The sequence below is a fragment of the Pinus tabuliformis genome, chromosome 6 (assembly GCF_031772625.1).
Source record: "Pinus tabuliformis cultivar Carrire ecotype Pingquan chromosome 6, CPIR1, whole genome shotgun sequence".
NCBI lineage: Eukaryota > Viridiplantae > Streptophyta > Pinopsida > Pinales > Pinaceae > Pinus > Pinus tabuliformis.
In genome coordinates, this window is record NC_142292.1 from 836598239 (window position 1) to 836659186 (window position 60948).

Consider the following 60948-nt stretch of genomic DNA (forward strand, 5'->3'; position numbering starts at 1 on the left):
GCTAGAAAAGTATTACAAAATCACATAAATTGAGGAAACCAACTTCCTTTGGTAAATGAGTTTTTGACCTAAGGAGGTCAAATATGAACTTGACTCATATATGTCCTTGCATCAAATCCTTTGGGTCTACCCACAGTCTGACAATGCATTGCTCCAAATCAGTTTTCGTATGTTTGGTCCTAGTAGCAATATTTTCCTGTTTCAATTGATTTATGACTTTTATCGACATAGTTTCTAATTTTGAGGCATTTATAACTGTATTTGTTAAACTTCTGAAAATCATCTCTCTAGTCTGCCTATGAAAGTCCATCTAATGCACTAAATGTATCTTCTTCAAGCCTAAGGTGAACTTGGCAACCCTATAATCTTTTGTAGTTTTAATTGTCTAAGATTTAAGTTCCAAAGTAGTCATATTCAACTGCCATTTTTCATAATCTAGAGCATACAATAACCTAGTCTGAGATGATTGTGAACCTTGTTTCCACAACTTTGATTAAGCATCCTTCTTCATTTGAAGATTATTATTCTTAATTTCCATGAACTGTGAATATATGGTATCATATTTCCACATTGTTGAAGGTGACATTCTTGGAGATGAAGTCTCTTGAACTACAAAGGTCGTTGGCAAGAGTTCCTAATTGAATGCACACTCGTTTAATGTAGATTCTTTTGTACTATGAGCTAACATTGTGACTTCTTCTTTTTCAATTTTAGGTTTTTTATATAGTTTTTGTTCTTCATCCTCTATCTCTAATATTGAGAATGTCTGTTGCGTCTCTGAAAATCCTCTTTTTAGATATTTCTCTTTTGGCCAAGGAGTATCCAAAACAATAAGTTGTGAAGTCTGGCTAGTTCTTGAATACATTGAGTAATCTGAATTAGATCTTGTTCCAACACATATCTATTTACAAACTTTTCTATGTCTACTTTACGCACATGTTTGTAAGGGGCAAATCCCTCTTTAACTATTCTTTCTGATATAATCTTGTACGGATCATATGGCCGCACTTCTCCTTAATCGAATCTCATTTTTTTAACATTTCTTCAACTTCTTCCAATGCTATTACGATATTAATAAAGAAAGGTCCCACTTCTTTCTTTAGTTTAAACATAGTAGGACATTTATTTGATACAAAATGGATTTGATCATAATTGAGGCTCTATCAAATGAATTCAATGGAAAATATTCTCATTTCTAGTTCAAAATATTGAACCGTGTAAGGAGGCAACACACAACCTTATATCTAGATTTCTGTAAAATATTTAAACATGCACCAATCTCCCACGCTAGTATTTAGGATGAGCTACAAAATCTTCTTAATTTTTGGAAATACTCTAAGAGGAAACTCATTAAAAAATAAATGATATGAAACTAATAAAAAATGATTGCCAGATTAAGAAAAAACAAAATTTTGGGGATGCTTTCTGCAAAATGGAGTCCAGTAGATGATAGAGATGACATTTCCATTTTGATCTTGATTTTACAAATGCAAGTTTCTAAACTTGTTAACTTGAATTTTAATGAAAAAATACATGAGGACAGGACGATACCTAAAAGACTTAATCATACCATAGTCAGGTAACTAGACATTAATGACATATGCTAAATATTGCCTAAATTGAAATCTTAAAAATGAATTCTTGGCGAGTGAAAGGGGAGCTAAAAAATTAATATGGTATCATCGAGTGACTAGTCGTCATCATATCTAAGAATATAATACACCATGTATATGATTTGTCTAGAAATATCAAGGAAGACATTTGAAGGATATGGATGGGTATTTTCTGGTAACTAGGCATTCAAGGGTAAGAAAGACTCAAGAATAATTTCGTTTTCCCTAGAAGTCAACTCATTATAACTTTAGCTCAAGAAATCATGATTTAAGGGTTGTGCTTGGTTAGGCATTATGAACTTCAACATTTCTTTTTGAACGGATGAGGGATGAATAGTGAACAAGGCAACTCCATTATTGGATACAATGGCTTGATTGTTTGGTAGATAATGGTCAACACACTAAGAGACGAATTTAGGGAAAGGATAGGTATGGGGAATAATAAATTGGGCTAAATAGGATTCCCAAACAAAAGAGATGTCTTGCTAGTCTTTGAAATGTTGAAAGGCACATTCCCTAAACTCATATAGGTTGAATTCAAAACATATTTCATGGGTATCTTCTCTTGAGTCTATTAATGGAAGGTATTCAAAATTAATCAGTCAGGAAGAGTTTGAGGATTGACGTTTAGTAACTTTAATCTTCATGTTTGCTCAAAAGAAATGGAGGAAAGAATTCAAATTTACTAGTTGGTCTACTTCTGTTAACCATGTAATTGTCGAATGGCCCTAGAGATAAATCACCTAGTTTGGTCAAACATAATGAGACAAAAGAAGGTTCTTTCTCTCCTTTATGGTTATTCTAACCATTTTTTGACATGCGATGAAAGCTGATTGGACAAACACATTTTATTTTGAAAAATAAAATTTAGTTCCTTCTTATTGGTTTTTGATGTCATTGTCATGTGTATGAAATGTGGGCCAACGGTCTCATGCCAAATGGATTCCAAATAGCCCACTTTCTACTTCACCTATTTTCCACTTCATCTATATAATTATTCGATGTGGTGCTCCGTTGTTTGGTGGTGGTCCCACCGCTTACATCACCAAATGGTATCAAGGGGTGGGAGTGACATAAGAGAAAGGGAGCCGACAAGATTCTTTGTGTAACAAGTGTCCTGGTGGTTTAGCACCCGGGCACATTTTTGGACCACCACCCCTTTAACCTTTGAATGCTCTAAGGCCCATATTATAACTTTTCATCCATTGATCTATAATGACCTTATGATGCACTCATGAACTTGTATGATGGTTAACAACAAATGGAAAGGGTGGAAAGAACTCATTTTTAATGAAATTTTGCTTTTGCAACTACAAAAAAATATTGTAAGGCTTTGTCTATTGCACTCCAAAATTTTAAAGTTACAATAATTGCTACTATCCACTTAGATACTTATAGTTGAAAATGACTCATACTTAGCCTAAGCAAGGGACTATTTATTTTAATAAGAAATCCTGAAGCTATTACATCAAAGCTCATCATGTCACTTGCGAGAATTGAACCTGGATGGTGAATATCCCAATCCACTCGAGATAAGCCCAATGGAAACATTAGCTAAATGAAATTTAAAATGTTATTGAATCATATAACATTTTATTGGAAATCATTAACACAATATAGAACATGTGGAATATAACAATTTATAAAATTAAATATCATGCAGTGTTATTTGGTTTTCCATACATGAATTTGGGCATATAGTTAAGATATTTTTATATAATTAATGTTCTTACTCTAAAATAAATTTCTTCCCACTTCATAATTTTTACTATTACTTTAGATTCATATTTGCTGAAAAATTAAAATAAAAAATAATGATGATGAATTAAAGGACAATCTTATATTTTGTACACTATGAAAGCACTATATGACCTAGGATGGCATTATTACACATGGTTTCAAAGTACAATTTTGAAAACTACATACCTATGGGTAATTATGTTATTCCTATGATTATATCAAATAAAACATAAACTCGAGAGTCACTTTTGTAGTAATGATTACAACACTAATGTTGAAGAAAACCATAATGAATCTAATGAGTGGTCATCAAAATAATGTCTGGGTCTAGTTAATCACGTGAAAGATATCATAAAAACTTTTAAAATTCACCTCCAAATTGGGATGCAATGTTGGGGGTGCTTTCCATCTCTTATTTAAACCATTTAGAATGGTTGAATTTGGTCTCAATATCTCTGTCATACATACTTATGGGTGTGGAATATTCCATCCACATATGGATTCATTAGCAAGTCTTGTTATCCATCAACATCATGAGTTTTATATGTCAACTGTATTCTCTATTATATTTCATTTTTCACTTATGGAAATCCTCACCTTCTTTGAGCTTGGTTCTACGCTTAAATGGGAAAAATCTTATTCCCTTTCTTAGTTATGATATTGAGTGACCTTGAGAATTTGACAATGATGAAAGGAGCTTTTTGTAATACCTTACTTTCAACCATTAGATTATATTAAATCATGTTTGTCTTAATGACATGGTTACATTGGTGGGGATTTAATCAAGAGGATCACAGCGACAAACAACACCCATTGCAGCACGAGCCTAACCTTTCTTTATAGCTTACACCTGCAGCAGGGGACCGCTGCAACATCCCAAGTCATTCCATCTTGGATCGGAGGGCGGCGAATAAGACCTATCCACGTGTCGCCCTCACCCCAACAGCGAGACAACTAACTCTAACTCCAGATAGTCAAGGATCAGGATAAGTAAAAAAAGAGTATTCGGAGACTTTACTAAGGTAAATGTCATTCTCTCGGAGACTATTCGGCAACTTTATATGGGATTAGAAATAATAAGGTTATTATTGGGCTTCTCACTAAATATGTGGAGAGTGAATTACATGTGAATATAATCTTAAAAATTTGTACATGCAAGAGGAAACTCAAACTATCATTGAGTTTGGAAAATTGGGAAGGTCCTCTCTATGAAAACTACAATCAACTTATTATAATCAAACAAAGCTAGGCTACAACCATGAATTATGACTATGTATAAGAGTAATCATTGCTATTGAGAGGAATGAAAAATAACTAAGAATCCCTGAACTCTTAATAGTAGGATTTCCTAGCCAATCCATTTTAGAGCCTTGGAGGGAAGTTGGATATTTTGAGAGAATACCTAGCAAAGAAGGAAATCCTAGTCCTTGGGTTGTGTAAGATAGTGGGGAAAGAGGGTTATGGATTGGGACCATTGTAGATAGGAAGAAAATTGATGATAACCTTGGAAATTTGTCTATGTGAAGGGAGTTAAAGCCATCCATAAATAAATTCAACCTTATAGGCTCATAGCCTTAAATTGAGTGTGACCTCCATTAAAGAGATATTAAGTGCAATAAATAGTTTATGGTTGGGTGCAACATCCTTCTTCTACAACCAACCGATGGATAATTTCTAGAAATTTAAGTGTTCTTGATTTACTTGTGTACTTTCGAATTATTATGGTTTATGTTATGAATTGAATTAATTTCTAGTTGTTTGGTTTTATGTCCACATTAAAGTCCATATCTACAAATTATGGTGTCATTGTCCATTTAATGGTTTCATTGAATTTGCATAATATTTCATTATAGTGCCTACATTTTTTAATTAACAAGTCGAAAGATAGTGAGGAAAGGAATCAAAACATGTAAATAAGAGATATGGTATTAGAGAAACAAATTAGAGTGAAATTCAGTGGTTTCAAGAAGTACCTCATATCCTCAAGAGAGCATAGAGGGTATTAGTATGTTACATGTACCATGCTCCCTAAGAAGGTACACATATATTATGCATTAGGAAATATATATTATGCGATTTTCTTTTCTAGGATTACCCCTACCCCTATCATTACCCCATTATTTGAAGGACTAGAAGGAGTAGCTTGTATATTCTTCCATGGTTGCTATCACTTATATCTAGCATAAGTAACCCATGAGTTTCAAATGACTAGGGAATATGTGGTGTGATAGAGAGGAAGTTGCTGGTAGGAGAAGACAAGAATTGATTTGCAAGGGACTCAATTTGGGAACCCATTACCAACTTGTCTATTATGATTGTTCATTACATGTGTGCTAAGGTATATCGTATAAGCACCTAGAGGAAAATCATTATATTTGATTCTTTCTACCTCAAACACTAAAGGAAAAGAGGGGATCAAAAAGTTGCTAAGGGATTATATATTAAGAAGGTAAATCTAAACTTTACAGTGTGTGTGGACAAGAGTAATAAGATCATGGTTGATTGAAGACTAGGCTAATTAGTAATAAGTGTTCCCCTGAGAGGAATTGTGGTAGATGTTAATTGTTTTGATTGTAGCATGAGGTTGAGTTGAGTTGAGTGAGAAATGATTCTAATAGTCATGATTTACCCTTGAGGTATGTTAATTTAGCTTATTGATGAAATCTATAACAAATTCCTATGATTAGGTGGTGCATTTTCCCTCAACAAGCAGTTTAGGGTACACATTTATAAAAATATAAAGTGTTTATGTTTGCTTTGGTTTCTATCATTTAATATCAATAAAATATGTTTTTTGTGCAATTTTTGTTAAAGGAATTAACTCAAGTGGATGGAAAATTTGTCAATAAGGTAATTCTATAATAAAATTGTCACAAGGTAATGCTACCATATTAAATGGTATCATGCAAAGGTTAATATAAAATATAATATAAATACACTACAGAAGTTGTCAGGGAAAATCAAGAGGCTATGTGTCTATGAGAAGCAAAGTGGAAAGTGGGTTCTTGGGAAGAGTAACCCATTAACCAATGTTTCCTTGTGTTGTTTAGATAAATGCTACCCTTTTTCTATGTTTTATTAAATTCTCCCTTGGTTAATAATGATTTGAGATGTCATTTTTAATTGTACCATAATACCCTATTTTTGATCCCCACACTAGTAACATAATTGTATATAATGAATGGATAAACTATGAACTATTGTCATCTATATCTAGATATTGAATGTTAATGTAAATACATTGCAGGATATAATTTATGAAGGGAAATATTGGGGGGAATTATTCCATTAATGGAGAAAGAAAAAGGGCTTATAAGAGGTTTTAAGGGTTAAGGAGAAAAACCTTGACTAGTGGTATAACCAAAACTTTATACTTTGTGAATATTGATTTTATTATTATTATTATTCCATCCTTTATTTTATCCTAAAATTTTGGATTAATAACCTAAAGTGGATATATGAGATTGAAATGAGATTGAAAAAAAATAAAAATATATATATATATATATATATATATATATATATATATATATATATATATATATATGGCTTCTCACTAAATATGTGGAGAGTGCATGACAATACAAATATTATTTTCAAAATTTGTACATGAAGGGGAAATTCAAAATATCATTTAGTTTGGAATATTTTTTGGAACAATGGTAGTGTCTTTTACCAACTTATCTTCTTGGAGAGACATTCTGGATGGTATTTGATATTGTAATATGCATAAGTGCCAATTTATAATGACATTATTTCTTCTCATGATTTTATAATTTATGAAAGCAATTTTTTTATTAAAATATTTCGATATCGTTAAAGTAATTTTTAAAAATTAAAATAGTGTTAATCTTATGAAAGTATTTTTTTTTTATTAAAACAAGAATTGCAAGCAATGGCAGTCCCTGTCGATTTGACAGGGGATCCAGAAAATTTCACAAAAAATCTGAGTTTTATCGGATTTGTAAAAACTACAATTAATTTATTTTCAAACTAACTACCGACTCAAACTAAACTTATAAAATACTGTGTGATATCCAAAATTCAGCACAACTCCCAACTCATAACATCTGGTGTTGGGTGTCGAAGAGCGAAACATAACAACTGGTGCTGCCTTGAATGCCATGCCATTCATATTTTTATTTCGACAGTTGGAAAGTTGCATGCAACTAATTTTTACCATTTTACTATGTTGCTTGTACAAGCATGGTAGGCGGCAACAGTTAGACACGTCAATCTAAGAGTGTAAGTTCAAGAAGCAACTGGATGTATGTGCTTCAGGAAGCAACTGGAGGAAGACGGTACTACCCATGTGCATCATCTGTATGTGCTTCATACTCAGCGATGGTCCCCTGATGGTGGCGCCAATGCGTATATCGACTTGCAGCTGAAATTGGATCTGTCAGAAGGGCGAGGGAAGGCCGCTAATGAAGAATTAGTGACCCTGTGCTTCGAACTCCTGACCGCCAAAATTGAGACAATAGCTACTACATCGCATTGAAGGACACCCTCTGCTAAAGGACACCCTGCCATGACACCCTCAGGGTCATGTCGTCTTGTTATGCTCAGTCTCAGAGAACTGAAATCTCAAGGGGTATGACATTCTCTTCTTCCTTTGAAAATCTTGCAAAATCACAAATACAGAGGCAGACTAGGTTCACATCTGTGACTCAAAAAATAGCAAAATACATATCCAACCACAAGTTACACTGCAACACTCTTTTCCCGTTCATATTTTCAACATAGGCATCCACCTTTACCTTTGATTCTAATCGTATATGTACTTTGGTTTCTGCAGGTACTGGCGATGAGATTCGAACGCGTGATCGGCGTGGGAACACAGATCCACGGGAACCAACAAACATTACCGCTGTATGACTGTAAAAAGGCAGGAAAATGCCATCATTGCAATATCTTGCAGTTCTTGGACTACTGTGGAGCCCCTGAAGACGCCTCATGATTCCAGCCTGTGGAGATCATGGATATCGTCTTGGAGTTTTGCAGTTCTCATTGACGTTATGTCTCCATTTCTGATGAAGTTTAGGCTCTCTGTTAAGGAACCATATCCTAATCATGTGTAAGAGGCTTCGCGATCGAGTTCCGTTACTGATAAATGGCAAAGGAAACAGTCAAGGTTGGCTTTAGATTGACCGCAGTGGTGTGTATTTGTGTGTGGACGAGCATTTACACAGCATTTTCACAGAATGCAGGTAAGCTCAAAGCCACATGATCTCAGTTAAGTTAAAATTCTAGAATATTTTGAAGGTTTTCAAATTTCAACTTCAGAAGCCGATAGCTTCAAGATTCGACAATTCAAATCATATTTTGATTAAATTCTACTTCTCAAAGTAGTCGAAAGAAGAGTATAACATCATTTTTGGTTTTGCAGAGCCGTTGGCCATCCGGATCAGCTACGGTTCATGGGAGAACACACATACCCCCCAGACGAATATGCTCTGGGTAAAAGACTACGGTTACACAGGCGGCTCGTCCGCAAATGCCACCACCACAAGCTAGATCGCTCCTCAGCTCAAGAAACTCTGTTTCTTTAAGCTCTCGGACGGTCCCGAGAACTGCTACAACGTCACTCGTCTACCGAACGGCCATTATTCCGTTAGAATGTTCTTTGGCCTCAACGAGGACGTTTTGGCCGACCGCGAGCCGCTTTTTGACGTCTCCATTTAAGGAACACAGGTTTATTCTTTAAAGCCAGGCTGGAGCATGAACGACGGCCAGGCATATGTCGAAGCTTCAGTTTTTGTCTTGGACACTACTACCACTGTCTGCTTTCACAGCACCGGCCACGGTGATCCTTCGGTAATGAGCATCGAGATTCTTCAACTTCATACACAAGCTTATGATTTTGGGGCTGAGTGGGGGGATACTGCCATATTCAGGACTGCTAAGCGGGTGGACTGTGGAGCAGACTGGAGCGTGTACAGCGAGTCCTACGACAAACGAACTTGCACGGCATATCAACCGTCCTTTGCATCGAACAACTCGAAGTCGATATTAAGACCCCAATTATTTTCCGCACCAAAACTTTGCATAAACGTAGGTTAAAATGCCAATATACCAAAAATATAACGGTCAAAATACTCGGTCAGCGATCAATCGATCGCTAATAGTCCCAGGCAGGGACTAATAATGATATTTAAGAATATTTGTTTAATAAAATGTATTTAAATTTTAGTTAAATAAAATTGATTATTATGTTTTGTGAAGATATATGATTATTAAATAAATGATTAATGTATTATTTTTTTCCTTTGATTCATATTTAGTTTATATATTGATTTTCTTTTTTTCTTAATTAATATTTAAATGATTTATTTTACATTTTATTTTAATTAATATTTATATGATTTATTTTACAATTTTTTAACTTTAGATGCATTATATGAGTATTGAAATTTGTATCCTTATGGAGCAATGTGCTAACATATCTTTTTGCATCAATTTGAGGTTCTTATGCTAATTGAATTTGATGTGTAGTATATTGTTTTGGGTAAACAAACAAAGCTAGAGTTGGCCATCACATCTTGAGGAAATGGCAGTTTTACCATCGCACACAACCATAGGAGACTTAAAGAAGGAAGAGGATAGAGCCATCATAAGATTCACATTGTAACCACCCCTCCCCACATTTACCTAATTTCACGAACCTACTAGGGTAAACATGAGACAAAGAGTTACTATGACATGACCTGACCTCCAAGCTTCCGTTATGGAAGTGGGTCCAATAACTGACAACTCACAGACATTCCTCAACACTTACAGGACACTTAGGGGCTAAAGAACCACCCTAGGTGACCAAACCCTGAGTTGGGCTGCTTTTCAGTGTCTTGGACTCCCTACCATACCCTTGACACTGTCGGCATGTGGTTGAAGGCCTCCAACCACACCCACAAGCCTGGCACCATGTAGTTATGACCTAAATTTTCCAGTCCAATGCCCACGATCTTGAGATTTAAGCCACAATTCTAGGCCAACCTTCAGACCCCTGCCCAAAACTTCATGAGATTTCTCAGAATGATAAATAACATAAGGACAATGCTAATCATACAAAACTTGAACAAGAACTTGACCTAACCAAGCCTAACCATGATAGTCATTTCATCAAACATATGGTGAACATTCAAGCTATAGGTCATGAACACATATATAATCACTGTGTCTGAAAGTTATTTGAGAATTAAAAAGAAGGTTTAGTGCCCTTCTCACAATAGTTGCAATAAAATTTGTTAGTCCATGCATCCTTCAACCGTTCATCAAAACATGTCAAGATCCATAAGTAATCTACATCACATAACTAGCATGTAACTAATGAATAACCAACATAGAAACCATGGAAACATAGGCATAATATCGCCAACGTAATCACTATAAATATACATGAATCAAAATAGAAGAAAAGTTCTTATTAATAAATGAAAATGCCAACCAAGTCAGGGACTTCCACATAACCACCGACCATAGATTGGGATGAACCAAATTTCTCTTTAATCCAATCACTCCCGAGCCATATTCTAAGCACGAATGTGGGATCTCATGGAATGAACATAAAAAAAAAAACCAAACCAAGGCTTCCCGAGGCCAAACTACCTCAACCCTCAACTACAGTGATTCCACCTCCCCGATCAGACATCACTACCACCAACTAGATTGGTCTCTATGGAAGTTGTCCTAGGCTCCAGGAATTAGTAACTCAACCCACAACCTTCTAGGGCTCCAGAGCATTTGTCCAACCAAATTCCAGGGATCAGTAACTCAACCCACCAAGGGATCTAGAGCAATTGTCCCAACCTAGGCTCCAGGAATAGTAATTCAACCCAAGCTATTCTAGGGATTCTAGAGCGTTTTTTCTAACCCACAACCATAAGTAATTATGAGCACCAATTAGGAAAAAATCAAGTTGAAAAACCCACAAAACCATGGCTACTCAGGAAATCGAAAGATGAGCCTAAAACCACTGTGAATCCAAGCAATCCTCCATGCCAATAAAAACACATAACTATATAAACACATGCATATACCATGCATAAATAAATCAGCAAGGAAATTACACATGCAACCTATTACCTACAAAGTAGTCCAACTGTAGCCTTTGATCCACCTGTTCCCTTGTGCTTTCTTGCTTTCCTTTGCCTTCTTTCTCCAAATCCAAGTGAATGATAAAGTGCTCCAAGCATGCTCCAAGAATGATCTGTGTGTGCAAGAGTATGAGAGAATGAGATAATAGAAGAGAGCTCCAAAAATGAACTGACAAAAGGTTGTGAACTGATCCTTAAAAGTATTTTTATCATTGAGGCCTCTATTTTCTCCATTTTACTTTAATTTCCCTCTTATGCAAATATGTGTCTCTTCACCTTCCTTCTCTCCTATTTTCCTTTATTTCATAAATAAAATGTCAATTATTGCCACTTTTCCTTTTCCAATTTCCATATCCATAAGTTAATCACCAGTGGTACCCATCACGATGTTTTGCCTAACATTCAACTTGGAATATGTGTCCCATGACCTTGGTATTATTTTTATTTACATATGAAATCGACCAGGGGCTATTACAAACCCCTCCCCTTTAGGGGAAGACTGTCCTTGGTGTTCAATGACACTTTAAACCAACAAAATAGTACATGTTTCCGATGGAGCTTTATAACACAACTTGATGCAACATTTACATCATACCATATCGTTGAGACTATGACCACCATACCATGAACACCATACCACTTATTGGAGCTTTATAACACAACTCGATGCGATATTTATGTACATGACCATAACACAACATCAAACACATATATCAAAACAAGTATGCTCAACCAGCAAATAGAGAATTATACATAGCCTACATCTGATCAACCATCTCCCATGTAGCTTCATCAGGCCTAAAGTGTTTCCATTGCACTTTAACTTGCTCGAATGCTTGATTCCAAAGCATGAGTTGTTTTCACTGCAATATGCACTAAGGTTTCAACTAGAATTCTCCTTCTAGTTCCACCTGCAATATGCACTAAGGTTTCAGCTAGAATTCTCCTTCTGGTTCCACCTGCAATATAGACCATTCAATCACATGATCAACATATTTCACGTATCTTTTAAGCATTAAAACATGGAAAACATCAAGGAATTTCACTATCAGGGGAAATGTAAGTTGGTAGGCCACTAGTCCAATCCTTTTAAGGATCTCGAAAGGCCTGCAATACCAAGGTACTAACTTGGCACATGACCCAATCCTCAAGAAGCTCTTCTTGAGCTTGATGCGCAAGTACACATGTTCCCCAACTTGGAACTCCTTAAATACCCTACTCTGATTTTCATAACTCTTATGCCTATCTTGTGTTACCTTTAAATTCCTCTTGATAACATGCATTTCCTTTTCCATCTCTGCCAACATATACAGTCCAATCAATACCTTATTCACTGGATCACTCCAGATGATAGGGGTATTACAACTTTGCCCATAAAGTGCCTCAAACATACTCATCTTCAAGGACTTCTCATACCAATTATTATAAGTAAAATCTACTAGTGGTAGATACTCTTCCCACTTCCATTACTAATGCATGATGTACATCCTCAACATGTCCTCAAGAATCCCGCTAACCCTCTCTGTTTGTCCATTTGTCTGTGGATGATAAGTTGTACTAAAATCTAATTCTTTCCTAAAGCATGCAAACAAATTATTCCAAAACCTGGAAGTGAACTTGACATCTTTGTCAGATACAATCTTCTTGGGAACACCATACAAACTCACTATCTCCCTAATGAAAACCTGCTACCTCACTTGCTGAATTAGTAAACTTCACTCGAATAAAGTGAGCTACCTTAGTCAACCTGTTAACCACAAATAAATGGAATTATGTTGTCTAGATGTCTTCAACAAACCTATAATGAAATCCATGGAAATGACCTCCCATGTCAACTCTGGAATCATAATCGTCTGAACCACCTAGATGCTTACTCTCTGCTTTTACCCGTTGACAATCCAAACACCTTGCGACAAAATCAACTACCACTTTCTTCATATTTTCCCAATCGTAGAACTTCTTCACAAGTGTCAAAGTATTATGATATCCAAAGTGACCTAAATATGAATTAGCATGAAATTCCCTCAAGATAAGATTCTTGAGTTCACTGTTATCTAGCACATAGATCTTGTCCTTAAATTTCACCAAACCAACTGTCATGAGATGATAATCCACATCCTGATCATCTATACTCTATTGTTGTAACCCGTGCTTAAGTTGTTGATACCAATCATCTTATTGCCCTTCCTGCAAGATATGCTCCTGTAAATATGTCCCATATGAACTCATAGCAACAATGTGATTTACTTGTACTCTTATACTAAGAAAATTCACAACCCTGTTCTCCTTTCCCTTAATGTACCTAATCTTGAAAGAAAAATCAGTGAGCATGGTTAACCATCTTGCTTGTTTGTCATTTAGATTAGGATGGGAAAACAAGTACTTTAGCCCACTGTGATCACTCATGAAAATAAACCTCCTTCCAAGAAGATAGTGCCCCCACATATTTAGTGCATGAATGATCATTGCCAACTTAAGATCATGAGTCACATCATTTTGCTCGTGCTCATTTAGCTTCCCTCACTCATAGCATATTGCATGTCCTTCTTGCATTAGAACTCCACCAAGTCCTCTTTTGAAAGCATCTGTATATACTACAAACTCTTTATCTGGATCTGCGATCTTTATAACTGGAGCATTTGTATGCAGATGATTCAAATGCTCAATATTAGCTTCACATTCCTCTGTCCATTCATTTTTTTTTCCTTTCCTCCGCAAAGATGTAATAGGATAGGAAATTCGTGAAAAGTTCCTAATAAACCACCTGTAATAATCTGTTAATCCCATGACTCATCTGACCTCATCCACATTCCTATGAGTTTCCCACTCCATGATAGCTCTGATTTTTTCCGGGTCCACTGTTATACCTTCCTTAGAAACCACATGTCCCAAGTAATGAACTTCTGTCTGAAAGAAACTGAACTTACTAAGTTTAGCATACAATTGATGCTCTCTTAGAAATCTCAATAGTGTTGCTATATGTTTTGCATACTCTTCCTCATTCTTAGAATATATCAATATGTCAACAATGAATACTATCACAAACTTGTCCAAATAAGGACACAACACACTATTCATTAAACACATGAAAGAAGTTGAAGCATGTGTCAAACCCAAAGGAACCACAACAAACTCATAATGTCCATACCTGGTTTGGAAAGTAGTCTTGTAGATGTCGTCTTATTTGATGCATACCCGATGACACCCTTGTTAATTTCTGGTAGCATTGGATGTTCTCTAATTCTCAAAATTTGTAGGGAGACTTAGACACATTCATTCTCCAATACCCAAAAATCGTTTTGGGAAATTCCACCCAGAGATAGTTTTATTAAAATGATTAATTATTTTTAATGGGACCCTAAGTCTAAACTTAGGAAAATAAAATAATTGAAGGGTATTAATATAAACTATGGGTGTAATTTCTAGAAGAAGACGAGGATCAAGTAGAAATGATCTTAGCCATTGATCAGATTCTAATTAGGGCCATTGAATTTCAACGAGGATATTATTTAAGGAGGCTTGAGGGTCACTTGGAGAACGCACTGAGAGAGTTCAAAAGATCAAATTTTTGAAGCAGAGTAGTTGCTGGAGAGAGATTTGAAGTGAACTTTTGCAGTGAGGGGTAGTGAGTATCCAAAAGAAGGAAGTTTTCCTGGGCCGGAGAGTACGAGGAAGAGAGAGGGCATAGCGATGTCCAGAGAGAGGCAGACGTTGGCCCACGCAGAGCTGATGTAATGGGAACGCTGGCCTTAGAGGGAGATTGAATTATTATTGAGGAAATCATGTTTCAGTAGTGAGGAGCCAGGCTGTGAGACCGGAAGGCAGAGATTCGGATTTTCCAGCCAATAGAGAGTCCAGAGAAGGAGAAACGTGATACCCAGTAGGGGTGACAAAAGCACTGCATGGGAGTGACACAATTTTATGCAGAGGCTATGCAGAGGGTGAGCAAAGGCTCCAATTCAACGTGGTCAGACTCAGATTCTCCCAGTGATAGGGTGAGGACACTTCACCATTCATTTTGTCCAGTTTCTCTCTGTATCAAATTGCTAGTTGAGCATCCAAGGATTGTACTCAAATTTACTACTGCATAATAATAAAACCCTTAGATATGCTGCACCGGTTTTCCCACATTGGGTTTTTCTGGGGACATTTTTCCAAAAATAACGGTGTTATTGTGTTGTATTTTCTTTCTTGCTCAGCCTCTTATTTCCACATATAAATTAATTAAGTGAAGGCTGCAGTGTATGTATTTCAATATTTGTCGTAGGACACTGTAAATAACTTGTTCATGTAAATCTAACAAGTTGGGGAAATATCATTAGTTGCTGCAGTAGGGATTCTGGTCAAGGAATTTTCACATGGTATCATAGGTGCAGGTGGAACAAGAAGAGAAGTTCTAGAGAGCCCAATGCTGAGTAGAAGAGGGAGATCGAAAAGCTACAGGAGGCAATAGTTCGAAAACCCAAAGGATTTGCGCAGTTCTTAGCCAGAGGGCTGAAATTTTGAGGCAGTCTCTCTTCGAGTGAGTCGATGGAGAGAATGGATTCCTAATCAAGTTTTTGTCGGGGCAGAGTGAGCAGCACTGAAGCCTCAGTTTGAGGAGAAGCTGGTGGTTTGCAAATTTTTTTGCAGGCAGTTTTTTGGGCAGAAAATTGCTAGAAGAGAGAAGAGAAGCACAACTAAGGGAATTTCTTCCTCATATAATTCATAGCCAAAGAATTTGAATTCTCTAGAGATGAGCAACAACAAGGGGTAGCAATTTTACTAGCTCCAACAGGGAGTGCATAGGCTAGCCCAGTAGCAATGCAGAGGAGAGAGGAGGTCATTCGACTTTCTGTTTGTGGCAGAGATGGCGACCAGTGGCTTGAGGGATCAGGATAGGTTGGACGGAGCATCCAACTATGTCATCTGGAAGGATAGAATTTCATTCATCCTAGATGAGCATGCCATCAAGACAAACGTCAACATTGTGGTGGTTGTCCCTGCAGATGCAGATTTGTTGAAGAAATATAAGGCTGAAATGGCGAAGGGAAAAAGAATGATCCTTAAAGGAGTGAAGGATCATGTGGTTTGTCACATCGCTAGCAGAGGGATTGCTAAGGAGATGTGGGACACTTTGTCTACGTTATATTAGGGATCTTCTGAGAAGCGGAAGATGTACCTTGAATAGAAGTTGAGATCTACTCAAATGCAAAAGGGGTAGCATGTCAATCCATTCCTCACGAGCTTCAGGAGACCCGTGATGAGTTATCTGTTGTGGGGTATACACCTCAAGACTCAGAGTTGGTGAGACTGGCCCTCAATTTTGTCTCAGATGAGTGGAAAGTCTTTGTCTAGAGTATCCTAGGGAGGGCGTCTTTGCTGAATTGGGATGAGATATGGGAAGATCTCAAACAAGAAGAGCTGAGGAGAGACTCGGTTAAGTGTAAGCTTGACAGAAGTAGCAATAGTGGGTCGAAGCCAAAGGAGGAGGAGGATAACGCAACCCTTGCATCGAAGGGATAACAGGAGCAGCAGAGACATAAGAAGGGCGTCTCAAATATCAAGTGTTTCAGGGTTGGTGAGATGGGTCCACGCTACACAGTGTCCTCTCAGAAAGAAGGACAAAGATGAGAAACATGATCTGAAGGTTGTGCCTGCGAAAATCAAACAGGAGGATTTTTCCATGACAGTTGAGATACCTTCAGGAGGGAGATGGGCTGATTTGGAGCTGTAGTTCGAAAGAGCTACATATGGGTAGGATCCTTGCAGAGCCGACCTATAGGATCATTTCCTTGCTACGGGAGCCCAGATCAGAAGTAGTAGGATGGACTAGTGTCAGATGTTGCGGAGGATTTTCGGAGAGACAATTGCAGTAGTTAGGAGAGCAAGAGACTGAACAATGCATAACAGAGTTGGCGGTAGTGCAGATGGCGCATAACAGAAGTCAACAACAATGCAGTAGATTCAGAGAGTCAGCGCAAAGACTAGCAATAGTCATGCTTCAGCATTCACGTGGTATCATACTAAACACAGTTAGTTCAGTAATTTGGAATGTTTTTCCATTGTTGATGGAGTAGCGACAACAATTTGCAATGCAGTGGCAGTTGGCAGTGGTAGTGTTAGCAACAATACAGATGGAGCACTAGATAGGTAGATGTAGTATGGATGTACTGTTGATAGTGGTAGTGTTAGTAGCAGTACAGTTGCAGAAACAATGCAGTAGTTGGTGAATAGCAGGTTAGACATTAGCAGCGCAAAGGACGATGTTATGAAGTCAAGGTGATGCTTTAGTGGGGAGCATTGTTAGAGCACATTCCTCGCTAAGAGGGAGTGTTGATTTCTAGTAGCATCGGATGTGCTCTAAGTCTCAAAAATTTTAGGGAGGCTTAGACACATGCATTCTCCAATACCCAGAAATCATTTTGGGAAATTCCACCTGGAGACAGTTTTATTAAAATAATTAATTATTTTTAATGGGACCCTAAGTCTAAACTTAGGAAAATAAAATAATTAAAGGGTATTAATATAAATTGTGGGTGTAACTTCTAGAAGAAGACGAGGCTCAAGCATAAATGATCTTAGACATTGATTAGATTCTAATCTGGGCCATTGAATGTCAACGAGGAGATTATTTAAGGAGGCTTGAGGGTCACTTGGAGAACACATTGAGAGAGTTCAAAAGATCAAATTTGTGAAACAGAGCAGATGCCAGAGAGAGATTTGAAGTGAAATTTTGTAGTGAGGGGAAATGAGTATCTAGAAAAAGGAAGTTTTTCTGGGCCGAAGAGTACGAGGTAGAGAGAGGGCATAACGATGTCTAGAGAGAGGGAGACGTTGGCCCATGTAGAGCTAACACAATGACAGTGTTGGCCTTAAAGGTAGATCGAATTCTTGCTAAGGAAATCGAGTTTCAGTAGCCAGGAGTCGAGGTGTGAGACTAGCAAGGGGTCTAGAGAAGGAGCAGTGTGATACTGAGTAGGGGTGACACAAGAACTACATTGGAGTGACGTATTTTTGCACAGAGGCTACATAGAGGGTACGCAGAGACTCCAGTTCAGTGTGATCAGACTTAGATTCTCCCAGTGACAGGGTGAGGACACTTCAGCATTCACTTTGTCTAGTTTCTCTTTGTATTATATTGCTAGCTGAGTCCAAGCATTGTACTCAGGTTTACTACTGCATAATAATAAAACCCTCAGATCTGTTGCATCGGTTTTCCCACATTGGGTTTTTCCAAGGACATTTGTCCAAAAATAATGATGTTATTGTGTTTAGTTTATTTATTACTCAGTCTCTTGTTTCCACATATAAATTAATTAAGTGAAGGTTGCAGTGTATGTATTTCAATATTTGCTATAGGAAATTGCAAATAACTTGTTCATGTAAATCTAACAAGAAGGAGAAATATCATTAGCTGCTATAGTAGGGATTCCGACTTAGGAATTTTCACAACCCTAATCTCAAATCAATGTTCGAGAACGCTGCATCTCCCTTCAACTGATTAAACAAGTCATCAATATGCGACAAAGGACACATGTTCTTGATCGTCACCTTGTTCAACTGCCTGTAGGCAATACACAACCTGAGAGTACCATCCTTCTTCTTCAAAAACAATAATGGTGCACCCCAAGGTGACAAACTTAGTCTAATGTATCATTTATCAGGCATTTCCTTAAGTTTCAACTTCAATTCCACTAATTCCAGAGTGCTCATCATGTACAATGCCTTCAATGTTGGTGCTGCTCCCGACATTTACTCAATAGAAAAGTCCACTTCCCTATGAGGCGGTAACTCTGAAATATCTACTGGAAATACTTCCTGAAACTACTGCAAATCCAGATACCTCTTTATAACTTTAACATCCTCAACATCCTTCCCTTTTTTACTAGAAATATGAATTGCAAACAATATACATCCTTTCCTGCTACCGTAACCATTCTCATTGACATAGGCTTCTTCTTACCATGTAAGATTCTCTTATCTCCATCATCGTCCAAGCACTCAATAGCCTTATCATAGTAGTCCATACCTGTGAATTTACAACCAATCCATACCCAACAATATATTGTATGATCCCAACGGAAGTATATTTAGATATGCTGATGTAGACATACCATTAAGTTCAAATGCACAAGATCTCACCCAATGATCAACTCTTTTCTTGGTACCTGTAGCCAACTACACCAACCAAGACTCTGCATGCACTTCTCTATTCAAGCAACACATATCCACCAGGTCAGGAGCGATATAACTATAGTTAGATCTAGGGTCATTCAAAATAGAAACAACTTGATCACAAAGTTTACCTTCAATCTTGATAATATATGCTTGATGATCAACCTTCCTATTATCCAATGATGCATAAATCCAAGGAATACTCTGCCCAACATCCTCAATTGTCTGTGCCTCCTGAGAATTGTAAAGTTGTGGTCTTCTACCCTAATGTTGTGGGAAATCTCTCATGCGATGATCCTTTCCACAAGTCCAATACTACAAAAGCTTCCCACCATCACCCTTGTTCTGCTCCTTAGACTGAAATCCCTGTAGTCTATCGGTTGTATTGAACTTCTTATACGACACTACATTCTCCTTGTCATTTGTATCCTGAGGTTTTACTCTCTTCTTAGCCCACTTTCCTTTATTCTTCTCATTACCTTAACAATCTTGCCTAGACTTAGTCTTGCACTTCGATTTCTCATAACAATGCTTCAAGTTTCTGATGGATTCCTCCAACAATCTAGGCATCATGAAACTTAATTCTATCTTTGAATGATACCGACAACCCACTAATGAATCTCGTAATCTTTTCTTTCTCCTCCTTAAGATAAGGCACATATATCAATCTGCTAGTATACTCCTCATCGATCATGGATCTCATCTTCAACTCATATAACTCTTTTTCCCTATCATCAAAGTATCTTTCAGATACATGCTTCTTCCTGAAAAATTTCTAGAACTCACTCCAAGTCAACTCCTCTTCTCAAATGCCTCTGATATTCTTCACATCTTCCCACCAAATGTTTGCATTTTCTTTAAGACTGAAAGTAGCTATCTTAGCTATCATATTTTATGAATAATCACGCAATTTTAAAAACTTATTCATCACAAGAAACCAAGCTTGTACATCTCGTGACTTCTTCATTCTCCATCAAATATAGGAGCCATTTCTTTCTTGAACTCCCATGGCAAGTATTGCTTCTCACTCCTCCTATATTAATGGTGGTAGTGATGATGATGATGTATTTCTGAACCAAAACTAGAATAGAACCCATGGTCATTACCCCTCTTGTTAGGTGTATCCAAGAACCTACCATGTATGACCGTGTCATCCATGTTAAACTTGTATCCTGATTGAGACCTACTACCATATGCCCCATTGATCCTCTCTTCCTATCCATGGATGATCCTAAGCGGTCCTTGTATCTGCAAATATGATAGAATATGAAGGATGAATGCATTAACTTCTTTTTGCTTTTCCTATGCTTTGGAAAGTCTTTCCTGTGACTGAATGATCCTGTCATCATCTTCCTTGCAAATTCTAATCTCTACTTTCAAACTTCTCAGTGTATCTTTTATGTTAGGTGAGTACTCATCCCCATGTTGTTCGTATGATCTGTAGGGAGTTTCATGTAAATTGTAGTCCACCATTCTGCTACTTATCTTCATCTTCTTCTTCCTGCAAACATACCATATCATAGAAACCAAATATAAACATGATCAAAGATGCCTCAGTGAAGTTCAGGGGAGGCTATGTCATCTGCAAAATCAATTCATATTAGCACAACATAGGTATATGTAATGAAATCAACATATCAATCATCTTAATGTCAACACCATCAACCTCTACATGATGACACAACTGCCACAATGACTATCACAATGCATGCATAATGAACAAATTCCGCCCATCCAGTCCAAGTGTTGAACCTGGGTGATCTAATACCAAATTGTAACCACCCCTCCCCACATTTACCCAATTTCAATGGCCTGCCAGATTAAACATGAGACAAAGAGTTACTATGACATGATTCGACCTCCAAGCTTTCGTTATGGAAGTGGGTCCGACAACTGACAACTCACATAAATTCCTCTAGGCTTACAAGACACTCAGGGGATAAAGAACAACCACAGCTGACCAAACCCTCATTTTTTGCTGATTTTCAATGAACTAGACTCCCAACCACACCCTTGACACTTCCTGCATGAATTTGAAGGCCTCCAACCACACCCAAAAACCTGGCTCTGTGCAGTTGTGACCTAAAGTGCTTAATTCAATGCCTGCATTCCCAAGATCTAACCCCCTACACATAACTTCCTGAGATTGCTCATAATGATAAATAACATAAGGATAATGATAAACTTACAAAACTTGAACAAGAAATTTACCTAACTAGGCCTAACATTGACATCATTTCATCAAACATATGGTGAACATGTAAACTATAGGTCATGCATGCATATCTAATCGTACGAGTCTGAAACTTATTTAAGAATTAGGAAGAACGTTTATTTCCCTTCTCACAATAGCTGCAATAAAATTTGTTTGTCCATGCATCCATAAACCATTCATACATTAATCAAAACATGTCAAGAGCCATAAGTAATCTACATCACATAACTAGCATGTAACCAACAAATAAGCATCATAGAAACCATGGCAACTTCGCCATAATTTCCCCAACATAATAGTTAAAAATATACATGAATCACAATATAAGAAAAACTCTTATTAACATATGAAAATACCAACCAAGTGAGGGGCTTCCACGTTCCACCCAAACATAAGGTTGAATCAAATTTATCTTTCAGCCAATCATCCTCGCGCCATATTCCAAGCATGAATGTGGGATCTCATGGAATGAACCAAAACAAAACCAAACCAAGGCTTCCTGAGGCCAAACCACCTCAACCCTCAACCACAGTGATTCCACCTCCATGGTCGAACATCATTGGCACCAACCAAATCAATCTCTACTCAAGGTGTGCAAGGTTCTAGGAACTAGTAACTCAACCCACAATCTTCTAGGGATCCAGAGCATTTTCCCAACCTGACTCTAGGGTCTAGTAACTCAACCCACCAAGGGCTCCAGAAAGTTTGTCCCAACCTAGGCTCTAAGACTAGTAACTCAACCCAAGATATTCCAGGGCTTCCAGAGCATTTGTTCCAATCCACAGCCATAAGTAATTATGAGCACCAATTAGACAAAATTCAAGTGGAAAACCCCAAAACGCCATGGTTATTAAAGAAATGGAAAGGCAAGGCTAAAATTGTTGTCAATCTAGGAAATTTTCCATGCCAATGACAACACATAACTAGATAATCACATGAATATACCATGCATCCATAAATAAATAAGGAAATCACACATGCAATTTGTTACCTGCAAATCAGTCCAACTGTAGGCGTTGATCCACCTTCTCTCTTGCACTTTCTTTCTTTTCTTTACCTTCTTTCTCCAAATCCAAGTGAATGTTAAAGTGTTCCAAGTATTATCCAAGAATTCTCTAAGTGTGCAAGAGTATGAGAGAATGAGAGAATAGAGGAGAGCCCCAAAATTGAACTGACAAAAGGTTGCCCACTAATCCTCAAAAGCCTTTTTATCATTGAGACCTCTATTTTCTCCATTTTCCCTTCAATTTCTCTCTCAAGAAAATTTGTGTCTCTTTACCTTCCTTCTCTCATATTTTCCTTTATTTCATAAATAAATGGCAATTATTGCCACTTTTCCTTTTCTAATGCCTTTTCCAATTTCCATAGCCATAAATTAATCAATATTGATACCCATCACTATGTTTTTCCCAACGTTCAACTTGGAATAAGTGTCCCATGACTTTGGTCTTATTTTTATTTGCATAAGAAATCAACCAAGGTCTGTTACACACATTATAATGCACAACTTCAATATAGAAGCCATACCTAACACAGATGACCGAAAATCTTATTACTAGAATATAAACAAAGTCCATCAAAATTACAACCCATGGATATCGGAATACTTATAAGAGTAGTGATTTTCATAATGAATTGCATCATGATTCTACTAATAGCAATTCAGAAAGACAATGATTGTAGAAGTTTCAGTGATGGCACATAAAACTTAAGGCCTAATTCTTATTATGACCTGTAATCTCATATTAGCTTTTGTGGGCACCTTTGTAAGGGGAATTTCCCCTATGTTTTTATATAGAACAACGATTTTCCTTTGTTGGTAACTCATTTCACCACCAGTGTCTTCATGGGAATGGCTTGGATGCATGTCCTCAACAATTTTGTAGAAACATTTGCAAATGTGACAAAAAAGATGTATCCCTTTTCTTTCATGCATTTCACTATGAGATACCTTATTACCATGTTCAAAAGCCTCATTTCCACTTGGGTGTATGAGAAGACATATGACGTTAAACTACACAACAATCACTTTTCAATAAAATTAGTCAGTGGAGGTCATTTTTATCATATTTTAATTAGTATTTTTTTCTTATAACAAGTAACCACTAACATATTTCAATGTCTCAATCTTTTTCTAGCTAATTGATGGCACTAATATTGTAATTACTAAATACTCACTTTATATAAAGTGAGTTTCCCACATTTACTAGCGAGACACTACTCAATTTGTAGGCAAGTTGAATATGAAATCCTAGGAGTAGCTTTGTTATTGATTTTCTTTGCTACAATAGTTAACATATGGTTAGAATTTACTTATTTTTCTCACCTTGATATGATTCTGAGATAAGCATAGGCTCCAAAATACCTCATGGAGGAGTGAAATTGGTGAAGGTGATGTCATTTGTAATAAATACCTCCACTCTAAGCATATTTTTACTCATGCTTATGTTGTACTTCAATTTTTTCATTTAATGGATCTCCATCAATGTTGTATGGAAGTCTTCCCTCCTCTCCTTAGCCTTGATTGTATTGTTCCAAATCCCATTTTCCTTATTTTGAGATTAAGGCTAATGAATACATGAACTTAAAGTTTTGATACAAGGATGGAGTTTGATGCATTGAGAGATTTATGGAAAGCGTTCTTACACATGCTATGTTCTATAATTGTGATGGGCATAACCCTCTTGTACATAATTCCCAAGAGGCCCTTCCTCTGATGTACAACATATACCTTCACCTTCTCGATTTCAATCCCCATTGGAGTTTCCAATGGGAATGTCTATGATATATTCTTTTAAATAGCTCTCAACCATATTGTCATGAAAGGAATAATACACAACCCGCAAAATTGTATCCCCATACACTAACATTTTATAAGTATATATCCATACTAGTTGGAGTTAGACTAATGATAATGGTAATGAATATAAGGATTAGTAAAAAACTTACCAATATGGTCAATATGCAATATCATCATCTATATTGTCAATTCAAATATATTTCTAAAAAAATAATTACAAACCATAAATATTGTTATGAATTCATGTTCAAATCCCTTCTAGAATGTTCTTAAAAAGATGTGTGAGAGACATTTATTTTTTTGAGTATGCATTTGCAAGCTACAAAGCCTAAATTGATAAATACCATTATCAAACTCCTCTTCATTTGAATATTGAACTTGGTTATTAATACTTATTACTTTTCAAATTATTTAATGTGGTAATGTATCTACACGATCTTTTCCATACACATATATGGTCATGGAATAATTGATGTGTCCTTTCATTGCATTACCAATTTTAGTCAATACTCTTGCATGTTAGTGGAATATATATGTCACATTAACTTGTTAACTCTTGGTCAAGCTTACAACCCTGTAGGATTTTTATTTTTCCCAATGAGGTGGAGACTAGGTCGAGATCAACCCTAATGCTGATTAAAAGAACGTTTTTCCCACCAAGATTGTACAAGACTCAGTTAGACCTAAACGTCCATTAAAATAGTTTATTTCCCTCACAAATAGCTCCGACTTTCAACCACTCTAAATAAAATTGATATCTAATCAAACTAAACTCCACACACACCAAATATTCTATACCTCATAATTCTTACAAAAACTTATGCATAATAATCCACTATAACAATTCATAACCTTAATAACAAGCGCTAGAATATATATATGAATAAATATAGAATACGAAAATGCTCAAAAACTCATGACAAAACCTTTTAATCTCAACCCAATGAGAAAAGTCATTTTGCATGGAAATTTTGGTATACCTTATTCGTAATATATATGGACCACGATATTTTAAAAAAATATCTCTGAGGGAAAATCTCTTCCATTAGTATCATAACATATATTATTATAGTTTTCATTTAAACCAAGCCTTAATAAGGTAGAGAATAGGTTGTTTGGTTAAACTATATTATGGTTAATTTGATTTTGTTTGGGGTTCGAAAACAGTCCATACTTAATACAAAACGTTGTATTCACAATTTTAGTATGCAATACAAACGTTGTATTCACCAGAATAATTAATTATTGATTATCGTATTTTAATAATTTGAATTCGCAACTTGAATTCGCAACGATAATCTTAATTATCCTATTTTAATAACATCAATGAGATTTTAAATTCGCAACGATAATAATTGATTATCATATTCCAAAGCGAGAAAAGTCCACATCTCTGGGGGACTTCAGGCCGATTGCCTTGTGCAACACACTTTATAAGATCATTTCAAAAATCATAGCTGAAAGATTGAAGAAGGCTCTTCACTCCCATATAACAAAAGACCAGCATGCTTTTCTAAAGGACAGGCTTATCATGGACGCAGTGGCTATGGCACAGGAATGCCTCTTCTCCATCATCTCCAAGAAAACCGATGCTGCGGCCTTAAAAATCGATCTTAAAAAGGCTTTCGACTGCGTGGACTGGTCCTTCCTCAGATTTCTCCTAGCAAAAATTGGCCTCAGGCCCATGGCGATCAGCTGGATAATGGCATGCGTCGAATCTGTCCAATTCTCTGTTATTATAAATGGCATCCCCTCCTCTTTCTTCAACGCAGAGAGAGGGCTCCGACAGGGATGCCCTCTCTCTCCCCTCCTCTTCATTTTGGTTATGAACTGCCTCAGTACGCACATCAATGTGGCGGTGGCTGATGGCAGAGTAAAGCCTGTCAGGATCTGTAGAGATATTCAGCTCTCTCACAATCTATTCGTCGATGACGTCCTTATTTTCGCCATGCTATGTAAACCCACATGGATCTGCCTCTTTCTTTTATTCAACAAGTTTCAAGATGCCACCGGCCTCTCAATCAACTGCGGGAAATCTGTGCTCTACCACAATGGAACCAATCCGGCTTTGGCACAGTGGATAGCTGAACGTTTCGGGATCAGTCTCGCCCAGATTATGGAGGGGTTCACCTATTTGGGGTTTCGTCTTAAACCAAAGGGTTATCGTGGCAGAGATTGGGACTGGCTCGTTGATCGTTTTTACCACAAGATCTCTACCTGGGAATCGCGCTCTTTGTCCCTCGGCGGCAGATATACCTTGGTTCAAGCGGTTCTGTCACAGCTCGTGGTATACTGGGGACATCTCTATCTTCTCCCGGTTTCTGTTCACAAGAAGATGAAGACCATAGCCGCAAACTTTTTATGGGGTGGCCGATCCTTTCAGTCAAAAATTCATCTTGTCAAGCTCGACCACATCTCCAGACCCAAAGATAAAGGTGGCTGGGGTCTTCTTAACATGATACATTTTGGAAAAGCTCTCATCTGCAAGTCTCTTCACAGGGGTATTTACGGGAACAGCCCGTGGAGTTCTTTAATCAGGCAAAAATACCTCAAAGGCAGGAATCTTGTTTACTGGCATAGAAGGTCTTCTATTGGAATTAGGCTCGGATCCCCTATCTGGCACAGCTTTAAAAAAATCCAACCTTTCTTCCTGAAGAACCTCAAATGGACTTTTTTCTCTGGCTCCAGCGTCCTCATCGGCATTGACCCCACACTATACAATCTTGAATCCCTCATCCCTCCTCCACTCCTCTCCTTTTTTCACTCCAGAGGCCTTTTCACCTGGAATACTCTTATCGACTCTTGGCCCTCTCTCGAACCCCTCTGGAAAACTGATCTTCAATTAGCCATCCCCCCTGCCCTCCGCCCCCTATGGCTCTCCTTCACTGCCAGATTCTCAGGTCGTGGGATCCTCCAACTGGGCACCAAAGACAATCTCATATGGTCCACTGATAACTCCATCCGTTCCATTTCTGTTCGGAACATCTACTCTGCAGTTATTGCCTCACAGCCTCCTCTACCCTCTACATTCCCAATCAAACTCTGGAAGGCGCCCTGTCCTCTCAAAACCATTCTTTTTTCCTGGCTCCTCTTCAACAACAGGAACCTTGCCTGGGATGTTCTGCAAAAGAAGGGGTGGTCTGGTCCAGGCAGGTGTCATCTCTGTCTCATGGAGCTGGAGACGAATTTCCACATGTTCTTTTGCTGCCCGGCCTCCTCGGCCATCTGGTATGATCTATCCATTCTCTACAGCTTCCCTCACATGCAATTCTCTTCGGTTCAGGAGGCCTTCGTATGGTGGGGCTCTCAAAGCCCCAACTGGCAGGCAATCTTCATCATCACATGCTGGCGCACATGGAAGTGGAGGAACTGCCGCATTTTTCAAGAATGTGGGCGGCCGCTTGCCTCCATACTTCCTACTATCCTGGGTTCCTTGGCTCCGCCGTTTTAATTTGCTGGCTGCAGACTTTCTTTCCTGCCTTATCATCTACACCAGCATTTTTGGGAACAGTCTTTTTCTTTTTATCGTTTCCGACATTTAGCTGTTTGCCCTCCTTTTTCTCACCATGTTTATGCGGAATGGTTAATCTTTACAGTTCATACTTTTCTATGTTTTGGAACGACAGTTTGCCGCGGATAGATGCTTCAACATTTTATTTTCACACACTTTTGCACTGTTATATACGCTCCTGTATCATCTAAATATGTTCTGATCAATGGCTCTTGGCTCGCTATGTTCATGATTGGCTCGATTGCAGCCCACAAATGTATCGACCTTTATATACACTTAATATAATCTATTCTGTTTTTTCCCTCTGAAAAAAACATCAATGAGATTTTTCAATTCAATTAAGTAGCAGGACATTTAATTTTTAATTTTCAATTTTCAATTTATGTAGGAGGACATTGAATACTGTCTAAATGAACACGTGAAAGACATTTAAGATAATTAATTATTGATTATCATATTTTAATAATTTGAATTCGCAAAGATAATACTTGATTATCATATTTTAATAACATTAATGAGATTTTTCAATTAAGTAGCATGACATTCAATTTTCAATTTAAGTAGGAGGACATTGAATACTATGTAAATGAACACGTGAAGGACATTTAAGTAGTGCATTGGTTAGAGTTTTAAAAAGATTGATAATTTTTTATTTCTAACAAATTTCTTCACAAAATTTTGATATTGGGATTTAATTTTTAATATGAATAGTGATTAATGTTTTATTTCTATTTTTATTTTATTAAAATTTTAAATAAAAAACTAAAAATGAGATTTTGAAAAAAAAAAAGATTAAAATATATAATAATCGTTTTTAAGATATTAAAAATAAATATAATGTGAATAAATTTATTAGTTAATTTTTTTTATTAAAGAGAAATAAAAGATAGAGAATATATATGTGTGTGTGAGAGAGAATGATGAAACATATATATAGAAAAATATGTGATGATATATATAATTTAAAAGCATGTAGATTTTTATTAAAGAGTGATTCCGCCGGTATAAGTAGATGTGTGATGTGAGATATTTTTTAAATTCAAATTTTTTATATTGTAAAAATAATTTAGATAAAAGAAAATATAATATACATGTCACATTAAAATATATAACATATAAATAGTACTTATAAATTAACATCCATTTTACCATATAAATTAAAATATTGATTCCATAATTATCTATAAATTTAATTAATAAGCATATAAAAACTTAATATTTACAATATGACAAGATTTTTAATCACGAATATATTATTAACTTCTAAAAAGGCTTTTTTACAATATCATGGGCCAATACCCAGAAGAGAAAGATAGAGAGAGGAAGAGGAGGGAAGAAAATCACAATACCATAGAGAGGAAGAGGAGGGAAGAAAATGACAATACCATGGGCTAATACAATGGGCCATGGGCCATTCTATATACATAAAAAATATGTGATGATATATATAATTTAAAAGCATGTAGATTTTAAATATATAATAAATGTTTTTAAAAGCACGTAAATTTGAGAAGAATGATGACAAGATCATTGAATATAAAAAATATTAAACAAAATGTCATTCAAAGCTAGAATAAAAAAGAAATCAATCATTGAATATAAAAAATATTAAACAAAATGTCATTCAAAGCTAAAGAAATCACTTGGGATATAGATGCAAGTGTCCAATCTATGTACAAAGAATAATTTATAAAGTTGTGATGCAATTTCAAATATGGAAATACCACCATCATGTTTTTCAGGATGTTATTTTTCTTTATTTACCTCATCCATTATAATCTACTATTTGTAATTTTTATTGAAACTTAAAAAAACATCTTAGAAGATCAAGAGCTATCTATAAACTTCACATAATGTAAATAATTTAGCTTTATCTTCTACTTTTGCATGCAATTTTCTTTATTAATTCTTATTTTAAAATACCATTTACATGTCAAAATTGTTGCTCAATTTATGATTTACGACATTTCCTTTGCAACATCAGATACAAATGCTAATGCTAGTATAATTTTCATTTAAACTAAGCCTTAATAAAGTAGAGAATAAATTGTTTGGTTTTACTATATTATGGTTAATTTGATTTCGTTTGGGGTTCGAAAACAGTTCATACTTAATTTAACGAATATTAGGATGTCTATTTTCTGTATTCGTCTCACAAATAATGATAATGAGTAAACACCATCGGAAGGTTGTCCTTTGACTTCTTTCCATGATCGCGGCCTAAGTTATTTATGCTTAAATCATAACCATTCACCTAATTTTAAAAAATAAGATGAGTTAAGGTTATGATGTTTGAGAAACATTGGGAAATCTTATATATAAAAAAGTGAAATGATATTTTATTATGGTAAGTAAATAATAAATATTATTAAAAAATTGGGTTGAGAGATGTTTTATAATTTAATATGGAGTAGATTTCATGTAAATGTAAATATTTAACATTTTTAATGTATTTAAAAATCAATCTAATTATTATTATTATGTATGGGCACAATTTAAATTTAAAATATAAAGAAGTTTATCAACACTTAAAATATGTATGGTAAATAAATAAAAATATAATAAACCAGAGATATGGTAAAGAAATAAATATGACAAATAAATAAACTAGAGCTATAGTAAATAAATAAAACCACTTTTTATATTTATTTCATAAACCTATTTATATTTACTAAAACTTAAAAAAGAGTTTTTATTTAGGTGAAGCGTATGGGACAAATATCATTTTAATACCATGGGCCAAATACCATATTTATAAAAGAGGTATAGTAAATAAATAAATATAAAAGATGTATAAAGAGGTATGGTAAATAAATAAAAATATATCAAATGGGATTAGAAATCAACATCTAATTATATACCAAACTTATGGACCAAATACCATGGGCCAAATTATTATTAATACCATGCAAAAAAAAACATTACTAACCCTAATATTAAAGATTAATATTTTTATTTTTATTAAATCCAATATTCATATTAATATATTATAATATTAATATTATTAAATTTAATAACTTATTATAATATTATTAAATTTAATAACTTTGGATTAATACAATATTAAATTTATTATATTATAATATGTATTAATATATCATAATATATATATTAACTCTATATATATGTGGGACCGAAGAACAAAGACATAAAGTGATAAAGATAGAGAGATAGGGAGAGTGAGAAGGGAGAGATGGAGATAAAGTGAAGGAGAGGTGAGAGGAGGAAATAAGAGAGAGAGAGAGAGGGGCAGAGGAGTGAAAGAGGTAGAGAAGGGTAAGAGAAAGAGAGGGATATACAAAGATGGAGGGGAAGATAGAGAAGGAGAGATGGAGGGAGATAGTGAGAGGATTGGAGGGCACAAAGAGAGAGAGAGAGAGAGAGAGAGAGAGAGAGAGAGAGAGAGGAAGGGATAGAGAAGAAGGATGAGAGAGAGGACTTGAGAGAGAGGAGGAGAGAGGGAGGGATAGAGAGATGGAGTTGGAGGAGGCGAGAGGGAGGGATAGAGAGATGGAGTTGGAGGGGGCGAGAGGGAGGGAAGAAGAAAGACATAGAGAGTGAGAAGTGGAGGCAGAGAAGGAGTGAAAAGGGAGAAATGGAGAGAGAGTGGGTATGTTTAGGGGTGAGATAAAGAGGCAAAGAAGGAGAGATGGAGAGAAGGGGGGAGAGAAGGAGAGAGGGAGAGAGAGAGAATGATGGGGGAAGAGAGAGGGAGGTAGGAGAGAAAGGGAGAGAGAAGAATGATGAGAGAGAGGAGGAGAGTGATGGGGGGAGAGAGAGGATTGGAGGGAAAAGAGAGAGAGAGAGAGAGGGAGAGAGAGGACTTGAGAGAGAGGAGGAGAGAGGAGGAGAGATGGAGGGATAGAGAGATGGAGTTGGAGAGGGAGGGATAGAGAGATGGAGTTGGATAGGGAGAGAGGGAGGGAATAATAAAGACAGAGAGAATTTAAAGTGGAGAGAGAGAGGGAGTGAAAAGGGAGAGATTGAGAGAGAGTGTGTATGTTTGGGGGTGCGATAAAGAGACAAAGAAGGAGAGAAGGAGAGAAGGAGAGAGAATGAGAGAGGGAGGGATATACTAACAAAGTTGGAGGGTTAAGAGAGAGAGAGAGAGACGTAGGAGAGAAAGGGAGAGAGAGGAAGAAAGAGAGAGGATGTGAGAGAGTGGAGAGAGGGAGGAAAAGAGAGATGAAGTTGGAGGGGGGGAGAGAGGGAGGTCAGAAGAAAGACATAGAGAGAGATAGATGGAGAGAGAGAGAGAGGGAGTGATAAGGAATTCAGAGATAGAGGGAGAGAGGACAACATGAGGAAAGAGAGATTGAAGAAAGGGAGAGGGAGAGAAGGGGAAGATATAGAGAGGGAGAGAGGAGGATGGAGGGATAGATAGATAGATTGGAGAAATAGAGTGTATGTTTTGGGGGTGATATAGAGAGACAAAGGGAGATAGAGATATTGATGGAAGGTGAAGAGAGGGAACACGAGAGAAATGGAGAGAGGGAGGGACGGACAAAGGGATTAATAGACATGGAGTGAGAGAGCGTGTGTATTTGGGGGGTGAGATAGAGAGACGAAGAAGGAGAGATGGAGGGAGATATAGATATATATGGAGGGGGGAGAGAAGGAAGAATATTTATTGCACTAGATGCATTGATTTCAGTGTAGATGGAAATTTCTAATCTTATTTTATTTCTTGCCCTAGATGCATTTATTTTAGTGTAGATGTTGATTTCTAATGATATTTGATTTCTTGCACTAGATGTATTGATTTCAATGTAGATGATTTCTAATCCTATTTGATTACTTGCACTAAATGCCTTGATTTTAGTATAGATGGTGATTTCTAATCCTATTTGATTGTTCACACTAGATGCACTGATTTCAATGTAGATGTTGATTTCTAATTATATTTGATTTCTTGCACTAGATGCATTGATTTCAATGTAGATGATTTCTAGTCCTATTTGATTGTTTGCACTAACTGCATTGATTTCAGTGTAGATCGTCATTTCTAATCCTATTTGATTGCTTGCACTAAATGCATTGATTTCAGTGTAGATGTTAGTTCTAATCTTATTGGCTTACTTGCAATAGATGCATTGATTTGAGTATAGATATTGATTTCTAATCCTATTTGATTGTTTGCATTAGATGCATTGATTTTAGTGTCAAAGTTGTTTTCTAATCTTATTTGATTTCTTGCATTAGATGCATTGATTTAAGTATAGATGATTTCTGATTTGATGTAATTTGATTTGATGTAATTGGATGTATGATGGTACATTAATTTTAAAGTGATCGGATTAACAATGTGCATTGATTTCAGTGTAAGCACAAAACATTATTGGCAATATACATTGATTTTTGTGTTATAGTAATTCAACCTATTAATATTGGAGAGAAAGAGAGACATGGTATGATGTTTACTATAACAGCTCGAGCTAAAGATTTAAATGGTTTACTATTTCAACTATCATTTTCATATAATCGATATGAAAATATGACAACTAACAAGGGTGACAATAAGAATAGTAGAAGAAAATAGTTCGAGATTAATCACAATGAAGATTATTTGTAATTGACTACATTCTTATTATTCACATTTTCTATCACTATTACTTTGTCACTTTGTATTAAAAATATTTATTTCATCATTTTTCATCATTAAAGTTATTAACAATATTTATCATCTCAACAAACTGAGGTAACTAGGAAAATTTAAAATTAAAATGACGTGATTAATATTAGACATATTTAACATATTTAAAATTATTATATTAATATTAGATGTATTTATATATTTAAAATTAATCATATATTCAATAACTTTTCCTTCGTCGCATATGAGTGAAACCAACCTAGATCCATCTTAACTTCGGATTTATCAAATGCTGAGAGATCAGATATCTCGAGGTGCAAACTTTTCTTCAAATTTTACACTAAAAAGTAAGTTTACAACGTAAGAGATTGGATCCTTCTCAACACTTATAAATCCAAAATTAAAATAAATCTAAGCTAATTTAAAATAAAATAAATATATTGACATTAAAATAAATGTGTTAGCATTTCCTACTCATAAGTATAATATAAAAGTCTATTATCATGAGATGTGCGTCATAGAAACATGTTTTTAAAATGCATTCGGGTAAGTAATTAAATATATATCAAAATATAGTACAGAAATTAAGTGATATGTTTGATCCCCGAACTTTGTACTTGTGTGCTACTCAAATCCACTAAGCACAAATCCACTAGGAAAAACGTTTTTATTTATAAAAAGCATCCATCCAAAAACATTTACTGTGTCAAATATCCATAATTTCTATGTATTATACATTCAGTGGGTCAGAAATAATATAATATGATTGTTTAAATTAAAATAAAATATTATTACATAATTTTTGTTATAAATTTTATGACATAAATAATGTTTAAAATAAATTAAAATAATATTGATGCGGAAATTATATATATATAATTTTTTTTTAATTTATAATAAGGAGATGTGTTGCTAAATTTTTTTATGAGTTAAATATCTTATAATTTATAATTGTTTTTGAATATTTAAAATGTACAGTGTTATAAGATGAAAAAGGTTAAAAACAATATTTTTAAAATGGATTAAGAATATTGTGGTCGTATGAAAGTATGTTTTGAATTTTTTTCTTTGAAATGATGGAGCAATGTTTAGGAAGTATGATGTGTTGTATGATATATGTGATATTATATGATATATATCTTATGTGATATGGTAAGTTATAATTAAATTAATTGAGTGTGAAACATTATATGATGATTTAAGTAATTTTGAGTGCAATATATGATGTATTTTATTTTAAAAATATTTGGCTTTACATTTTTGTTTTAGGTTGATATCTTAAAAGAACTTTAATTTTTGTTTAGATTTTTAAATAAGTTTTTTTCTTACTCACATTACACTAAAATAACATTTGGTTTTATGTGCATCACACATTTTTTAAATTTGAGTGTGACATGTTGATTCAATAATATTTTTCAGTATTTCCATCATGAAACTTTGTGTTAAATGTGCCGTATCCATCCAAAATTTGGTGTGATATGTCACACATGAAAATAAGTTTTCTCTAATCATGACTTTTGCATGGTTGTAAACTTTATTTAGTAATAGTTTCATTTATGCAACATAGCACATCATGTTTAAGTTTTCTTCTGTATAACATCACAACATATTAAATTTCTTAAAACTTTCATTCTCATGAAATATCACATCATTTCAAATTCTTCTTTTTTTGGTGACACATTGCATTTTCTCAAACTTTCCTTCGGGAAAGTTTTTAAAACTTCTCTTACAATATATCACATCTCCTCAAACTTTTTAACTTTGTGACACACTACACTACTAATTTTATTTTTTATTTTTTATTTTTATTTTTTTCCGCTTACAATACATAAAAAAACATTTTTTTAAATATATAAAAACTATTTTTTTTTTCAATAATACATAAAAGACATTTTTTTTAAAAATATATAAAAACTAGTGTGTAGCACCCTTAAAATTCTTTTAACTGTGACATATTATATCAATCCAAACTTTTTTTTATTATGACATATCATAAGTATAAAATTTCTGGCCTTAAAATATATTGCATTTCCTCAAACTCTATATCGCATGGTTGTGGCACCGCAGCAGATCGTTGTATCAGCCAAGCTACTAAGCAGCAGGTCGCGAAAACACAGAAAGGAGGGAAGGTGACCTCGGAGGAAACCGGTGTAATGCAATACTCTGTCGGAGAATTAGTCTTTCTCCCATCAATCAATATATCCAACGTAACATCCCTCGCACAGAACGGGTGAGCCATCCCGGCAGAGGGCGAGGGTTTTTACGGGAGATCGCTGCATGTTTAGAGTCATCATTAACATGCAACGATCTCCCCTCTGTTCGCGGGATGTTACGATGGATATATTCATTAGTGAGAGAGGAAGACCAAGTCTCCGACCGAATATTGCATTACGTCAGTTTTCTTCAAGGCCACCTTCACTCCGTGCGCACGACGACGGCACCGACGGCCTCTGTGTATCTTCTTGTTCCCCATGAGAGCTCAAATTTTTGAGCGCCGGCAACGAGAAGAGCCTTGACGTTGCCGGAGCCGGAGTTGGAGTTGAGACAAATATGTTGTGGGGAATTCAGGTGTCTTCATACCCTTATGGTTTTCTGTTGGAGGCAGTGAGAGAGGCCGTCTGGCAGATTTGCCCGCCCGGCTTCACCATCGAAGCAACGCATCTGTAAGATTGCGGAACTTCTGCGTAATTGAAGGGCGGGCAGCAGAGCCGAGGGAGGCCATGCCGAAGCGCCCTGGAGAGATAATGTGATCGGATGGAGATCCGGGAAACATTGGGTGGGTGTAGTCGGGATTTATGATATCACCTCGCACCTTCGCTATCATCAAGTCCAATTTTCTGACTCCAGTTTCTCACTTTCCTTTATTATCACGAAGCTTTCATTTCACCTGACATATAGAGTACACAACAAAGGCCATAAAAAGCCGTTACCTGCATTATCACATGGCTGCCAAAAGTGAGGAAGTTTAAAATATTCACTAATATCCAAAAGAAGTAGCACAGAATCAATACAGGTATCATCCAAAAGGAGTGAAGTCCTTGGAGATTTAAATAGTTTGGTGTGAATGCTATCTACCCATGTGAATTTGTTTATAACATGTGAGCAATCATACAAAAACATATTACAAAACTGTATTGTGCTCGTTATACATTTCGAGGTCGAATGGAATCCATGGGGTATATTTTTTTAAGTGGATTGGGTTGAGAATTGGGTAGGAATTTGTTGTAATTATAAGTCAGACATGGAAACTTTTTACAATCTTATAATTTATTTATATATATTATATAGAAAAATATATTTTAAATAATAAAATATTACGTTTAGATTAAAAAATATTTAACTCAATTTTCACTAAAAACTCTAAAATATATATTTCAAAATAAAACAATTTTAATAATAATACTTTCTTTTACTAATATTTTTAAATTTACAATAAAATTGAAATTAGTAATTTTTTATTTTTTTTTACAATTTTAACATAAATGCAATTTCTAATTAATTATTTAAAAGAAATGTACTTAAAATTACCCAACTAAAAGAAACACTAATTGCTTCCAGGATACACTATTTTATTTGAGTAAGTCTCACCATCAATAACATTTAACTTATTATTTTAGAATTTACCAGAGGTTTAATTTATTATTATTTTATAATTTTAATAAAAAGATAATAATTATAATATAATATATCAAATTCTATATTATTTATATTAATTTGATTAAATTTATTGGTCATCATTAAAATGGGTAAATCATTTAACTTATTATTTTAATAAAATAATTATAATAAAACATTTAGACATATTTAAAGTAGTTTTCTGATTTCTTAAATAAATAATAATTATGAAATTTAATTTCGTGTTTATAATAAGTATTTATTTTATATAAATATTTTATAGAATAGAGGTTTAAATTCTTACCAACTGTAGATTCACTTTAAACTCAAATCTATCGAGAGAAGAGGGATTGTATATAAACATTTTATGTAGTGTAGAGATAAGAGGTCTAAGTTTTTACTAGGGTAGATTTATTTTAAACTCAAATTTATAAGTGAGAAGAGGGATAATGAGGTGCAAACTTTTTTTACAGTGAAAATTCTATAAAAGATTTTACATGTCAAGAGCTTTGGCTATAAATCTAGATTGAAAATAGATTTATGCTAGTTATATACATGTGTTAATGTCATAATTTCATCTCTTTAAATTTTTTTAAGTAGATATCAAAATATTTTATTTCTACCCACATTATCTATGTTAAAATATTTTTTGATATTAGTCTATTTTTAATAAACATCTTATTTGATCAGAGTGTGAAAAACATATATTATAAATATATAATTTCTCTACTGATAATAATTTTTCAAAATGCTTCATTTCAACTTTATATTAATTTTTAATTTTTAGTTTTATTCTTTATTTATTCACCCTCAACTGAAACACATTTCACATACCATTATCTTTCTGTACAACAAAACACCACAGAAATTTAAAATCTAAACAAAATCAAAACCTGACCGGACATGATAAAGATATCCAATCGTTTAAGAAAAAATCAAAGCTGCAACTCACAACCTTCCCTAACAGGTTTTCAAATTCAAATTTCCACGTAACAAATAACTACACTTACAAAGGGAGATTGAATAGTGAGTAAAAGTGTCATGCAATAATCTTCAACAATCAATGAAAAAAGATTTGGACAGGGATTGAATAGTAAGCATCATACAGTAAACTTCAACAATTACTGACAATTGAATAGTAAGCATCATACAGTAAACTTCAACAATTACTGACAAAATGAAAAAATATATGTACAATGAACATTGATTATCATAGTTTTAGCCGGTTCCCAATATAGAAACTTTCCGATAAAAGAGAACCCGCTAGTCTTGTCCTCTACTTACACAGAAGGAAAGGCTGGTTCGCTGCCCAGATGCCGTATGCATATTTCGCTCTCAATCACATTTTCTTGGGTTGAGAAACTGCTTCTCCCTTCCATTTTTAGCTATGGATTTTTGGTTGTTCCATCCGCACCTGAATCCACGCAAGGAAAGGAAAGGCTGATTGCTTGATTTCTATTTGGACTGAAATTTGACTCTGTATCTCTGCATAACGTACATTTTCCATTTTACTCAGCCGTAAACTTTGATGATACCTGGTTGTACGTGCTGGAATCGAAAATACGTCGTGGGGAACGTCAAATTCCAGGCCTACACGGTTTCATTACGTCAAATTCCAGGCCCACAGTATTTCATGAGGAGAAAAAGTGTGAGTCGAAAAATATAAAGTTACGGCGTCGTCTACTAATGCAGAAGATTTGATTTGACGGGATAATTAAAAGTAGTTTGAATTTGGGTAAAAAATTAAGAAATATTATTATAATAGTATTTGAATTATATTTTTGATATTGTAAATAGATTCAGTGATATTAAAAATATCTGAAATATTCAAAATTTTGAAATTTGACAATTGTAATTTGGATTTACAAAAATCCCTATCAAATTTTATCAAAATCTTACAATTTACAAAAATCCATATTAAATTTCATTAAATCCATAATTTTCTAACCTTTTTCTAACCAAAAAAGTGTAATTAAACTAATATTAATAATTACGGGCTACATATGAACCAGCAGAATTTAATCTCCTCCCCCACCTGCTTAAAGGCTCATCAAAACCATTAACGAGAGACGACCGGTGGTGGTTTTGATTTTTGATGGGCAGTACGATGCAGGACATATCGATTCTTCCCATTTGCTGCATGCGTTAATAAAAAAATGACTCTGGATGCAATGGCATTGTAATTAGGGGGCAATCGATTCTTCCCACTTGCTGCGTGAGTTAATAACATGACTGGAAGGCATACAAAGGCTTTACTCACAACTGAATATTGTCTTTTTCAAATTGGCTACTCACCCATCAGCATGGGTAGGATTTAAATTTGTTTGGAGAATAATGGAAATTTGTGAATGATTTTGTTAAAATTAGGTATTTGGAAATTTATGTTTTGAGATTTTAAGGGAATTTGATGGTGCTGAATTTATGTCTATCATTAAAAAAGAAGGCTTATTATTAATTTTTTTTAAAAACATTAACAAGATTTTTGACAATACCATATCAATAAAACAAAAAATCTCTCTTTTACATAGATATATTCTATCTGACTTTTTAGAAAATAAATAGTCAGGTTCTAGCGATTTTAAACTAGCATACTCTCAAAGCTGAACAAGGTAAGGTTAAGTTAATTATATAATTAAGTTTATGGATTTTATATAGTAAGAATGAGAAATGTATGATATAAAATGTGTGGGTAAATATGGTTGGATATATGATGAGAGAAATATCCATTTATAAAAAAAATCAATTTTAATTGGGTTTCTAATATTCCAAGGATTATTAGACTATAAAAAAATAAATGATTGCTTTTATGTATCTGGTATATTTACTGCAATTCAATGAGGATGGGAATTACTAGCTCAAATAAGATTCATAGTCTAAAGTGCAAAGGGGTCATTACCTAAAAAATTTGTACATTTATGAGATGTTACTCTCAAGTTAGATAAAATATTATATTAGTGATACGCAAAAATCAATAAAATATTCTATTAATGATAGAGAATATGGGTCAATTTTTCAGTGAGAGATATTTTAGTTGATGTTGAGATACACCTAATGGATTTTTGGGCATCATACAAGTAATTCAAAATAACCAAGTAACAATTTATAATGTCTAAAATCACCACACATATTTCAATCTCTTCTGAAAGTTAGATGATGCACATTATATTTCTTTAAAAATTTCAAAATGACTTTGTTTATACCATGATAAAATTATTGAAAACATTTATTTTATACTAAGGGGATAACATTTTAATTTTTTTCCAAAAACAAAAAAAAAAAACTTTATATTTGACATTTCAAATTAGAAATCAAAATATACATTAGAATAGAGGTTATCCAAAATTCAAAAAATCTACAACATACCTAAATTATACTTAATGCAATGATCAAAGAAAAAAATAGATACATATATAAAACCTCATGACTCAATTTTCTAGAACAACAAAAAAAGAGTCATATTGCCACATGTAAGTATTCTCCACAATCCATTACTTTAAGAGCTAACATGACATACACCAATGATTATTCCTACAAAGAGGAAGCACCCTTGTAAAGGTAGATTCCTTTTGAGTATAATTCCGTGAAAAAGATAATATTCTATTTTATCTAAATATAAATTGATACAATAGCTAAAAACTATAAAACCCATTTATTATCTCCTATACCATGTCACCACACCATCTCATAGATACAATAGCTAAGAACTATAAAACCCATTTATTATCTCCTATACCATGTCACCACACCATCTCATAGATACAATAGCTAAGAACTATAAAACCCAGTTATTATCTCCTATACCCATGTCACCACACCATCTCATAAAGGAAGCATATTATAGTTTAGTAATTATTATGAACATATCCCAATCCCATTTAGAAGCACTCTTGAGATTTCTTGTTAAAAATTATAAATTTTAGTTAACTCAATAAAATACAAGTTGTGTCAAGACTCTTGCATTGTACTATAATCAATTATAGATTAAGTTTATAAAGTATAAACTTGATGAGTTATTTGTTTTCATATATCTATTTATTTAATTTCATCAATTATCTAAATTTTTACTATTAAGTTTCTATAAATTACTAATAAAAATTAACACTTATAAAATAATTAATAAACAAAAATAAAAATAAAAAATGATTGAAAATATTTTATTTATTAGCTAATGATTTAGAATAAATATAATAATATCCCTCTTGAATAACCTAAAATCCCATATGTTTAGCTATTAAGATTGTCACAGAGTCAGCTCCCATAGAGTCATTCACGTTAAACTTGTCTAGATTTATGATACAAATCTCTACATAATGTTTAGAAGTTCTCTTAGTGAGAAGTTTCCAACACTTACCCTTGTAGTGATAACATAATATTCCTTTTCACGGCAATTGAAACAAGTTAACTTATATAACTCGTATATATTTATGAAAAAAATCTCTACATAATGTTTAGTAGTTCTTTCATTGAGAAGTTGTTGGCACTTATCCCAATAGTGATAACATAATATCCCTTTTTACTACCATAGAAACAAATTAACTTAAATTATATTTTTCCTCTTCATTTCTATTTTTATTTGCAATTGCAATTAGATGTGTCTAATTTTAAGTGTTTTTTTGTTTTTGTTTTGGTTTTTGCTTTGCTTTTGTTTTGTTTTGTTTTTTGTTTTGTTTTGTTTTGTTTTGTTTTGTTTTGTTTTGTTTTTTTTTTTCGTTTTTACACGTAGTTAAATAAGAGTTATTTTTAGTGTGATTTTCTGGATTTTCCAGTAAGGGCAGAAAAAATTGAGGTGAAATTTTTATTTTTGTTATGGTTTTTTGATTGTGTATATGGATTCACCACCCTCAAAAACCTCTAGGGCACTTAATTGTTCAAAGATTACTATGAAACTTGTGATTTCAATAATTTCTTGTCAGATTTTAAAAAAATTAGACCAGAAAAACCTACCATAAAAACTTCCAAAAAATAACACTAAAGATAACTCTTATTAAATATATTCAGATGTTAAATAATTCTAATGTATTTTTTTTAATTTTTTGATTATCAATTTCACAACATATGTGCTTCTATGATGGAAGGAGGGATGACCATTTCATAGATTAGATAAGCTCTTGTGTATGACTTTGCGGTCAACCAACCTGCATATATGAATAGATAGTTGAGTGCTCTTCACTTGGTTAACTGCCAGGTCTAGTCAACAAAGTTGAATATCCCTTTCAACATCTCTCTCCACCTCAATTCCTTGTTCATCTTGAGGGAGATTTGGAGTTACAATTACAAAAGTTACAGAGAATGTTATTACAAAATGCTTTTGAAATTTTGACGAGTTAATCAATATGAAGCTGAATTGATATGCTGAAGTACTTAAACTTGATCAATAATGCTTTGATCTTTTGTTGGGGAAATTGTTGGTTGTGTTTGGACTACTGATGATTGATAAGTCGGTTCCTTTGTTTGTTGTTGGGGAAATTGTTGGTTGTGTTTGGACTACTGGTGATTGATAAGTCGGTTCCTTTGTTTGTATTAGGTGGTTGACGGGCTCTTCATGGATTCTCTCTGGCAATGTATGTAGCAATTCTTTTTCTATCACTTTGACGCCATTTTCTTGTTGATTCCCTTCTAACCAGATGAATGTTTCGATCTCTATCATTGTAGTTGATGGGTGTCAATTGGAGATGGAAAGGAAAGGGTAGGCTGATTGATTGATTCCAATGATGGGTGTCAATTGGAGATGGAAAGGAAAGGCTAGGCTGCTTGATTAATTTCTCTTTGAACTAAAATCTACAATTTCCAATTTTACTCAGCTGTAAAGCTTGACGATAACTGTTGAAAATTGAAATATGTACGTGCTGGAATCGAAAATACGTCGTGAGGAATGTCAAATTCCAGGCCTACACTGTTACATTGCCTCAAATGCCAGGCCCATAGTATTTCACGAGGAGAAAATGTGTGTGAGGTGATATAAGAAAAAGTGCAAATTTACTTTTGCAGTCGGTGGAAGGATTTCCAAAGCGCCAAATCAAATGCATTTGAATTGAGAAATACAAAATTTTAAAAACTGTAAAGTGATTACAGGTTTTATATGGGCAATCAGAATTTAATACCCCCTCCCACCTGCTTACAGGGTCTTAAAAACCATTAACCAGAGACGACCGCTCGTGGTTTCGATTTTTGATGTGCAGTACGATGCAAGACAGATCGATTGTTCCCACTTGCTGCATGCATTAATAAAATGACTCTGCATGGCAATGGCATTGTCACTGGGGGGAAATCGATTATTCCCACTCCTGCATGCATTAATAACATTACTGTGGAAGGCCATGGCATTGTAAGTGGGGCATACAAAGTCTGGCTGGCGCATATTCAGAGGTTTACTCACGACTAAGTTTTGTCTTTTCCAAATTTGCGACTCACACATCACAACGTGTTTCTTCGTTGGGTATGTACAAGTTGCAAGTACGAAATAATATCAATAAAACTTTAATCTCATTTTTATATATACACATCTTTCTATTTTAAATTAGCATGATTAAATATCAATTATATGATTAATTAATATTAAGTTAATTATATAATTAAACATCATGGATTTTGTATTTGCATAGAGATGAATATTTTAAAAGTTTTATTAAGAAGGTAAACATGGTTGGATATATGATGAGAGGATGTGAAATGAAAAAGTGAGAAATGTTTATTTATTACAAAATTAATTTCAATTGGTGTTTCTAATATCCCAAGGATTATTGAAATATAAGGAAATGAAGAGTCCTTGTGATGTATTTGGGTATTCTATTGCAATTCAATCAAAGGCTAGGAATTATTAATTGACATAAAATCTATAGTCTAATGAGCAAAGAGGATCATCACCTCAACAATTTGTCATCATAAATGAGATGTTATTCTCAAGTCAATAAAATATTATATTAGTGATAGACAATATGGGACACGTTTGCAACTCACACCAAGGTGACACCAAGGTGTAGAATGGTTGAAATATTATAGTTGATGTTAACATACATAGACTTGGCATAGGCAGAAAGGAAATAACATAATGATTTTTTGGGCATCATCCAAGTGATTCAAAATAATCGAGGAACAATTTATAATGACTAAAGTCACCACACCCATTTCAATCCCTTTTTCAAAGCTAGATGATGCACATTACAGTTTCTTTAACTATTTCAAAAATAACTTTGTATATAAAATTGTTGAAAATATTTAGCTTATAATAAGAGGGAAACATTTTTTTCCATTAACAAAAATAACTTTATATTTGATACTTCAAATTAGAAATCAAAATATACATAGCATAGACTATCATAAGTTGTCTAAATTTTAGAAAGTTTACAACACACCTAACTTCTACTTATTACAGTGATCAAGGAAATAAGATAGATATATAAGTAAGACCTCATGTTTCAATTTTTAGAACAACTAAAGTTACCCATATTGACACACGAAAACACTCTCAACAATACATTGCTTTAGAAGTAGCATTGTATACACAACCAAAATATTGAGTATCCAAAAGGGAGATCTTCCTCTTTAAATGCTTGCACCACTAACATTTCTTCCTGCAAAGAGAGAGAACCCCTAAAATGGTAGATTCCTTTTGAGTAGGATTCCTTGAAAAAGGTAGCATTCTAGCTTATCTCGAGATGATTGACACAATAGCTAGAAACTATAAAACCCACTTATTATCTCTTGTGCTTGAGCATCCTTATGTCGATTATAGATTCCGAGAATATCTCATAATCTAACGGTCAGGATGTAGATTTTTACTGTAGATTCAACAACTTATGTGATTTTCTAAAACACAAGACAAGAATCTACTCTACTGTTCAGCGGAAACCAAAATTGATCGATGAAAACAATAAGCAGAAAATGAATAATTTCAATTGCACATAACACAATATTTCTCTAAGGAAAGCAACTGCTAAAAACCCTGACTATATATATTGCATTAACAAGAAGATCTGAGAAGAAAATATAATTCTTGTTCAACCCGAACAATTTCTGCACTAGTACAAGCTATCTCTCTGCTTCCTAGGCTAAATCTAGCCAACATTTAGCCAATTTACTAACCTTCCAAGCCCCTACTTCCTTGTGCAATTCCTAAGAGAATTAGCCTCTATTTAATGTGGAAATTCCTCATCCATAACTGCGCAATCCATCATAGGCCCTCCTACTGCTTGCATGCACTAGCTATACAACTCAAAAAATTATACAACTAACAGTACATTGTCCTTGAACTCTAATTTAAACTGGGTCTTCCTCTGAACTGACATGCATGAGTTATTTATGAGTAAATCTTCAGTTAATTGGTGTGGTATTGGTGATGCACTGGTGCACTACTCCACTACTAGACCTCTACTAGTTCCTCCAACAGTTAGAACTAGTTTAACTAACTATAACTCAGTTACACTAAGTTATCTAATTACAACTCAAAAGAACTCAACCTGGGCCCCTAAAATTTAGGGATCACTCTACATGACTCTAGATAGACTTCCAACTCGAATTTCCTAAGTCAATTAAGTCATTTTAACTTAATTATTACAAGTTGCTATGATAATATAATTACAATTTAATTCAAGGACAAATTAAATTGAAATTTCTAGATGATATTTTTAACATTTCTTTTTTGTAAATTTCAACACGGGATAGGGTAAACAATTGACCTTCCTCTTAACCATTATATTTTGCAATATTCTTGGAATCTACAATCGACATAAATTCAACACCTATGCCCATTTCACCACCCCATCCTATAAAGGAAAAATCTTATGGTCTAGTAGTTATTGCCCTTGACAAAACCAAATTATGAATATCTCACAATCCCACTTATAAGCACTCTTGAAACTTATGAGATTTCTTTCTCAAAACTATAAATTCTAGTTAACTCAATAATATAAAAGTTGTGTCAAGACCCTTGCATTGCACTACAATCAATCATAGATTAGGTTGATAAAGTAAAACTTGATGGGTAATTTGTTTCCATGTATCTATTTATTTAAATTCACCTATAATTCAAGCCTTCAATATTAAGTTTCTAGAGATTTCTAATGAAGAGTAGTGCTTATAAGGTAATTACTTACAAAGATTAAAGAAACATTGTAAATATTGTGTTTATTAGCTAATTCTTTAGAAAGAGTATCTGAATATGCTTCTCGAATAACCTAAAATTGCATGTATGTAGCTACTAAGATTGTCGTAGAGCCAACTACCATAGAGTTCTTCATGTTGAACTTGTTTGTATTTATAAAAAAAATATCTACATAAGGTTTACAAGTTATTTTATTGAGATATTTCCAACACTTACCCTTGTAGTGGTAACATAATATCCCTTTACACTGTAATAAAAATAGATCATCTTAAATTATTTATTTGCTTTTATTCTTGTGTGTAATTATATGTGTCCAATCATAAGTCATCTTTCTTTATTTTTTTTTCTTTTCTTCTTTTCTTTTTTATTCGCTATTAAATATATTTAGAAGTTAAATAACTCAAATGTTAAAAAAAAATGTGCTTTGATTATCAATTTCACAACATATTTTCTTCTATGATGGAAGGAGAGATGACCTTTTATGATGGATTAGAGAAGTTTTTGTGTATGACTTTAACAACCTCAGTTTAAAAGTTCATGTAATAAAGGTTAATAAAGGAAAAATAAGACCAAGGCCATAGGACACGTATTCCAAGTTGAATGTTGGGAAAAACTCTATAGTGGGCATCACTTATTGTTTATTATGGATAAGGAAATTGGCTAGTGCATTGGAAAAGGCAAAGAGACATTAATTGGAATTTATTTATTAAAATAAAGGAAAATAGGAGAAAAGGGAGATGAAGGGTCACAAATTTGCATGAGATGGAAATTGAAGGAAAAAGAAGAAAACAAAGGCCTTAATGATAAAAAGGCTTCTGACGAGTTCATAATTTTTTGTCAGCTTGGCTTTGTTATTTGTTTCAGAGAGAGAATAGCACCAAGAGGAGAAAGCAAGAAACCAAGGACAAGGAAAGAAAAGGACAAACAAGGAAGGTTGGATCAAGCAGCTTCAATAAGAGGATTTTGTAGGTAATAGGTTGCATGTGTGATTTTCTAGCTGAGGTGTGAATGCATGGTACATGTATCTTTTTATTTTATTCATTTATTGTCATTGGCATGGGTTTTTTCCTAGTTTGATAGTGGTTTCATCCCTTCCTTGCAATTTCTTAGATAGCCATGGTGTGATGGGATTATTTTATGGTTGAGATTTGGATTGCCTAAAGGTTTTGGAATAGGGTGAGGTGGTCTCAAGAAAATTCCCAAGGGTTTGGGGTGGAGGTATTTTAGTCTCTAAGAATCCCTTGACATGTGGGTGGAAACAAGAAAATTCCTCAAGGTAATAGTGAAGAAGCTCTGAAGCATCCAAGCTTGTTTGGGCTTTGTGATCTCTTGACTAGTTTTGGCAAGATCACGATAACCTGAGGGTGGAGGTGGTTTAATCTCAGAGAAGCCCTACTTGTTTATGTCTTAAGATCTTACATTCATGCTTGGAATATGGCATGGGGGTGATTGGATAAAAGAAATATTTGGTTCAACCCAATGTATGGTCGGGTGGTATTGGAAGTCCCTAACTTGGTTGGATTTTACATTAGTTGATAAAAGTTATTTTCCTATTGTGATTTATAAGTACTTGTACTTGTTATTATGATGATTTGATGGTTATTATGTCATGGTTAGTAATCTAGTTATATGTTGGTTATAAGCATTGACTTGCAATGTGCTCTAACTATGACTTGTTCAAGATTTTATAAGTATATGAATGGTTGATGAATGCATGGATTAAAAAGTATTATTGCAGTTGTATTAAGAGGGAATTAGACCTTCTTGGTGATTTCCAGATGAAGTTCAGACTCTTATAATCAGATATGCATTAATGACCTGTAGTTTACATGTTCACCATATGTTTGACGAAATGAATGTCATGGTTAAGCCTGGTCAGGTCCATTTCTTATTCAATTTTTGTATGAATAACATTGTCATTATGTCATTTATCGTTCTGAGAAGTTACAGGTAGTTCGGGGTAGTGGTTTGAAGGCTGGCTTGGAAGGGTGGCTCAGATCTCGAGACTGCACCCTTTGAACTTAATATTTTGGGCTATAACCATAGGGAAGGAGGCTTGTGTATTTAGTTGGAAGGTCATAACCACACCCTTGTAGGATTGTGCATGTGGTTGTGGGCCCAGGTCAGTGAAAAAGAAATCCAACTCATGGTTTTGCCACCTCAGGTGGTTCTTTGGCCCTTGAGTGTCTTGTAAGCCTTGAGGGAATTCTGTGAGTTGCCCATTTTCAACCCCACTTCCATAAATTAATCTTGGAGGTCGGGTCATGTCATAGTAACTATTCGTATCATGTTTACCCCAGAAGGCTAGTGAAATTGGGTAAGTGTGGGAGGGGGTGGTTACAATGACTTTTTGGTCAACCATCCAAAATATATGAATAGATAGTTGAGTCCTATTTTACTTGGTTAATTTTCAGGTTTAGTCAACAAATTTGAATATCCCTTTCAATATCTCCCTCCACCTCAATTCCTCGTTCATATGCAAGAGTGAGATGTGGGGTTACAATTACAAAAATTATAGAGAATGTTATTAAAAAATTAATTTAAAATTTTGACGAGTTAAAAAATATGAAGTTGTAACGGTCCCTCCCATCCCATTCTATAACCAAGCTAGATGGAAGGTATTAATTTCATTTAACTCAACCTCCATAGTCTTGTCATGGAAATGGGGTTACAAATTTCATCAATTTCCAACTTCCTTGAATCTAAAAACTAATTCCATCTTCACATCTAACTCATCAAGAATTTTCTGATGATATAAGTTTTTCATCAATCCAACTTCCAAATCAAAAGTTATGGCCATATGAAGTTTAGCCTTTAAATTCCTGCCACGTTGGTAATTGTACTACCACATGGCACCCATGTGGCCCCCACATGGTGTCCATGTGGAAAACCCACAACTCTTAGTGGGTCTACATGGCCAAGCACTTCCCTTGTGGCACATACCACATTATTCACTGCTCGACTCCTTTTTATTTAATTCATTTATTGTCATTGGCATGGGTTTTTTCCTATTTTGATAGTGGTTTCATCCCTTCCTTGCAATTTCTTGGATAGCTATGGTGTGATGGGATTATTTTATGGTTGAGATTTGGATTGCTTGATGGTTTTGGAACAAGGTGAGGTGGTCCCAGGAAAATTCCCAAGGGTTTGAGGTGGAGGTATTTTAATCTTTGAGAATCCCTTGACATGTGGGTGGAAACAAGAAAATTCCTCAAGGTAATAGTGAAGAAGCTCTGAGGCATCCAAGGTTTTTTGGGCTTCGTGATCTCTTGACTAGTTTTGGCAAGATCACAGTAGCCTGAGGGTGGAGGTGGTTTAATCTCCGGGAAGCCTTGCTTGTTTATGTCTTAAGATCTTACATTCATGCTTGGAATATGGCATGGGGGTGAATGGATAAAAGAAAGATTTGGTTCAACCCAATGTATGGTCGGGTGGTATGTGGAAGTCCCTAACTTGGTTGGCTTTTACATTAGTTGATAAAAGTTATTTTCCTATTGCGATTTATAAGTACTTGTACTTGTTATTATGATGATTTGATGGTTATTATGTCATGGTTAATAATCTAGCTATATGTTGGTTATAAGCATTGACTTGTAATGTGCTCTAGCTATGACTTGTTCAAGATTTTATAAGTATATGAATGGTTGATGAATGCATGGATTAAAAAGTATTATTGCAATTATATTAAGAGGGAATTAGACCTTCTTGGTGATTTCCAGATGAAGTTCAGACTTATAATTAGATATGCATTCATGACCTGTAGCTTACATGTTCACCATATGTTTGATGAAATGAATGTCATGGTTAAGCCTGGTTAGGTCCATTTCTTGTTCAATTTTTGTATGAATAACATTGTCATTATGTCATTTATCATTATGAGAAGTTATAGGTAGTTTGGGGTAGTGGTTTGAAGGCTGGCTTGGAAAGGTGGCTCAGATCTCGAGACCGCACCCTTTGAACTTAATATTTTGGGCTATAACCATAGGGAAGGAGGCTTGTGTATGTAGTTGGAAGGTCATAACCACACCCTTGTAGGCTTGTGCATGTGGTTGTGGGCCCAGGTCAGTGAAAAAGAAATCCAACTCACGGTTTCCTTAGCTGGGGTGGTTCTTTGGCCCTTGAGTGTCCTGTAAGCCTTGAGGGAAGTCTATGAGTTGTCCATTGTCAACCCCACTTCCATAAATGAATCTTGGAGGTCGGATCATGTCATAGTAACTCTTCGTATCATGTTTACCCCAGAAGGCCAGTGAAATTGGGTAAGTGTGGGAGGGGGTGGTTACAATGACTTTTTGGTCAACCATCCAAAATATATGAATAGATAGTTGAGTCCTATTTTACTTGGTTAATTGTTAGGTTTAGTCAACAAATTTGAATATCCATTTCAATATCTCCCTCCACCTCAATTCCTTGTTCATATGCAAGAGTGAGATGTGGGGTTACAATTACAAAAATTATAGAGAATGTTATTAAAAAATTAATTTAAAATTTTGACGAGTTAAAAAATATGAAGTTGTAATAGTCCCTCCCACCCCATTCTATAACCAAGCTAGATGGAAGGTATTAGTTTCAATTAACTCGACCTTCATAGTCCTGTCATGGAAATGGGGTTATAAATTTCATCAATTTCCAACTTCCTTGAATCTAAAAACCAATTCCATCTTCACATCTAACTCATTAAGAGTTTTTTGATGATACAAGTTTTTCATCAATCCAACTCCCAAATCAAAAGCTATGGCCATATGCAGTTTAGCCTTTAAATTCCTACCATGTTAGTAATTGTACTACCACATGGCACCCATGTGGCCCCCACATGGTGTCCATGTGGAAAACCCACAACTCTTAGTGGGTCTACATGGCCAGGCACTTCCCTTGTGGCACATACCACATTATTCACTGCTTGACTCCACTAGACCAACCTTTAGACATTTTGGTGATTGATTCACAATATGATGGCTCTCGGGCTTTTTATGGCCCACAATTTGCAACCCATTTCTAAATGGGTCGGGGTGAGGTAGACTAGCCATGTTAATTGATGGGTGAAATTCTTGTCTCTCATCCCCATCCCTCTACCATGTTCACAAATGTGAAATGGTTCTCCAAGGTCATGAGATGTGAAAGTTTCCATCAACTACTAGAGAGAACTCTTGTATCTTAGCTATATCAGTGTGCTCCCCCCGCTCGTGTGATGATCCTCTATTCCTCTATCGAGGTCTGAGATGACGTGACGTCACTATGACATAACGTTAATGCCACACCACCCATGTGGCCATCTATGAGTACGCCATGTGTCACTCACTTTTAAGCCACTTAGCCCCTCCAATATGGCCAAATGTGACTAACATGTGCCATGCTTCCCACGCTCCATGTGTCTCTCCATCCATGTCACCATGCCACCTCATTCTTTGCCCTGTGTCCCACCAGTTCCTAGCCTTTGATGAAAAACTAGGGTTTTACATTATAAAGGTTTTGACATTCACCGTGGAGCTCAACACAAGGCCTCTATGTCATCTCATCATGCTCTACTTCCACATCTCAAGCTCACGTTACCAAGGCAGGACCCTCTTCGAATTCAATGATGGTGGTGGTCTCAACTACGAATGGTTCAGATTGAAACACATACCACCCTTACCTCTTGTTGATGTCATAGGCCGGGGGGGGGTTCGCTATCATGGTTCCTCTACCCACTTTCATGGTCCCATCTAACGATCCCCTGTACCTCCATCGATCTAATAGTTTCACTAGAGGAAATTTCAACCTAAATTTTTTCTTGATGGTTTTTTTGGTTTTTGTGTGGTTTTCATTTCAAATTAATTTATATTTTTTGCAAGAAAAAATAATTCAAATAGAGAGAAAATGATAGGAAACCTACCTTCGCCTCCAGACAGTGGTTGGTTTGATCTTCAGGGAGGTTGGTGGGGTCGTTGCTCCAGCTCCCAAATGCTTGGTTGAGCTCCAAAACCCTTAGTTGAGCAGTTAAACGTCTTGATCGAGCTTTCACTTGCCTCATAGTCTGTACAAAATCACTTGGCATACTACGTTGTGATTTTTAATGACAAATAAGGGCTCAATTGAGCTCCTATGTTAACTCGGGTTACACAGGAGCTTGATCAAGTGTTTGTTTAAATGCTCAATCGATCTATCTCTAAGTCCTTCAGCAATTTGATCGAGTGCTTATAAATTGCTTTGTCAAATGCTTAAAATTGCTTGATCAAGCTCCCTTTTTACACCAAAATGTGCCCCTACTTTGCCAAAAAGTATAACCCAAATCCATGCATAGACCCTCAACCTAATCAAGCTAGTAAACTTAGGTCACCTGAGTAAACCTAGGTCAACCTAGTAAATATAGTAAACCTAGTAAACTTATATCAACCTAGTAAAACTAGGTCAACATAGTAAACATAGGTCAACCTAATAAACCTAGTAAACCTAATAAAGCAAGTAAACCTAGGTCAACCTAATAAACCTAGGCCTACCTAATAAACCTATGTCAACCTAATAAATTGAGGTCAACATAGTAAATCTAATAACCTTAGTTGAGCTACAAAGAATTATAAAACTAGTCAACCTAAGTTAACCTAGAAAACCTAGGTTAACCTAATAAACTTACGTCAACCTAGTAATGTAGTAAACCTAATAAACTGAGGTCAACCTAGTTAACCATAGGTTAACCTACTAAACCTAGTTCAACCTATTTAACCATAGATTAAACTAATAAATCTAGGTTAATATAGTAAATATATTAAGCCTAGTAAACATAGGTAAGCTTACTAAAATATTAAACATATGGCAACCTAGGTCAACCTAAGTTAATCTAGTATACCTAGATCACTTAGTCAACCTAGTAAATTTAGGTCAAGCTAATAAACCATGGTTAAACTAGTAAACTTAAGTCAATCTAGTAAATCTAGTAAATCAAGGTAAACATAATAAACCTAGGTAAACCTATTCCAACATAGACTAACTTAAATTAACCTAGTAAACCGTGGTTAAGCTAGTAAACCTAGACCAACCTAGTAAAGCTATGCCAACCTTGTAAACATAGTTCAACCTAGTAATTGTAGATCAACCTAGTTGACCATGGTTGACTATAATTTATTAATGTGGTTGTCTCATTATGACATTGTTTTTTGTTCATCACATTGCAATATTGTTTGTTGTTTTTCACATTGGAAATAATATTAATGTTAATGCCCATGGTGACTATGGTTCGCTATCTCACGCATGTTAACTATGGTTGAATTTGATGCTCATGTTGAATATGGTTGGCCATGTTAACCCTAGCTAACCTTAGTCAACCATAGGTGACATGTGTTAATGTATGGATTAATATATAATTAATATGTTATCTATGTAAATTAGACCTTGTAAACCAAAGTTAACCTAGTTGATTATGGTTAGCCATGGTTGATTATGATTGACCTAGTAAACATGGGTCAACATAGTAAATCCAGGTCAACCTAGTTGTCTATGGTTTATTAATATGGTTCTCACATTGTGATATTATTTGTTTCTCATCATGTTTCAACGTCATTTCTTATTTATCAAATTACGACATTATTTCTTGTTCATGACATTGTAACGTCATTTTTTTCAAATTGTGATGTTGTTTGTTGTTTGTCACATTACAATTTTCTTTTTGTTTACCACATTGTGATGTTGTTTATTGTTCTTCACATTGTGATGTTCGGTGTTTGTAGTTTTCCATGCTGGAAACGATATTAAAGTTAATGCCCATGTTGATTATGGTTCACCATTGCACCCATGTTGACAATGGTTAACTTTGATGCTCATGTTGACTATGGTTGAACATGATAACCATAGCCAACTATAGCCAATCATAGGTGACATGTGCTAATATATAGATTAATGTATAGTTAATGTGTTATCAATGTATAATAGACCTTGTAATCCTAGGTCAACCTAGTTGACTATGGTTTATTAATGTGGTTCTCACATTATAATTTTGTTTGTTGTCCATCGCATTGTGATGCCATTGCTTGTTTATTAATTTACAACATTGTTTCTTGTTCATCACATTGAGACATCATTGTTTTGTACAATTGCAACAATGTTTATTATTTGTCACATTGAGAACAACTGATTATGGTTCGCCATGACATCCATGTTGACTATGGTTAACTTTGGTGCTCATGTTGACTGTTTGACCATGTTAACTGTAACTAACCATAGTCAACCATAGGTGACACGTGTTAATGTATATATTAATGTATAGTTAATATTTTATCAATGTATAATAGACCTTGTAAAACTAGGTTGACCTAGGTCAACCTAGTAAACCTAGTTCAGATTGTGATTAGTTGTGAAATTTTGATGTCATTTGTTCATCATATTGCAAAATCATTATTCTTTTTTATTTTGAAATGTTGTTTTTGTTGTTGCAATATTTCAATACTGTCACATTATGACATGGATGGTTGATTATCACATTATGACATTGTTTGTTGTTTGCCATGATAAGATGTCATTTCTTGTTCATTAAATTACAAAATTTGTTTAATTGTTTAACGTTTGTTGTTCAACACGTTATGACTTTGCTTGTTTGTCACATCGCAATGTTGTTTATTGTTTGTTATATTGTGATGTTGTTTATTGTTTGTCACATTGGGAAGAATATGAAATTTATTTCCCATGGTGACTATGGTTGACTTTGATGCTCATGTTAACAATAGTTGATGAACCAACCATAAATGACATGTGTTAATGTATAGATTAATGTGGATTTAATATGTTATCATGTATTATGTGTGGATTAATGTATAGAATAACATATTATTAATATACATTATTATTGTTTTTTATATATTTTAAAATCTTGTTTCATAAAATAATACATGTTTTTGCATCTAACTTTTTCTTTTTGTTCTTGTTATACCTACTTTCCATAGATATATTGTAATTTGTTTGGATTCAAATTCATTTAAATTTCAATTAATTGATTTAAATTAAAAAATTTATTATATGTAATAATAATTTTGAAAAATGAACAACTCCTTATTTACAACTTGACCCTGCTCGTTCGCTCGGCCCTGCTCCGCGAGGTCCGCACTCTGCGGATTTGAACCTTACGGCCTCATCCGCTCCTGCATCCTTCGGCAGCTGCGAGTGGGTCCGCCGAGAGGCCCATCTTCTGACTGCGGTCGGCCAGAGATCGCCCGCCGAAATCCCTAGCTTCCAGCTGCGGCCGCCTAGGGTTTGAGCTGGATCTCCATGGAGGAGCCAGATCCCCCTTGGGACCTTCCTCCCCTCCTCCATCCTCTGCTGCTGAGGCCTTCAGATCCTTGTTGGCCTCTCTCCCCAAGAAGAAAGCCGTGGAAGCCGCTAAGTTCGTGAAAAGGCTTGAAGACATCCCTGAGATCGCTCTTCCCCCTGAAGGTCCGATCCAAGTAGCTCTTTCTCTGGCGGAACGCGCTCTGGTGGGTCAGTTTACAGGTCTCTGGCCCTCACCGAAATCAACAGAGAACTGGGTCTCCAGAAACTGGGCTCCGCTGATCAAGGGCAAGGTAACATCTTACTTCCTCGGAAGAGGATACTTCCTCTTTGAATTCTCAGAAAAAGAGGACAAGGACCTTATTTTCAGAAATGGCCCCTACTTCATGGGGCCTCAAGGGTTGTACCTGAACAAATGGACGCCAGATTTCGACCCGGCAATGGATGTACCTTCAGCAGTCCCAGTATGGGTAAGACTCCCCAATCTCCCGGTCCATTGCTGGAACTGGGATTCCCTGAAACACATCGGAAACACCCTTGGGAAATTCATAGACAGGGCCAACAATAGAGACCAGTATGATTGTGCCAGAATTTGCGTGGAGGTGGATCTGGAGGTTGGTCTACCAGAAGCTATCAAAATAAGGGTGGGTCCGTGGATGCATATTCAGAAACTGGACTATAAGCAGCTGCCATTCAAATGCCGGAAGTGTCAAGTCTATGGTCATTTCGCTAGAGATTTCCCGTCCAAAGGGGTTGAAGAAAAAGGGAAGGAGGAAGGATGGAATCAGGTGAAGAGATCCAAAACTTCCTTCAGGAAGTCCGCAAATGCTAATACCAGAGCCCCCCAAACGGGCCCTGCTCAGCAGCCGCCCATGGAAAGTCAAGGGAACAGATTTGAGATCCTTGGATCCGAAACCATACTTACCCAAGAGATAGAAATCCTGAAAGAAGTCTCTCTGCCTAAATCTAAAAGCAAACCAGAGAGATCCAAAGGTAAGATGTCAGAGGACGAGGAGGAAACCCAAGAATCCGAGGAATCGGAGGAAGAAGGGGAAATAGGGGAATCGCAGTCTACCCCCAGAAGATCTACAAGAGGTCGAATGTCAACAAAAGAAAAAAGGGAGCAAGAAACATACAAAGACAAGCTCCAGGGCAGCCAGCCTACGCTAGAGAAACTCCTAGCAAAAACTCCAAAGACGAAGAAGATGCAAACCCAGAGCTCCAAAGGAGCTCACCACAACAAAAGAAAATAATGAAGATAGTCTCCTGGAATTGCAGGGGAATGGGATCCGAAGCCAAGGAAGAAGCAATGAGTAGTCTGATAAGGCTGGAAACCCCAGATATCCTCCTCATCTAGGAGACCAACATGGAGGATTCAGACTTCCTCCAAGCAAGTAGAAATTTTGGAAAAAAGACGGAGCGCATGCAACCTCGGCCCGGGGAGCTTCAGGAGGACTTGGGTCACTCTGGAATCCTAATAAGTTCTCCCTCATCTCTGAGTCCCTGAATACTCATTGGATTTTGTTAAAGTTACAGCACTTAGAATTTAAAGAAATTATTAGTCTAGTCAATGTATATGCTCCTAATAATGCAGGTGAAAAGAAGCTATGCTGGGATTCCATCAAAAACTTGGCAGATCTGGAACATTTGGAGAACATCATCATAGCAGGAGATTTCAACCTCACCCTCCTGTCATCAGAAAAGAGAGGAGGCAGTATTGTTAGAGACCTGGCAAGAGAAACAATAGAGGATCTCATGCAGGATTGGGATCTGATTGATATCAAGCCAACTACCGGCAAGTACACGTGGTCAAACAAAAGGGCTGGACCAGGACACATAGCTGCAAGACTGGACCGTTTCTTGGTGCAAAGTTCCTTCCTACTCATTGGATTAGAATCTATATCGTGCATCCTGCACAACAGTACATCAGACCATAAGCCTATCAGCTTGGAATTGCTGACCACTAAAGATCTGGGGCCTATTCCATTCAGATTCAACTCTCTCTGGATCAAGGAGGTGGACTTCATTGATAAGGTCAGAGACTGCTGGAAAAACCCAGTCAAGGGTTCTGCCTTCTTTGTGTGGGAGGAAAAACTTAGTAGAGTGAAAGTCATGCTAAAAAATTAGGCCAAGACCCTGCCCAATCCAGTTGAGGAAAGGAAAAAACTTCAATTAGAACTTGAAAGTCAACATCTTCATTTTGAAACAGCTGAAATTTCAAAAGAAGATCTGGAAAAGGAGGCCAAGCTTCAACAAAACTTCCACAAAGCATGCCTGGCTGAAGAAGAGTACTGGAGGCTCAAATCCAGAAGTCTTTGGCTCAAATATGGAGACAGGAATTCCTCCTTTTTCCACAAACAAGCTCAAGCTAGGAAAGGTCGGAACTCCATCATAGAAATAAAAGAAGAAAATAGCGTTCTAAGGGACTTTGCAAACATAAAAAAGGCAGCCTCAGAACATTTTGAGAAGCTGTACAGGGAAGATATAAGAGTAGACCAAAATGACAGCATCCTAGATGCTGTCCCTAAGCTCATCACCTCCAAAATGAATCAGGTTCTAGAAATCAAAATCACGCTCAAGGAAACCAAGGAGGCCCTCTTCGCCATGGACCCGGATAAAGCCTCGGGACCGTACGATTTCACTCCAAGATTCTTACAAACCTGTTGGCAGATAATTGAAAAGGAATTCCTCAAAATGATTCAGAAATCCCAGGACTGTCAGAAGATTGGAGGCTACACAAATTCGGCATTTCTCGCCCTCATCCCTAAGGAAAAAGGGGCAAACTCCTTCAGCAGATTTCGCCCAATTTCACTATGTAACATTGGGTACAAAGTGATCACCAAAGTGATAGCAAACAGGCTGAAAAGATTCCTCCCCAAAATCATCCTGGACAACCAAGGGGAATTCATTAAAGGCAGGCAGCTAGTGGACAACTTTGTGCTGGTCTAGGAGGCAATTCATTCCAGCCAACATCGAAAGGTAAAAGGTATGGCTATCAAACTAGATCTAGCTAATGCCTTTGATCGTGTTAGACATAGATTTTTGTTTGATGTAATGTTTAAAATGGGATTTGGGCAAGGCTTTATAAAGTGGATAAAAGCTTGTATTTCGGAGCCTTGGATTGCTCCTCTGGTGAATGGAAGAGCCGCTGAATTTTTCAAAGTTTCTAGAGGACTGAGGCAGGGGTTCCCTCTTTCACCCCTCATTTTCGTCATTCAGGCCTCTGTTCTTAGTTTCTATTTGAATACAAAGTAGCAAGATCATGCTATCACTGGGCCGTGCATTGCAAGAGGGGTGAAGCACATCAACCATGCCCTTTTTGCAGATGATACCCTTCTTCTCGGAGCTGCAACTCCACAATCAGCTATCAACTTCAAAGCAGTGTTGGATGACTTCTGTAAGATCTCAGGCAGTGAGTTAAATAAGGGGAAATGTCAAATATTTTGCTGGAATATCCCTGCTTCCACTGCAAATTCCATAGCTAGATGTCTGGGATTTGCAGCCTCCACTATTTGGTCCTCTTTCAAGTATCTTGGGCTGCCAATCTTCAATAAGAGGGCGTCAAGCAAAGACTGGGCTCCTCTCTTAGACAAATTCAAAGCAAAGATGCAAGCCTGGGGATCCTCTTGGCTCAACATCGCCGGCAAAGCAGTACTCATCAAGGCAGTTCTCAGCAGTCTTCCGATCTTCAAATTTGCTGTCCTCCTGGCACCTGTGGGAATTATCAAGAAGATGGAAGAATTAATCAGGCATTTTTTCTGGAAAGGCGGCAAGCAAAATGATAAGAGATTCTCCCTAATTAGTTGGGAAACAGTCACAAAACCATATCTTGAAGGGGGACTGAACCTTAAAGACCTGAAGGCTCAAAATCTAGCTATGGGAGCCAAATTAATTTGGAAAATAATCGCTCCTAAACAAAACTGGGCTCAGATTGCATTATGGAGGAAATACTTTAGAGGTTCGAGGCTCAGGTGTTTAGATCAACCAAAAAATTTGCTCAGAACACACTTCAACAACTTCATCAACAGAATCGCGCCGATGATAAAAAACCACGCTCATTGGATCCCTGGAAACGGCAAGCGAATACAGTTATGGAATGACAAAATTATGGATCGCCCTCCTCTGGAAGAATCCGGAAATTTTGCAGCGCTAAGAAACTGGTTGGATGCAGCAAACGTCCACACTCTGTGGGACATCTCGTTGTGGACAGAGGATTCTTGGACGGGTTGGAAACATTTATCGGTGCCCAACGACCTGCAAACTAAATGGACTGCGTTCAGATCCCAACTATACGGGCTGGCCCCTATCCACGCAAGCAAGAAGGACGCGAGAGGCTGGCGGAAAAGTCATTCAGGTTACACAGTCAAGCAGGGATACTCTAAGTATCTAGAGCGCCCCCACGTTCCTCCCAATCCTGCTCCTTGGGCAGGGATATGGAACTTCCCATATATTCCAAAAGTTGACCATTTTTATTGGATTCTCTACCACCAAAAAATCATTACTGAGGATAGACTCCAAAAAAGAGGATTTAATGGACCGTCCAGATGCATTCTCTGCAAGGCAAATTCTGAAACCGCCCTCCATATTATGATTGAATGCAATTACACAATCTCTGTCTGGCAGGAGCTGCTGGATACTTGGAATTTCGATCTCAATTTTCCCACCTCTGTTCAAGAGTTGTTCGCAGGCTGGATGGCTAGATATCCAAGTACTCAACCAAAAAACAAAAAGATCAGATCAGCATGGAGTGCATTGCCAAAATTTACTAGCTGGCAGGTTTGGTTAGAAAGGAACAGGAGGATATTCCGTAACAAAGCCCAGGATCATAGAATAGTAGCCAACTCAGTGAAATGACAATTAAACGAGTGGTTGGAAGGCATAGGTGATGATTCAAATCTTAGTCGCAAGATAGAGAACTGGGGACTACCCTTAAGCTTAGCTTGCCCAAACCAAGAAGCTCACCCCCAACTCTTGAAGATTGGCAAATCAGGAAAAACAAGATTGACTTTTAGGACTGGCTGTCCAAGCAATCAATTCCATCTCTATTTTTTGATGGAGCAGCTAAAGGGAATCCAGGGAAGGCCGGGGCTGGAGGACACATTATTATGCCAGACAACACTTCTTCTCATAATTTTTCCTGGGGTCTAGGCCATTCATCTAGCATGCAAGCTGAGGCGCTGGCCCTCTTGCAAGGTGTAATCTTCCTCAAGGAGCTGGGAATACGGGAAGCAAATATTTTTGGAGACTCCCAAGTAATCATAAGAGCAGTGGCGACCAACTCCA

At 35.7% G+C, this 60948-nt stretch overlaps 1 protein-coding gene across 1 annotated transcript; it reads left to right on the plus strand.

Annotated features, from left to right (window-relative positions):
- Window positions 1–36056: 36056 nt before the first annotated feature.
- On the plus strand, window positions 36057–58614 carry LOC149261465 (uncharacterized). Its single transcript, XM_089369316.1, has 5 exons — window positions 36057–36174; window positions 36291–36468; window positions 55604–56760; window positions 57260–57730; window positions 57875–58614. Exons 1-5 carry the CDS (start codon window positions 36057–36059, stop codon window positions 58612–58614), a joined length of 2664 nt encoding a protein of 887 aa, XP_089225442.1.
- The last annotated feature ends 2334 nt before the right edge of the window (window positions 58615–60948 follow it).

Bases quoted from the DNA above. Each gene is read 5' to 3' on its own strand.
- LOC149261465 (XM_089369316.1), top strand. From the start codon at position 36,057: ATGGATATATTCATTAGTGAGAGAGGAAGACCAAGTCTCCGACCGAAT. The intron at 36,175-36,290 runs GTGTATCTTCTT...TGGGGAATTCAG, and splicing joins CGACGGCACCGACGGCCTCT to GTGTCTTCATACCCTTATGG. The intron at 56,761-57,259 runs GTCGAATGTCAA...CTAATAATGCAG, and splicing joins CCCCAGAAGATCTACAAGAG to GTGAAAAGAAGCTATGCTGG.